At 53.6% G+C, this 57,730-nt stretch overlaps 13 protein-coding genes across 13 annotated transcripts; 5 read left to right on the top strand and 8 right to left on the bottom strand.

Moving 5' to 3' along the window:
• Window positions 1-687: 687 nt before the first annotated feature.
• J7T55_002355 (uncharacterized protein) lies at window positions 688-2,911 on the bottom strand (the record flags this gene model as incomplete). Its single annotated transcript, XM_053132895.1, has 4 exons — window positions 688-1,984; window positions 2,047-2,153; window positions 2,214-2,676; window positions 2,730-2,911. 4 exons carry the CDS (start codon window positions 2,909-2,911, stop codon window positions 688-690), a joined length of 2,049 nt encoding a protein of 682 aa, XP_052989326.1.
• Window positions 2,912-12,654: 9,743 nt separating this feature from the next.
• Window positions 12,655-14,274, top strand: J7T55_002354 (uncharacterized protein; the record flags this gene model as incomplete). Its single annotated transcript, XM_053132894.1, has 8 exons — window positions 12,655-12,837; window positions 13,035-13,056; window positions 13,202-13,249; window positions 13,327-13,356; window positions 13,429-13,458; window positions 13,529-13,893; window positions 13,965-14,057; window positions 14,176-14,274. 8 exons carry the CDS (start codon window positions 12,655-12,657, stop codon window positions 14,272-14,274), a joined length of 870 nt encoding a protein of 289 aa, XP_052989325.1.
• Window positions 14,275-14,511: 237 nt separating this feature from the next.
• Window positions 14,512-15,874, bottom strand: J7T55_002353 (uncharacterized protein; the record flags this gene model as incomplete). Its single annotated transcript, XM_053132893.1, has 4 exons — window positions 14,512-14,678; window positions 14,724-14,825; window positions 14,989-15,023; window positions 15,093-15,874. The coding sequence occupies 4 exons, from the start codon at window positions 15,872-15,874 to the stop codon at window positions 14,512-14,514; spliced, it is 1,086 nt and encodes a 361-aa protein (XP_052989324.1).
• A 766-nt stretch (window positions 15,875-16,640) lies between these two features.
• Window positions 16,641-18,124, bottom strand: J7T55_002352 (uncharacterized protein; the record flags this gene model as incomplete). Its single annotated transcript, XM_053132892.1, has 2 exons — window positions 16,641-17,353; window positions 17,473-18,124. 2 exons carry the CDS (start codon window positions 18,122-18,124, stop codon window positions 16,641-16,643), a joined length of 1,365 nt encoding a protein of 454 aa, XP_052989323.1.
• Window positions 18,125-20,470: 2,346 nt separating this feature from the next.
• On the bottom strand, window positions 20,471-22,402 carry J7T55_002351 (uncharacterized protein; the record flags this gene model as incomplete). Its single annotated transcript, XM_053132890.1, has 2 exons — window positions 20,471-22,204; window positions 22,292-22,402. The coding sequence occupies 2 exons, from the start codon at window positions 22,400-22,402 to the stop codon at window positions 20,471-20,473; spliced, it is 1,845 nt and encodes a 614-aa protein (XP_052989322.1).
• A 1,147-nt stretch (window positions 22,403-23,549) lies between these two features.
• Window positions 23,550-24,366, top strand: J7T55_002350 (60S ribosomal protein L44; the record flags this gene model as incomplete). Its single annotated transcript, XM_053132889.1, has 5 exons — window positions 23,550-23,552; window positions 23,613-23,638; window positions 23,902-23,954; window positions 24,018-24,069; window positions 24,180-24,366. 5 exons carry the CDS (start codon window positions 23,550-23,552, stop codon window positions 24,364-24,366), a joined length of 321 nt encoding a protein of 106 aa, XP_052989321.1.
• Window positions 24,367-24,917: 551 nt separating this feature from the next.
• Window positions 24,918-26,202, bottom strand: J7T55_002349 (uncharacterized protein; the record flags this gene model as incomplete). The annotated part of the gene is made up of 3 exons (XM_053132888.1): window positions 24,918-25,543; window positions 25,659-25,902; window positions 26,083-26,202. The coding sequence occupies 3 exons, from the start codon at window positions 26,200-26,202 to the stop codon at window positions 24,918-24,920; spliced, it is 990 nt and encodes a 329-aa protein (XP_052989320.1).
• Window positions 26,203-27,072: 870 nt separating this feature from the next.
• J7T55_002348 (uncharacterized protein) lies at window positions 27,073-28,884 on the bottom strand (the record flags this gene model as incomplete). The annotated part of the gene is made up of 3 exons (XM_053132887.1): window positions 27,073-27,962; window positions 28,026-28,125; window positions 28,225-28,884. The coding sequence occupies 3 exons, from the start codon at window positions 28,882-28,884 to the stop codon at window positions 27,073-27,075; spliced, it is 1,650 nt and encodes a 549-aa protein (XP_052989319.1).
• Window positions 28,885-30,843: 1,959 nt separating this feature from the next.
• On the bottom strand, window positions 30,844-34,099 carry J7T55_002347 (uncharacterized protein; the record flags this gene model as incomplete). The annotated part of the gene is made up of 7 exons (XM_053132886.1): window positions 30,844-30,972; window positions 31,041-32,292; window positions 32,347-32,371; window positions 32,429-32,817; window positions 32,904-32,913; window positions 32,978-33,014; window positions 33,290-34,099. The coding sequence occupies 7 exons, from the start codon at window positions 34,097-34,099 to the stop codon at window positions 30,844-30,846; spliced, it is 2,652 nt and encodes an 883-aa protein (XP_052989318.1).
• Window positions 34,100-35,614: 1,515 nt separating this feature from the next.
• J7T55_002346 (phophatase 2c family protein) lies at window positions 35,615-37,190 on the top strand (the record flags this gene model as incomplete). The annotated part of the gene is made up of 3 exons (XM_053132885.1): window positions 35,615-35,871; window positions 35,924-36,588; window positions 36,817-37,190. The coding sequence occupies 3 exons, from the start codon at window positions 35,615-35,617 to the stop codon at window positions 37,188-37,190; spliced, it is 1,296 nt and encodes a 431-aa protein (XP_052989317.1).
• Window positions 37,191-37,786: 596 nt separating this feature from the next.
• Window positions 37,787-40,749, bottom strand: J7T55_002345 (uncharacterized protein; the record flags this gene model as incomplete). Its single annotated transcript, XM_053132884.1, has 6 exons — window positions 37,787-37,998; window positions 38,064-38,285; window positions 38,370-38,587; window positions 38,695-38,766; window positions 38,966-40,464; window positions 40,567-40,749. 6 exons carry the CDS (start codon window positions 40,747-40,749, stop codon window positions 37,787-37,789), a joined length of 2,406 nt encoding a protein of 801 aa, XP_052989316.1.
• An 8,021-nt stretch (window positions 40,750-48,770) lies between these two features.
• Window positions 48,771-49,325, top strand: J7T55_002344 (uncharacterized protein; the record flags this gene model as incomplete). Its single annotated transcript, XM_053132883.1, has 1 exon — window positions 48,771-49,325. The coding sequence occupies one exon, from the start codon at window positions 48,771-48,773 to the stop codon at window positions 49,323-49,325; it is 555 nt and encodes a 184-aa protein (XP_052989315.1).
• A 745-nt stretch (window positions 49,326-50,070) lies between these two features.
• J7T55_002343 (peptidyl-prolyl cis-trans isomerase cyp6) lies at window positions 50,071-51,513 on the top strand (the record flags this gene model as incomplete). The annotated part of the gene is made up of 1 exon (XM_053132882.1): window positions 50,071-51,513. The coding sequence occupies one exon, from the start codon at window positions 50,071-50,073 to the stop codon at window positions 51,511-51,513; it is 1,443 nt and encodes a 480-aa protein (XP_052989314.1).
• Window positions 51,514-57,730: the final 6,217 nt, after the last annotated feature.

Genomic DNA, 57,730 nt, shown 5'->3' with positions numbered 1-57,730 from the left:
CCCCCCCCCCCCCCCCCCCCCCCCCCCCCCCCCCCCCCCCCCCCCCCCCCCCCCCCCCCCCCCCCCCCCCCCCCCCAGTCGGTGGCTCAGGGCGTTTAGACTATTACCGCAGATACTAGTAGTATAGGGTCTAGCCAGGCACACTCGGGTTGTTGCACCATCTGTCCTACATCCGGTGACATGCTCCGGTCCCGAGCCGCGGATTTTGGAGATAGATCACGCACCCGCGCATCAGCGCTGCCAGGATGAGAAGGTTGAGGCTGTGTCTTGGGGTTTGAGAGCATGATCGAGCCAGCAGTTCAAATGTAAACCTAATACCCATGATGTTTATCTCCGCTTCGAGTTAGCATCGATGGCGGGTGTCCCAGGGACGGTTTGGTACGTCTGCAACAGAAATGGGTCGAGATGAGCACAACTTTGCTGGAATGGGCGTCAAATAGTCTCATGCTGCAGTCCCAAGCACATGAATTGACCTCAGATTGTAATACTGAAGTATATACATTATATGGGTGCAGCCCACAAGTGTATGTAAGTAGGGCTGCGATCCATGCTTAGGCAAGGGGGGAACCCTTGGATCCCACCATTTCCATCCAACATGCTTCGTGATATCCATCAATAAAACTGAAAGATGCGCTACGGCGCCGCGAGAAATTACGGGGGAAAAAGAACAGAATGCTCCGTGCCTGGCTAAGAAGGCAGGGCCAATATCGAAAACATACCACCCATCACCGGTCTAGCTCTGAACTGATTCGGGGTATACCCACCGGTATCCCCGTCCAACAGGTCACCGTATGGGATTGTCTGCGGCGTTGTGTTGATCCAGTGCACCTGCTTGTCGATGAACATCTTCCGCGTGGACTCGCTCGCCGCCGCCGCCGCCCATAGCTCCCAGTCGCTCTTAATCCAGTTGTGGCGGGTGTCGAGCGGGACTCCATAATCAGTGGCGACAGTTGGATAGAAGTCCGACTGGATGTTGTAGATCTGGTCCGGGACAAAGTTGAGGCCAAGTAGACGGTCTGCGTAGATATTGTAGAGGAGACCGTGGGAGCTGGGGTCGTTGTAATCTAGAACGGAGTGCGGTGGTGAGGCATTGAAGTTCACGCCAAAATCCTGCCACTGAGGAAGGTACTCTTCGGCTGTAGCATCGTAAGTGACGACGTTTCCGGTGAGATTCGCGACTTGTCCCATCGCCTTGAGCCCAATAATTCCTTTCAGGGCCAGATTTGTCTGATTTGCCAGCGAGCCTGCAAAGTCGTCCGTCGAGATCTGCTCCGCTGGGATAAGGGATTCATTGACCAGGTAGCCGGCCCACTGGTTCAGCTTGCCCCAGTGTTGGTTGAGATATGCGCTATCACCCGAGCGTTGTGCGTAAGCCAAGGTCATGATGATCATATTTCCACATTCCTCGAGCGGCATGGGCTCATCATTGCCTGCAGGGTAGCCCAAAGCGTTGGGGAACGTTCCCAAGTCGTGTATGGCGTAGGTGTTCGGATAATGTCCGCTCTCCTGGTTCTCATAAAGAGGATCCAGCAACAGCTTCACCAGCGTCTCGTTCAGGTAAAGAAGCAAAGGCATCGCCGGATAGATGACATCAACGGTGTTTGAGTCTCCATTTGAGCTGATCTCCTTCAGGAACAGATACGTCTGCGTGCCCTGAGCTGGAACCGTAGCGGCGAAGACCTGACGCACACCTAAAGTGGTCAAGACAGTGTAATTTTGGCCAGCGGCGTTGGACGTGTCTGTGTCGATCTTGCTGTCAAGGGCAGCCATTGCAGAGCTGGCTGACGAGTAATCGTTGTAGAAAGCCGCCATCGCATCTTCAGCCGAGCTGTAAGCTGACTTCCAGACCCCGGAAAGTGCTGTTGCACTTGTGGAATTTCCTTGATAGTTCACGACAGAGTCTTGGGATAGTCCGACTGTGAATAGGACTCCAGTTTCACTGGCGGACACGGAACCCAGATCCTTGGAAAACGCGAAAACAGGCCTAGAAAGTTTGGTCAGGATACCGAGCTTAGACTCCGGTGCGTAGTGACTCCCTCAACTCACCAGTCAGAATTGATAGCTCGGAAGTTGGTGTCCTTGGTGTTGTCGAGCGTGTGGTTGCTCTCAAACTGGCCACGCACGGCGGTGTCTGAGCCGATTTTCCACGTAACCTGCACATGGAAGTTAGAAGACATGTCTTGGACTCTCACATTTTCCTCTTCTTAACTTACCCCATCAGTATCGGCTGTGGATACGAACCACTGGCCCCATGCCGGTTGGTCGCTGATTTCAACGAATTGCTGCTGATTCGAGAGTTGGAATGTGTGATACTCCACGCCACCGGTGGTGCCATGATCCCAAGTAATGTTTTGACTCGCATCTCGACCACTCGCTAGTTCCCCGGAAGTGTCAAAGTAGACTTGAACACTGTGTGAAGCCCCGTCAGCAGACACCGCTGTGACATCCACATACGAGTGCTGCAGCGATTGTTTGACGAGGTCATCCGGGTAAATGGGAGAAAGAAACGTAGCTTTCAAGGTGACCTTCCCCTCGACGTCGAAAGTGAAGACAGTGTTAGTGGACGAGTAGGTTGCAGATGTCTGATTAGCCACGGCAGGCCCTGGAGCAGCTCCCATCCAGTTGTAAACGGCACCATCTACTGCCACAAAACCTTGCCATCCTGTGATTTGTCCGCTGTTAAAGTAGACGTTAGCAAATTCCTCATGCGGGACGGGAAGATCACATACGCCCAAAATGTCGGCCAGTGCCCAGCGAGAGAACCCCCAGATGACCCGTCCAGCCAGGTGCTGAGATAGGGTGATCTGACAGCCAGAGGCCAGGCTGGTGGTCTGGCAGGACTGAAGTCTATGGCTTGTGACAGACCACCAAACAATGCTGCCACTGTGGCGGCAAGTTGTGCCGAACGCATTTTGGTATAACAACCAGAAGAAAGAAAATATGAAGAGTTTATGATAGAGATTAACAGGAGCCGGTAAGGATGGGATTCCTGAGACCACGCCTCTCAGTCCCTATTTGGAGTTTTGTGGGGATAGTGTTTAGAAGGAAAGCATGAGACTCTTGGGATCTACAAGAGTATTATATACGGCAGCTTCCAACACCGTGGGACGAACCGATGGACCCCGGATGACACGAGCCAGTGTCTGCAGGTGAACGAAGGCTCGATTTGGTCAGAAGAGGAAGTTGGGATGTGAGATGATCTAGAAGGTTTGGAGACTAAGACGGGATGGGAAGGGGTCCTTCTTCAACAAACTTGGTCGTGTGAGCAGGTTAGATGTACAGGCCTCACGAGGTAGCCGTCATGCAGCACCGGGGGGTGATATTGGAAGGAAAGGGAAATTATACAGTAGGACCACACCCGCTCAAAGATGAAGTGGAGGGTGTGGCTGGTCGCGAGTGAGGGCAAGGCGACGGCGAGAGAACGGGAGCTAGGACTGTTAACCTACGCAGTGACATTCCAGTGCCGGGTTAACTGAGGGCGCATGTATGTTCCCTGTACCAAGGGGCAGGTCCAAACATAGCAAAACCTGTGCTATTGTCCATGCCCTGCCCCTGACACGGAGAGAAAAGAGGATGAGCTAGTTGTCCCGTCAGCCCCGTACGCTGTACCGCTGTGCGAATCGCGGCCGCCTCCAAGCGCTTGCTGGAGTGTTGAGGTCAGACGTGGGCATTGAGCCCGAGTCTGCAGGTTCCTGCAGGTCATGTATGGATAATGCTTGAAGAAACAGTGGGCCAAGTTCGATGGGCCATTGGAATGCTGTCGTGGGGGACTGGCAGACTCAGACCATTGCATGCGCTGAAAGCTTGTGACTTGGGCCTTGGTCATGGACAAGCACCTTGGCAGCAGAAACGTGGGAAAGAAGCGCGGTGGTCCTTGATCCCGGATGCCACGACAGTCTTGGACCAGTGGATGGACTCAAACTTGGCTAGACGTGACCAGCAGCAGCCGAGTTGAAACAGCAGGCTACGAAGCAGTGGTAGGCTGGGAAACAGGACGAAGGACGAAGGACGAATCAGGGCCAGAAGCAGGGCCAACCCCTTATTCGTGAGGCAGCACAGCCAGACGCATTGTATTGTATATGCTTGAGCTGGTGGGGGCGGCCAGGGACTCGACCAAGAGTTAGGAAAGGGGTACCTTGTTCAGATACCTGGATCGAGCCGGAACAACGGCTGGAGGGGGGGGGGCCTGAACAGGACAAATGGCTCGGCTGGAGGGTCATCGTGTGGTCCTTTCGATGACGGGCTCAACCCGATGAGTGGCCCGGAGGTTCGCGAAGTGCAAATTTGATGCCCAGGCCGGAGTTCTCGTCTGCATCTGCATCTGCATCTGCATGCTCCACGTTGGATGGATCAAGCATCACGCAACAAGCACCAAGCTCCCAAGACCGCCAGTCCTGCTGCCATGCCAGTTGACCTGCTCAGACCCTTGGCGTGGCGCTTGCCTGCCGTCCTTGGCGCGAAAGAAGCAAACTTGGCAGGTGGGCAGTCGAGTCGAGATGGACTGACTATTCGATCCAAAGCGTGAATGAAGGAATGAAGTGAAGTTGGACTGGGAGAAAAGAAGCGAAGCGAAGCCACAGCAGACGGGGCTGGCGGGGCAGAACAACACACACACCAAAGCAGCAATCCGCGGGGGAGCAGGGGTCTAGTCCCACCTGACGAGTGGATCATCAGGGGTCAGAGTGCCGCTGCCCCCGTTTCTTGGGTTTGGGGAAGCAACGACAACCGTAACCGTCGCAGCCACCGCAAGCCCCAACGGTCATTGCAACTCGGCGCTGCAACTTGCCCTGGCCAGTCTGCCTCGGAATCTTGGAATCGCCCTCGAACCCCTTGCATTCACTACCATTTTATCTGCATCGCATAGATCTACTATGTATGTCTGCGTAATACTCCGCGCGCCGATCGCAGCAATACTGACTGGCCTGGCCAACATCCCACATCGACCTGGACCTGGACCTGGACTTGGACTTCTTGTCCCTAGACCTGCGTCGACATGGGACGAACCTTCACCTCACCACCCACTCGACCCAAAAGAGCATCCCCAAACACCTCCCCATGCCTATACCTACCTAGTCCGACTCCTGGCAGGCAGTTTAAATGAATCCATGCCCACCTGACTGACTGGCCAAGCTTGGCCACAGCAAGCCGACCAGACCTGACCGCAACTTCAATGTCACGGCGCGAGGGACATATGTTGGGGATGCCATCACGAGGCTTCAAAGAGCGACCAGGCATCACCGCTAAGAGGCTTGAGCGTGCGCACCACGCGCGTCATGCATCATGTCGTGTCGTGTCCGTGTCGTCCGCCCCTTTTGAGTGGAAGTCGACAGTGCGTCTCGCCTTGAGCCAGTCGCAGCCCTCATACCACCATACATGAACAACAGCAATTTCCTGACCCCACATCCCACCGCATCCTCAGACTAGCTGGTCGTCAGCGGACCTCCCCGGAGCCGAAGTCCGGTGCTTCATTTGACGGTGTAAACTTGCCCCGGCTCGGAAAGCGATCGCCGGCGGCACTTACAAACAAAACCCTGACTTATTATCGGGGGAAAACGATCATCAAACTTGCACCTTTTTGGTAGACTACGACGCACGAGGCTCTACCGCACACGCTTCCCCGTTCCTTGGCGTTAAAACCAGACATTACGGGCCCAGTTCCAGCGCGACACGTGAGAAATCGACATAGCGTCTATAGAGCGTGAAACACCGCGAGTATCTCTTGTTATTTTATTTGAAGAAGAAAAAAAGGGGATCCGTCGAAAATTGTCCCAGATCTGCCGGACAGATACGACAAGCGCCTGGACTGCTGCATTTGGCAATGCAATACCTACCTCGATCCGTCTCGATTGGTGAAATCCAAGAGGCAGGCTCGGACTCCGGGTGCTAAAATGCGTGGTTCGCGTACCCGGGGATTGTTTGGAGCTGCCTCCCACCAGTCTCCCACTTTGCCTCACTGCGCATGCATATTCACCGAGACCTTGGGACCGGATTCTTTGTTGACAGCTAGCTGGTCAATGGGGATCTGGGCCATCATGGTGCATGTGTCGTGAATCGTTTCGCGGTCGGCACATCGGCGCAGATGCAATAGAAGCCTTGAGGTTTTCGAGCTCCGGATCCCGACGCTGTCACTCAGGGTTACATCACAACCAAGAATCTACTCGTAGACCACCTGGCCAGCATTGCCACGGTGGCCCTGACGGCACAATTTCCACTACTGCAAGGAATTTTGCGCTAGAAAGGTCAGATCATCGACCAGCAGCCACACCCGCTTCTTCGCCGTGCCGTTCAACTGCCGCGGCGCCACTTTCTGTGCCATTCCAATGTGGTCAGACGCCCGATCTCTCATGGCGCTATCCTATCATGGCCACCGCTACAGCAGCCACCGCCTAGGTCCCACGACCCCACAATTCGGGAAATGCACGCGATGTCTTAGCCGGGCCAGCGCCCGAAATGTCTCTCTTGACCCCGCACAATTTCACGCAGGCTGACACTTGGACCACATACCAACGAAGGCCTGATGATACCGTACCCAGCAGGTTCATGAACAACCTGAGTGCGGTTCGAGATCCTCAAGTTGCGCCGCTGTCGTCATCGAGGCACGCCTTCAGGAAACGTTACTCTCACAAAAGCAACCCATCATGTGGCCGCTCCTACTAGCTCGTGGAAATGACTAACATATTTTAGCAGATACACGTGTATTGCACGAGGCCATGGGCTGAGATGCGCTTCGACGCTAGAATCGGCAGCCCCATTTCACGGCATGATTGACGTGTTTTTTTCTTCTCACGTTCTTTCACTCATCCTTGTGGTTGCCTCCTCAAATCGACTTCCTCGGCACTCCCCGGAAGTCGAACCTCGGGAGTTCTACATACCCCAATGTTGACAAGTCGCCAGGCCCGTGGTCTCATGATATTTGCTTGGGTCACGACGTGGTCAGCTCAAGGTCGCATTCAAGGGCCACGTGGGGCAGCATCTCGTCGCTCTGAGCCTAGTGTCGCGAGAGGCCACCATTTGGGACAACGCGACGTCTCTTTGGTCGTTTTATTGCTCATTTGAGCCGTTGAAGAGGTGCCAGTTGCTGGGCTCACAAGTGTGGCCCTTTCGTGAAGGTCGCGTAAGGCTGTCGTCTTCGCGCAAACAGCACATTGTGCGCCACGTCGTACAGTCTTCGTGTTCTGCACTCGTCTTGTTTCGAGTGAAACGTCACGACATCATGTTGCTTGTCTGTCATTCTTTCGAATTAATGTCCTCAAACGCGGCTTTTTTACGAAAGCCTGTTTTGTGCCGCCGCCGGCTCGCAGGCTTCACGGCGCCAGTCTGAAGATACACCGGACGAACAACGCCATGGAGGTCTGATCTGCGCCGTTAGGCTCGATTCTAAGTTCGACCGCTGCAACGGGGAAAAGTCTGCCAGGTCAATGTCTGAAAACCTCACATTTGGGACAACTCGTGTACCAGTACACACGTGGCCGTGGCACAACAGGCCAGGCTCGAAGTGTAACGCGAAATACTGCAGTGGAAGATCAGATGTGGTGGCGCCCACAACGCGAAAAAACTTCTGGCGGAGGCTCAGAATGTTGTTTGGCAAGTGCTGAGAAGCGCAGTCGGGGACGCCACGTCCAGAGATGGCCTCATTCATCAGAGGACCTCCGGATTGGGCCCTGAGGACGTCCTCAGGCGGTGCTCGCGTGGACACGATGTTATGCTGTACTCCAGAACACGGCAACATTACTGATATTTCCTCCCCTGAGCTATTCTGGACTGTGTATGTCCCACGGGCGTAGGCCAGGTCCCTCAGTGAACGGAAGTATGAGCCATGACTCCGATCTCTTCAAGAGCTATCCATCTAGGATGAAAACGGCTCGCCCAAGGCTTTCGCGGCAGGGATGAGTCACTATCGCCTTTGAGTTCCGCCCCTAAAGAGGGAAATAAAAACATTCTTAGAACTTAGGAGGGCCCAGATGATTTACAGGCAACGCCTTTGAAAAGTTCAGCCCTGCTAGACCAAAATTCTTAGGTACATACAATGCGTATCCATCGAAGGATTTGAAAAGAAAAATTATCTGAGGTTGCTCGTCGAAAACCCTCCGGAGTGGCAGGACCGCCTGGATTTGCAGCTTGTCATCTTTCCATGAAATTCCCAACTCCTGTAAGACAGCCTGTTATAAGATAGACCGCTGTAGGATGAAGCATCCCCGTCACAGGTTGACCTATTACAGGATAAGCTGCTGCGAAATAACCTTCAACGTGATGGATTGTTGTGGCTTGACCTACTATGTGATAAAATATTGTGTGATGACCTGCCATGGAATGATCTGCTGTGGGATCAGCTGATGTAGGACAACCTGCTATGATATATATCTGAGGGCTTAGTGGTCAATGTCCTTGGTCAAAATCAATAGTGAAACACCTGTTGGAAGCGTGGGTCCGCGTCAAGCTGGGAGGCTATGTCAAATGCTGGCAGACCAGGCGTTTCATGGATGACATTCGGCACTTCAGTTCTTGCCTCCTGAACTCTGCCTCGATCTAGGCCAGCGTATTCAGCATTTGAGACAGGTGACATCTATAGAGGATCTTCTGCAAGATCAAGTGGCTGCTCTTTTGTTCTATGATTGGAGTTGGGCAAGCTTTCCAAGATGGTTTGAAACCGGCAGGACTGGTGGTTATTGTAAGCTTATCATTACAGGTAACAGTTCTCAGTGTCTCAAGTTACCCAGAAAGTAACCTGGTGGCCCAGGTATCAGGAACTGCCGACGGATATTCCTGCCGCCGGGCCAAATTTGATCTGGAGAACCGTAGACCAAGCAATTTTCTCCTGGGGATATAAGAAGCCTCACACGCTTCCGTTGCTGCAGGTTGCGAAATGATGTCGTGTCCAACAACCTCGCTTTCGCCAAACCGTAAGACACATCTGTCAAGAGCCTGACACTAGAATCCATGCGAGAGGGCCATTTCGAAGAGCTTTTCCTACAGGATGGTTTCCATCGGAAGTCACAACATGGCACGCGGCCTCGTCCGGACACGGCGTGCGTGCGTTCGTTTCACAGGAGATGAGGTGGTCAAGTAGGCTCGACCTCGACCAGCCGCGACTTCTGTCCAACTTTAATCGCCTCGGATTTCGGTCTCAAGTCAACAAGTTAACGGCTCACCTAGGATTGTCTTTCATGTGCTCAAGCAGAGGATGCTAGCACCTGATCCGAATCGCATAGGTTCATGCGTTGGGAAGCGCAGTGTGCTGATGTCTTGAGACTTCGGGATCCACTTCTGGGTCGTGGTTGCTTGGTAGTGTTTTGGGAATGCCAGTGTGAGAAAGCAATGAGCCTGTATTCCGAAACTATAACAAGGCAGTGTCGCCTGGTAACTGCAGGTCGATTTGGGTTTTGACACGGAAACATGATCGCCAATATGTGGCCTTCCTCGGGCACACATCGGACAGATCAGGCCGCGGTCTCCTCAACGGAGATGTACTCGCTAAACGGGTCCGTTCCGCTATTGTTGTCGTCCTCGGATGCAAGTCAGCTGTTCCTGCGTCCCGTATGGCATGAGAAAAGTCTGCATTCCGAAAGCCAGATGACCTGCGATGTTTGACGATGACTTCATGGAGACAAACAATATTCTCTTTGAGCGCTGAGGACTGGTAAAATGTGGCAAAATATCGCGTGATCCAACCAGCAAGTCGCCAGCGTCAGCATCTCGTGTGGGATGCTGTGGTGCGAGTCGGGCCCAATAATGAATACCCTCCCTTCTCCCCTGCGGTCTCCTCAACACGATCAAAGCGTTCCTCCCATGATTTTGGAGGGTGACAGACTCAATTAGGGAGGGGAGGAGTTACACAGCCAGGAACAATGGTGCCTGAACCAGGTGGTCTACACGGTGCCTGTAGACACGCGAAGAAATAGCAGGGTCTTGAGACGATCTTGCCACCAGAAGGTGACACTGGTTAGAGCGACGGGTCAATGATCGCCAGTATCAGGTCTCGTAGACCAGTGAGTCAGGAGTCCACTGATCTTTGGGTCAACGACTTCGCCACAGAGTCACGAGTCTTGCGCGGAAGGATCTCCAACAACGCTTGCATCGAATTTGAATGACAGTGTCATGGTCGGTAGCGGCCCAAAGACCAACGAAACCTTGATACGAGAGAATAAAAGGGGATGAATATTTTCCGCGCATGTTTACCGAAGGAACTGCGCCTCGGTCCCTATTATGGTAGAGGTTTCAAATGCCCATTGCCACCGTTGAACGTTATGAAGCCACGTTACTGAAGGGGCGAGTCTCACTCTTCAAACCCCATCTCACGCTCACCAGCCAAGCGGTTTAGAAATCCGGAGAAATTGGCTCCCTGTATGCAAGCAGCATCAACTAGCGAAACAGCCGAGATGATCGTACATCAACACGGGGTGGCTGTGAACCTTGAGTCACGAATTCGTCAACCAACCATGACCGAACTATACGATGCACCCGATCGAACCCGAGCTTGATTTGTTTCTCCTCGGATCCCTCCCGATCAGTGGGACCGCGTACACTATGAGAGGTTCAGTCGAATCATATCTATGATCATTCTCATCGCCTTGCTTATTCAGATCATTTCTACGACGCAAGACTGCGCTTCGGGCAGCGATAATTGTTCATCAAGAGAAGTATGCTGTGAGCAACTGCTAGATAGTATATCAAAAACAATAAAAAAGTGGTCTCCTGGATGATATGTCATCAGGATATCTCGGTAGGACTCCGGTACCCGACGTTGCAAAGCACTTAGTTTCAAGGGTCTAGCCTGTCACCCGTCTCGGCTAGGCTTTCGTGTCAGAAGTGCGGGCGGCGGCGGCGGCCTACGGCGACTCTGGGCCGGCGGCAATGCCTCTTCGGCCGGTTGCAACATGCACTCCGTAGACCACACCCTCGATTCACCTTCTCTTGGAGTCATGCATCAATTTCCTGTTTTGGAATGTCTGGGCCTCATGACGTCCGGTTTGAGATGTCTGTTCTGTCATGGCCTTGGCTTCCCTTGCTGGGCGAGTCCTCTGGGCTTCTCGCTCCCTCGATTGTGTTGCAGTCGCTGCTGAGTGAAACGAAAGGCTTGCTTGCTCTTGACCGACCAATCGCTCTGGGAAGTGTCTGGTCGGTAGGTTCACTCTCATCTATGTAGGGCTACAGGCGAACACCCAAGCAGCGCGCGATGCAACATAGAGCACCCCGGGACGGGAGGCGTGTATATTTAGAAGCGGGCACCTATCTTCCTGTGCCGAAGGGACGAACAGCTTGTCGGTAGCAAATCTGGAAGCCATGTAGTATAACCATACCTATACACTAAATAGTTACGCAGTTGCCCTCGTTATTGTGTGATCCTGGCAGATATGCGGGAACTTGCATTTGAAGTCTGCAGTCAGAAAAGTGTCCAAGCTTCCCGACAAGCTTCTGCCGAGGGGAAAGCCACTGCTTCGAACCTGGACTAGCTGAAACGGCTGCGATGGTGGTGCGGTCAGATTCTTGTGCAAGCCGCGAAGGGACCAAGCCCTTCGAGGGTGTCATATTAGCCACTAGACAGCTTGACCATCTGCAAGGAACGGCAGGAAAGTTCCCCAGATCCGCGACCCGTGGCGTGCTGATAGTAAAAATAGGTACGTCGGGAGGCGCCCGCCCCAGGTGCCTTCTGCGCGCCCGTACCAGATCTTCGACCAGCCAGATCTACCCGGTCCCCTGTTGCAAATCTGGGATCTTCTGTCAACCCTGTGAAAGTCTGTCTTAAGCTTGATTCAACGTGCCAGGCTGATGGAACTTTGTGGCTCCATCTACTCCACTCCGGAACAGGTCTTACAGCTTCTCGCTGGGCGCTATTGTGTTTGAATCCTGATGCGAGTGGCTGTCCCACGTCCCTGGCCACGGGCACAGACGTGCAACCGTTGATGTGATGGGCAGATGTCTGTTCGCTGTGGTTGCGTCTGTGGCTCCAATGGTACCACAGAATTGTGTTTTGGAATCCCAACTAGGCGGAGAGCAGTACCGATCTTCCAATATGTCTCTGCCTTCGGCGAATATAACCACCTGGTAGGTACATGACATGCCCCTCTCTTTCAACACGAATCGGGTTTTTTCATGATGATAATGGCTGTGCTGGTGTGGAGAGTAGCAGCTGTATCAGGTCTCGCGGCAACAGTTTCCAATACCAACTCCCGCCACTCGTACCATGCCTCTGGGCGCTCAGATGGAGTATAGGACACCGGGGGAAACGTCTGAAGTCTTTCTTTCCTGTTTGAGGCGGAGCTACTCCAGCAAGGCAAAGATCAGACCTGGACTCCAGCAAGACTAAACGGATCCGGCTCTGGATCCAAACACGGATGAACTGTGACGCTCCTGCCCAACATCGCTTCGTCTGAGCCATTGTTGAGACGATGTTCGAAGGCTGACAGCTTGCACCGAACGAGGCCAAGCCATCCTGGTCAGCCTTGAGATGAAAGTTAGATAAAGCTGCGGACACTCCCACCAGCCTTTCCCGTTGTTACCTGTCCTGCAGCCTCATCAGGTTTTGTTTCTCATCCGTTCTTTTTACTTTCTTTTTACCACCTCTGAGCCGGCTCAAGTACTCCAGGGTCGCTGGTTCCACCCTCGTTATTCCTTAATCACATACCGCCGTCCTTTGAAGTCCCCCCTACAGCCAATATGCGTGGCCTCAACCTCATTCTTCTTTTCGCCCTTACCGGACCCGGGCTGGCAGGCCCAACTCGTCGCGGATACGGGACTCTTGTTCAACGGCAGGACAACAGCACAGAATTACCGCCTCCACCTCCTGCGGCCGCGTCTGGTGCTGCTGACGCTCCACCACCACCTCCTCCTGAAGTTGCTGTAAGAAAGCCCCAATCTGATTACTGGGTCTTCCAAGGCTGTTCTGTGGGCGAAAAAGGCTTGCGAAAGAACACAAAGAGGCCGCAAGGCAATGTGGTCTCAAGACAGCCTTGCGAACCATCCAGTATCTGCGCCGTTATATAGGAACGAAAGTGACTGACCTGAATTCTCTAAGGCTTGTCCTCCTGCTCCTCCAGCCGCAGCCGCAGCTCCTCCCCCGTGAGTATTTCCAGTTCTAGAAAATCCGCGGAGATCGTGCTCTGCAAATGAAGAAGGTCCGAGCTGCATCGCACAGCTAGGCTTGACCAGGCGGCCTTCCCATATTTCCCTCGCTGTGCTTGTTCGCTAACTTGTGGTCATATAGACCTGGCCCCCCTCCACCACCGCCAGGGGCCTCTGGAGCTCCTCCGCCGTAAGTCTCCCCTCCAGGTTTAATATCCTTCTCGGGGATATTTCGAGACCCTTCGAAGCTGACATACGCTCCCGCAGACCTCCTGCCGCCGCTGGAGCTCCGCCACCGTAAGATCTCGCCCATCCCATATCCAGTATTTTCGTAGGAGTCCACGGAAATAGTCGACTGACACAGAGCAGACCTCCTGACGCAGCTGGCGCTCCACCACCGTAAGCACGCCTCGATGGACGAGCATCTGTCCTCCCAGCCCCAAGCATAGACGTGACTGACCTGGATCAGACCTCCTGCCGCCGCTTCGGGGGCACCACCACCGCCCCCAGCAGGCGGGCCACCTCCTCCCCCAGCGGGTGGCCCACCACCGCCTCCTCCCGCCGCCGCTGGAGCGAACTGCACAGCAGCAGCACCTCCACCACCGCCCGCAGGAGGACCCGCCCCTCCTCCTCCTCCGCCAGCGGCTGCTGGGGCTCCTCCCCCTCCTCCACCAGGCGCTTCCGGAGCTCCTCCACCACCACCACCGCCAGCGGCTGCCGGCGCTGCTCCTCCTCCTCCACCAGCGGCCGCGGGCGCCGCGCCGCCTCCTCCTCCTCCAGCAGCTTCTGGTGCCGCGCCTCCTCCTCCGCCAGCTGCTGCGGGTGCCGCTCCTCGTACGTGAAATATTCTTCTCCGCAGACAACGAGCTCCAGAAGAGCAGGATCAGTGCTAACACAATGCTCAGCACCGCCCCCAGGCGCCTCAGGCGCACCACCACCACCGCCACCAGGCGGCCCCGCAGCTGCGGGCGCTGGACCAGCTGGACAGGCGGGTGCCCGTAAGTAGAGCCAGAGGAGATTATCCCTATGCTCCAGGTCATATCGCTGTCTCAGGAAGAGTAGTAAAGCTGATATTAAGTCCTAGCGCCACCACCACCACCACCACCAGCAGCACAGGGGCCGGGCGCGCCACCCGTCGGCAAGGGCAAGGGGAAGCGCCGATCGCTTCCGAGCATGTCCAGCGGTGGACGGAGGGCTATCAAGGTCGAGTGGTGAAAAAGGGGACGAAGGGCGCTCTAGGGAGCAGTCCAATGCGGGAGCAAGGGGGCTCAACAGGCTCATCATTTTCACCTCTAGAGTCGGGCATCAGTCAGCATTTTCTTTGGGTCATCGGTCGTCTGGTTTCGAGTTTTGGTACGAGAAGAAACGGTGCTGCTGGCAGGCCAAACATCTCTCAATGTCTATTATCTATTCACTCTGATTAGGCAAAGACTGAATATCAATGCATAATATTCAGCTAAACTGGTTGGAAAAATTGCGAATGTGATCTTGTGGCAGTCTCGTGAAGAGGCGTGCTTCGTCACTGGCCGATGGCTGTTTGAGGGTATACTTGGACCCAGACGGCGAAATGATCTTGAATTTGAATTCCATGACGGAGGCGAGGACGTCTCCATTGCGAACTGGGAGAGTGGTTAGCAAAGAGCTTCCCGTTCGCATGTGCTCACCTGGAGTAACGTTGACTTGAATGGTCCTGGGGCGCCCTTCAACGGGCATTAATGTCTGAGCGCGGAATATGGCTGTGTGGGTGAGGATGGCCAACACGAGGCCTACGGACTCAGTGCCAACAATATCATTTTTTTGTACTTTTGCAAAGGGAATCTGTTATTAACATTATAATGATGATCTATACCTTCGGCTTCCGCCCTCATTGGCACCAATCCCAATGAAGACATTCTGTATTTCTTTACAGTCCTTCTTTCTCGAGCATACTTGCGATCTGTACGTAGAAGGCGGTAGCGTTGAAACTTGTATTCCTCGAGAATTAGCATCAACTTCGTACCAACAAAGAAGCCAGAGTGGACGGTTCAACTCACGGGTTCTCCTCTCCCATCAACTTCCTCATTGCCCATCTGACCCTATTTGTCCAATTTATCAGATCTAGGTGACTGACATTCTCCAATGTCCCCTTGTACGTCCCCCATTGGGCACTCTCCACGCTCACTAGACCATCGTTGGGCCCTTCCTCCCTACTCAGGACGTTAAAAGAGGCCCGGAAGGGACTCAGGAGAGGAGGTTTCTGATTCAGTGCCGCGCCATACGAGAAATACTGCACGTCTGGGTCGTCCGGCGTTCTCGGGTTGAATTCCTGTGCCATGTACTTGCGTGTAAGCTGCGCAAAGGCACCTGTGCCGAACCCTGTCGTGCGTTTCCACGCTTCGTAGACACCAGGTAAACGGTCCGGTCCTATTTGGTCTAGAAGGTAGTCTGCGTATGCAGACCCGTGGTGAGGGCTAGCGATTGTGACCAGGGATCGAACGTTGATGTCATTCGAGGGGTGCTGCTTTTCCTGCTTCTGGACCCGCCGTCTGTGGGCATAACTGATCATGTATCTCGCATCCAATCCGCCCATCGAATGGGCGATGATATTCACTGGTCGTCCATGGGATTCCGTGAGTATGTGGTCGCGCAACTTTGCAGAGCGCTCTTCGATGCTACCAGTTGGCGGCACTGTAGCAGTGATGACCTCGGCGCCGTGCGCGGTCAGAGCTTCTTTGATACCGTGCCAGTAATGGATTGGGGGGAGGTAAGATCCCGCAAGCTTCAGCTCTGCGAAGCCCAGAAGGCCATGGGCGAGCACGATTGGATATTTGGGCATCTGGATAAGGTGTTAACCCACGGAAATCCGGAGGCTGAGACTCCAGTCATTACCTGCGGCACCAACCGGTTCAAAAGGGTTGGTTGATTCGGAGCCTCCCAGAAATGAAGACCAAAGAATTGATGACTGGCTTCAGGGTTCGGCTGTTGACCTTTGTGTTATCCAAGACTTTGTCCTGCGCACATGATGGAATGCTGTTCTACTGGACCTGATTCCCTGGCAAAAAACAAGCGAAAGATTGCCCAGAGTCGCGTGCCTTGTCGCTCAAAAGTGAGCCTCCCTGGTCTTTAGTGATGTCACTTAGGCGTCGTAGCCCGAACCCTCATCGACGTCGAATTGCACCGGGACTCCCCCCCACCACATCAATCAAGAGGGGGGTGTGCAATCGGCCCCTAAGAAACAATAAATAGACTAGCATGGGCAAGGTGGAATGAGCAGCTTCTTTCCGAATATCATGGCTTGAATAGACCTGAACGTTTCTAACCAAGAATTTGAGTATCTGCTTGCACCAACAGTTGTAGTGTCCAAAGTAAACCCTCGCAATGTCCTCTGCTGTCCCAGGCCTGCCTACAACGCCTCTATAAACAACAATGTAGACACTCAGTGCCAATAAGGCTTTCTGGCAGAAGAACAAAAAAGGCCACTGGGATTAATCCGGCGATCAATCTGGTATCAATAATTTGCCACAGGGATAAATCGAACTCCGAAAACAACCGCTGCCTCACGCGGAACGCGTCCTCGAGCATTCCACAAGCCTCGACGACCATCACCAGATGGAGTCATGCCTCACCAGGACGTCCTCGCTCTTCGGCGTGCTTCTCGTCCTCGTCCTTCCTCCAAGTCCTCCTGAGCCAGCGGATCCCCCAGTCCTAGACCCGTCACTCCCGGGCGCAATCACTTCTGACTCCACGATTGGTCCGTTTCCATATTGCTGGCTCAGAGTCAAAGCCCGCGGTGGTACGAAAGGCACCCGGGTGAGTGTGCTCAGAGGTCTTTCGTAAGGCGGGGGCTCAGACTCGCCCGTCATTTGTGCTGGCGCCTGTCTTCTATTGGAGAAGCGGCGGTTTCCGCAGCAGAGCCCTGACTGTCCCATTGAATTTGCGTCGGTGGTGACTGATGGTGGTGGTGAGCGAGGTTCTTTACTGGCTGTACTGTAGCTAAGCCTGTATGCATTTGGCGAAGTGGCAAAGCTGGGGCGCATGGCGAGCAATGGCGACCCAAGGCTCCGTTGTGCTGGATAAAGAGCGAGAAGATGACGCCGTGCTTTCTTTCTCGAAGGTGATGTTGGTCCCCAAGCTCGTCCAAATGCTGGACCGGGAGGGAGCAGTGTCATTATTATGGCCGCGACGAGGATCAGAGTGCCGTCGAGCACGAGAAAGTATATATGTGATTGAGATAGACCCGAAGCCAGTCCACCGGCCAGTTGAATCATTCGAGCGACCGTCCGTGCGAGAATCAAAGCCAGAGCCAACTGCATGCCTGCGTCAAGAAGAGGTTAGCAAATGGGACTACATGTTGCATGACGTGATAAGAAAGAGGCGAGGCAGAGTTGGATGTGTGTTTTGGGTTCCAAACTCTATTGTCGACATTGAACTTACACAAAAGCGCCGTCTTGAACCTTGCCGAGAGGTAGATGTCAGAGAACCGGGGATTCAAGAACTCTCTATTGCGGAAAACCCGAGACATGAACCAAAAGTATAACCCAAAGAACCCCACCAGGCTCAGGAGTTGAAGAGCGAGACCGGTAATGAGGACGTTCACGCCTTGCTGGATCTCGACCATATTGTACCCTTTAGCCGCGAAAACGCAACCTACAGCCTGGAATGCCAGAGTGAAGCCGTCAAAAGCGAAAAAGAAGGAGTTCAGCCAGACTGGCTCCAGCGTGATGCAAAGATCACTGCCGTATATAGCGAAAACGTGCGGCAAGATGGTGTAGACGGCCGCAGTGATCAGTGTTGGCCCCAAAGCGGTCCCGAGAAGAGACAGAACAAAGTAAGACTTGCTGGCGAGGTCTTTCCGGAGTAGAAGCCTCGCGGCGTAGCCCGCCACTTCCAGGAGGAGACCTGCGCTCATACTCAAACTGTATACCGTTGTCCTGCATCTCGCGCCAACCCACAGATTGATGGGAACGAGAATCGCAAAGGCTGCTAGCATAAAGGCGGTGCCTTCGATCGGAGGAGGGCTAGAAAGCCAGCCCTTCTCAACGGGGCAGGTTGCTAACGTGCAGTCACCGGGACCAAAGCTCGCCATGACGGGCGAAAGGCGGTTGAAACTCTCGACAAGGTGGGTAATAAAGACACATGGGATATATGTGCGAGGAGACTGACAAGACACCAACGAGGCTGATCCAGCGCCGGGCCCTATGGTAGTTATAACGGGCTGACAGGGCCCCAAAGGGCTTGTCCCTAAATCTAAGGCCGGAACTCCGATGTGAAAGAGCATGTTGGCGGTGGCTGCCGAGCTTGTAGACTCATTGGCGGCGCTTAATCGATGTGGGGAGTGCTACAGTTGGGTTTTGGACCAACAGGTTCCGGCAAAACACTCGCTCATGATGTTGCAGCACTGCTGCACTTCGACCAACTGTAGTTCTGTCTAGGTGCAGCATGGTATGGGCTGCCGAGCGACTGGCTCGCAGACTAGAACAGAGGAAGATGGATGCACCCGTCTACCAAGTCTTTGATACCGTAATGGAGTGTATCCAGGCTAATGCAGACGCTGATTGACCTTCCACTTGGTCTTGTATCTACCTGTCTGTCACAAGGGGCTTTGGACAAAGCTATGTGTTGGCAGGACCGTGTAAATCACATCGAAGCCGTCAACTCGAAGGGTGCTAGGGGTGCCCAGAGCCCGCCAGAAGCGACGTTATCACATGAACAGCGACTGGCTGCATAAGCGGGCAAGGGGGGAATATGTGATGAGAGATATGCATGGCGATGTGGCATGTATATGTACCCGTACAAATAACCAACGCACTTGGAACCCGACAGTCTGGGCCGACCGTCCGCGCATAGGCGCCCAAGCACGATTACCAGACCAATAGGATGATTATACATAGATGAGGGCCTCACTGTCTCTGCTGCGGACATGGGACAGCTTGTTCCTGGTCCTGACAACTTTGGCCGTTGGTGCATCCAACACACATGACAGCCAATAAATCAGCATGCCTTGCGTCCCATGGGGTGGATATCGTGCAAGACGATGATCTTAAATATTAAGTTTGATGACAGCCATCCCCGCGCAACCTTAATGCACGTATGTGGCGTAGATAAAAGTCAGAGACATCTAGAGTAGCCTTACTGGTCAATTTCTTTTTAAGTTGCCTCCGTAATGAGTTTGGGAGGTAAGTTACCATACCTCACTGCGAGATGGTGTCGGCTCAATGGGTTGCCCTCATGGTGTGCCCGCCAAAAGATAAGGGCCTAAACGGAACAATCACAAAAGCTTGAGTCCTGCGGCAGGACAGTGTGTGAGAGCTACTGCGGCTGCTATGCCACGTAGTCCGAAATCCTGAACGATTAGCCGCTCGATTGGAGGCGTCGCGACTAAATATGCTTCCGTAGGATCAAACTAAGCGCGGTCCACGGAAAGTCGACCGGGAGGTTGGCGAGAAGCCAAAAGAGCCCACATAGCACAATCAGAGAGGCTGTAAGAGGTTGCACAATCATTACGACGCATCAGCTAACGCATCTTCTTCTTCTTCTCAGTGTAGGGTAAGCCTGGATAAGACAGCCTCTTCATCTGGCCGGTGTGACCCCCATGGGCGGGCGACCACCGCTTTGCATAGCGCGATGACACCCTGCACTTTGCCAACCTCGCCCTGTCGGGTCCTTCGTTCCGCAAGGGTTGAAATGGGGGTGCACCCGTCTTGAAGTCGGCCCTAGTCTTCGAAAAAGACTGCTAACACTGAAAAAAGCTGCCATTCGTCCCACACTTCACCCATCGGTGTTGGCGGCTGCTCGAGAAGGACGGATGGCTGCTTGACAGAACTGAGAGCTGTCGCGGTTCTAACCATACTCTGTTGACCCCTCAGCCTGTCGAATGAACCGGTGACATGGGTCCGTGCAGACATATGACTGTTGGTCTCGATTGGAGTGGAAAACAGAGAGCTCAGACGAAGATGTGATGCATTCGCCATGTTCATGTGGGTCGATCCAGCACGAGGATGGACCCACCAAATTCGCTTGCATAAGCCAAGACGTGAATAGCCACTACTCTCGCCCCGCTGAACACATTCTTTGTGTTAACCTGCGCCGTTAATGTCGACTGAGACCGTCAATAGAAATAGCTGTAAGGCACACATGGTTTGGTTCTAGAGTGTGTAGCCAGTTGGCAATTTCGAGCTTCACTGGTGGTAGAAGTTGCGGTCTAAAGCAATGAGGCTGCAAGGAGTGTTTTCTGTGTATGGAACAACATTGCATCGGCGTTGGTGCTCTTGCTGAGATACTGCTTGCGAGATAATGCAACCTCATCACGTTTCCTCTCCTGCCAATGTATGGGAAACTTCGTCACATATTCGACAATAGGCGACTGCTAAGTACAGGACACTCGCGTATGTTACCAGTAGATCCTCCAGATCCGACGTAGAGCCACAGCATCTCAATGGCTCTTGGAGTACTGGTCCACAATCTTCGATGCGGCCAATTCAGCCACGCCATAAATCATGGTCTGGATGTGACCCGAGGGCTGGATAGGAATAATCGAGGCATCCACGACACGCAGATTTTCCGTGCCATAGACTATCAGATCCGGCGAGACCACGCCACCGTCAACCTTTGGAAGCATGGCACAAGTGCCAAGAGGGTGATAGATGCTCAGCGTTGTATTCCTTGCGAACTCTTCCCACGCAGCGTCGCTTGTAGTCACATCAAACCCGGGCTCATACTCGTCCACCCAAGCCTCGCTTAAGCCAACGCTCTGCGCAATTTTCCGGCTGTATTTGGTGGCTTCCACAATGGCTCTGAGGTCGTACGAGTTCGACAAATAGCTCGGGTTAATTATGGGCTTCCCAGTCGGGTCCGACGCGTTGATATGTACGCTGCCCTTTGAGAATGGGTGCTGTACGACGGCTATAAGAGTGAAGAAGTGTGAATCGTAGTCGGCGGAGCTAGCTGGCGGGGCTCCCTTCACACCCGTATAGCCATCTGAGAAGATGAACTCAACCTCAGGCACCTGCGTGCTCAGATTCGTGGTGAGGTATGCCAGCTTGTGCTGGTCGATCACATTGGCTGGGTCTGCAGCTTGTCTGGCCAGATCAACGAGTTCCGAGGACGCATTCCCGAGGGCCTGGGCCCAGGTCAAGTAGGCATAGCCGCTTCCCGTGTAGTCGTACGCCGAATACTGATTATCTTCCCACAAAGCCAGTTGCTGGGCAGCATATGTGGCATTGGTCCGGAGCTCATCGAACGAAATCGTATAGTTCGGTTTCAATCGGTAGGAGTTCTGAATGCGAATGTGGTCTTGCAAATTCGATCCTACGCCAGGGAGTTCAAGCAGGGCATCGATACCAGCTGACGCGAGCACTGAACGATCACCGATGCCAGACAATTCCAACAGAGTTGGCGTTTGGAAGGCACCGGTGGACAGGATCACCTCTTTCCTAGCTTCCACGGTACTACCGCTAATGTTAACGCCAGTGGCAACAAATGAATCGGAATCATTCCCCTTGCCAAATACGATATTGGATACGATCGTGGTATTCCAGACAACCAAATTCGGACCGGCGAGAGAAAGATAGTCAATGGCGTAGGACCGCGTGTAGTTCGACTCTCGGATATTGCTGGGCTGATTCATGACACCGAGAGGATCCCCACCAAGTGAGTTGAGGTTGCTCCGGACACCCAGACTCTCTAGTGCTGGTTTAAAGCCATGCTGCTGAGGGGGCACGAAGCGATTGACAAGGGTCTGGATAGGCCCACCAGTCCCAACGCCTTCGTCTCCGTAGTCGTTGTTTGTGCGGTCGAAGTTTTCGACTTTCAACATAGCCGATATGAATTGTCCCCAGTTCCAACCTGGATTTCCCAGCGCCTCCCAAGCATCATAATCAGGCACACTGCCTCGATCCCATGTCATCAGATTAAGTGCCGAGGTTCCACCCAGCAGCTTACCCCGGTTAGCAGAGATGCGACGGCTGTTCAGGCCAGGCTGAGGAGTGGTTGTGAAGTTCCAGTCGTACTTGGACCCAAGAGTGCTTCCCTTCTTTCCTGGCACATTGATACCGAGCTCATTTGGAGCAGTCGGGCCGGCTTCGACTACCAGAATACAATCATCTGGCAGTCCTTGACTTAGTCTCGTTGCCAGTGCCAGTCCAGCAGTGCCACCGCCAACGATGATCTTGCAAGTGTCAGTACCAATTGGGTTTGTTTAATCCAGAGCAATGGGAAACCGAAAGAAAGGGGTAGGATGGCCAGAGAGTCTTACGAAATCGAAAGATGATGCACTGGTATTGCACTCGCCCCAGACCCCTGTAAAGGCCAGTGCTAGCAGCATGAGCGCGGCGCCGCGACGCGACGCGAGATTAGTGAAGCGCATGGTGATGCGTATTCGCAAGCGAACTGCACGCCTTGAGGAAGTTCACACATTCCAAGTCCGGAATGAAGAACAGATATACCGCTGATTATGAAAAAAGGAGACCTCTAGGCATATGGACCTGCCAAGGCCGCTGCGAATCCTTCGATATCCACACCGTCGAATACCATTATGGCGGTACCAATAATCGTGACATCCGTTGCCGGATAAAGACAAATGAGCTGACAAGCCCCTAGACCCCAGAGCCCTGTCCGACCGGGACTTTTCCCGGTAAACATGTGGAAATTGTTCATGGCTGCCGACGTGGTTTTCGAACACCCCGCGCCGTGTCCGATGAGATTGGTTCATGCATGCTAGATCGGCCTGCAACCCCGACAAGCCCATGGACTACAGCAGCAATTGAGGGAGCTAGATCATCTGAAGGATCCGATGTCTGATTGATGACTCTTCACTGGAGAGCATAGCAGCTAAATCGAAGTTGGGGTAGAATCGTACTGATCGATTTGACCAGACAATGATAAGCTCTGTCCGGCTTGGAAACATCTCTCTAGGCCCAAGTATCCGACGAAGTGGGGCACTCCTCAACGAGAATTGGACATCATCAATGTGCTTCTCGTGATACTATCTCAAGTCAAGCGTGCTTTGGGTAGGGGCTGACAGACAGACATCTTAGGCGTAGGAGTAGAGGACCCTAAAGATGCGGTATGTCTGCATGGGCTTTTAAGAATCAGGTCAGGGTACAACCCTGATTATACTCAAAAAGTCAACTCAAAAGCCCAGAATTGTGACAGTGTAGAGTATGTGGTGACAAGATACTGTGTAACTGCAGCGAACGATGGTGATGAATCGATTTGTTTGAAATGTAAACTCGGCTAAGGTGTTGTCTGATTTGAGGTGAGCAGAGTCTCAGCAGCTCAGTGACGGTTGAAGGTAGGCAGGGTTCGCTGCCCCACTTTTCACTAGCGGTGGCGCAGAACCTGTGGCGGTGCAGAAAAATCGGCGCACGAAATCCACCCTGCCTGCTCGCTCACTCGAGAAATACCGCCAAAACCTAGTGACTGACAGTGTTTGCCCTTTCTTGTCGACAACCCACCCCGTAACATCACCACCCAACGATTGTTGAAGCCGGCACCCCGTCAATACCGACAAGATGGTACGATCCTCGATGCGACTTAATTCTTTTCGATGGCCCTGCTGACTTTCTGGCTTCCAGGTGAACATTCCCAAGACCAGGAAGACGTGAGTGACACACCCTGCGATCGTCCGCCCCGCCCGCTCCACGAGCAACAAAAAATCGAACGACAGAACGGCCGCGCACGTCTGGTGCATCTGGAAATTTGGGAGGCATTCGATATGTTGTGACCGTGTGGGATTGCGCCTGGAAAAGACGGACGGAGAGCGGCCACCGACTACTCTGATGGATTGGACGCATTTCTCTGGCAGCGGGCGGCTTTGGATCATAATGCGGCACATCAGGACTCAATGCTGACTGAGAAATATAGCTACTGCAAGGGCAAGGACTGCAAGAAGCACACCCTGCACAAGGTCACGCAGTGTGAGTACTGAGAACACCAGGAGAATCACGATGAATGGCATTGGAGGTGCTGACTATTTGCAGACAAGGCTGGCAAGGCCTCCCTGTTCGCCCAGGGTAAGAGACGTTACGACCGGTACGTGTCACCGACTTCGACCTCACTACACTGTTCACCACCGAATCCACTCCTCGATCGAATCTAAACGCGTCCGCCCGTAGACACGAATGCTAACAACCCGATTATAGCAAGCAATCCGGTTACGGTGGTCAAACGAAGCCTGTCTTCCACAAGAAGGCCAAGACCACGAAGAAGGTTGTGCTGCGTCTTGAGTGCTCCTCGTGCAAGACCAAGCTGCAACTGGCCCTGAAGCGATGCAAGCACTTCGAGCTGGGTGGTGACAAGAAGACCAAGGGTGCGGCCCTTGTGTTCTAAACGGGACGCGCTTACTTGTCAACATCGTCTTTTGGTCTCTGCGGCAATTCTCACGACTTTTCTACACGGCAATATGGTGGTCATTACGGACGGGTCCTTCGGCGAAAGGATAAAATGCATGCAAACTTGCTTTCGATCCTCGCGAATGCTGTGAGGGACTGTGAGGGGACATCAGTACATAGGGAAATGCGAATCCTTGTGGAGCTGAGCTCGAGGGAGTCTGACTGCCTGTGATCATGAGAGAGGCTGAATGCCACTGAACGCATCGCCAGATGACCTGCCAGCCAAGAACAAAATACACACAGTCGAGCCATCCGAGTTTCCAGCATTTTTTTTGCGCCTTGTGATCACAAACAGGAACCTCGACTCGAAACACGAGCGGATGCGCGCATGTCCGCCGCGATGCTACAATGCTGCTCTTTGACCAGCCCTCTGGCCATCTAATGTGCTTGTGTATCTCGCAGTTCTAGACTGCACTACGGTTGGTGCAGTGTCTAAGAAGTCTACAACGTCTTGACTAGCCACATTGCCCAAGTGACAGTCACTTTAATCTAGAATCCTTCCCCCATCAGAATCGTCCTGCCTCCTCCGTACCATAGCCTACCACTCCTCGCGTCGATGCCCCTTTCCTGGCCCACAATCCACTCGCCAACGAATGACGCCTGGGCGCTGTCCCACACCTCCTTCTCCAACCAAGCGTTGATCTCATCGATCGTTCTGGTCCACTTCTCCCGGGTGGAAGGCGTCGCGTGGTCCTGTTGCGTCAGGTACCGGCCCAGTGTGATGTGCGCGCTGGGGACGACATACCGCGAGTCGACGTCCACACCCGTCGTCCTGGCGAGGTCGAAGACGTCCCGGCGGAGATGGTGATACGTGTACGAGTCATCGACGTCGTGGCCGCCGTCGGCCCCACCGGAAGAGCTGCCGGCCGGGGCGGCCGGGGGCGGCGAAGTCACGGGCTCCCCGGCGGCCGGGAGGAAGGACATGGCGAAGGCGGCCAGGTCATACGAAACCATCGGCTTGACGAGGCGGCTGCGGTGTGCGAAGGTGAAGTTGGCCAGTGCCGGGATCGTGGAGCGCATCTGCGTCACGATCTCGGCGATCTCGGCGGGCGTGCGGCTGTGTGTTACCTCGAGAGTGGTGAGATGCATGCGGTGAGGTGGCATGAGCCAAATGTCTAGTGCGGTAGTACTCGTCAGTCTTAGAAGCAAGTGTGTTCGTCCAGCCCTCTAGTGACAAGATCTGGACAGAACCGGAGGAGTCTTCCTTTTCACCAGAGTCCATCGACATACTCGGTGCCGCCTCCTTGAGAAGGGACTGTATTTTGCTAGCGAGCTTGATGATGTGTTCCGGTGGCCTGGCCCAGAATACGAGGCAGTTCCTTGGGTCCGTGAAGCCCGGCTCGATGCTAGGGTTCTCAAGTCTAAGCAGGAAGGGGTCGATGAGGACCTCCTTGAAATCCGTTGACAAAAATCTCTCCTTCTGCTGACCATTCCTTGTCACTCTGTGCGTAGAATACAGGGATTGTATCTCCGTCTGTATAACCAGTTAGCAATGAACGTTAACTTGCAGCATATGTACCTAAGCAGGAAACCGCTGAGCTGGTCTCGACCACGTGGTCCGTCGTGACACCTAGCTCAAAGGTTGTGACCCAACTCGTGTCCCTCATGAATGCATCTTGGACTCCAGTCGAGGCCGCCGAGAGCTCACACGTACCTCATCATCGTGGCAGGCCTCGATCATAGCCTTGTATGGGTTCTCTCCCGGCTTGATCTTGACGCCTGAGAGATCCTCAAGTTTGTTCTTGGCGTCGGTGGATTCGAGCGCGGGGCTCATCTTGAATTTCTGGGAGTTACCAGTAGAGCCAAGCCAGATATAATTCGGAATAGGATGCTTGCTCGTCGCAACCAGTGCTGCCGTTTTTCAATCTACCAGGCACACCGACAGAAGGTGATGGCTTCCGGCAAAAGAGGCTAGATTGTCAACTGGTCAACGCGGTGAGGTCGCGGCCGGGCGCCGAACCGGCACCGATCGGAAGGAGCTGTCGCAAGCTGGCAGAAATTCACTTTCGAGATTCTTAATGACATATTTTGTGTCTACCAGGCTCTCAGCTCGTCTTGATGACCAGACAAGCTCTAAATTGACTCTGTACACTGAGTTCCTACTTTGTTCATTCTTCAGGCCGTGCTCAGGCTCGATACGTGTGTGCCTGGGTCCCCATCACTTCTGGACAATCAGTATCGAAATAATGCACATTGCTCAGTCACAATCCAAATGCATACATAATCTACACAAGACCTAATTGCCAACACAACAGCATGTCAGTGGAGCTCGCGGACTTGCAACACCAACAGGGCTGACAATCACTGAAAGCACAGTATAAGGGCTTTCCTTGCTTGCTCGGTGTTGGTCAGGAATTTTGCCAGATTATCAGCCTCGCTTGCGTCATATTCTACAGTTTGCTCGTATCACGTTGAATAGGGCACAAAGAGGCAGCAAATGTCGAAATGAGTCCTTTCGAGAGCTATCTCGCAAACTCCAATGAGACCAAGTAATGTACATTAATAACAGTGTAGCTCGAAGCCAGACGAGTGATATAGACAGCAGATTGAATATTTACAGATCCCCAGACATCATTCTGTTCACAGTGAGAATGCTAAAAACATGCCATTGACATCAATCAAAACACATCGGCAGTTCAAGAACCTAGTTTCGTCGAAGCTTGGCAGACTTCTTGCAGTCGGGCTTGGCCGTCGTGGTAGGTGAGGACGCCGAGGCATCAGCGACCGCTTTGCCCTGGCCCCATCCGCCGCCGAAGGAGCCCCAGTCCTGGCCCCAGCCCTGGCCGCCCGCGGAGGGCTGCGCAGCGGCAGCGGAGGAGTATCTGGTAGCAAAGCCAGTTGCGGATGGCAGGCTCGGGGCGTAACCGCTAGCACCCACGTTCCCGGAAGAGGCAACAGGGGTAGCAGAGCTGGCACTGGCCTGGGAAACAGCATTGTTCTTGGTGTCCGCAGAGGAGCCCGCGCCGTTCAGGATAGCACTGATGGGCTGTCTGCCGGGGTAGAAGGAGGCAGGCATGGTGGGGATGGGGATCGAGGAAGAGATGTCGTAACCAGTGGTGAGCTCGTTGTCCATGGTGGAGTAGGCGGCAGAGCCGGACGTTGTGATGGTCTGCGTTGAGCTGTACGCAGTGGTGGCATCGGCGGTGTTGAGGCAAGCTCCTTGACCGTATGCGTTCTGGCACCCATACAAGACCTCATCTCCAGAGTCGGTCCAGACGTCGAAGTCTTCGATAGTAATATCAGTGCAAGGCACGGCTTCCGGGCAGTTCATCTTGATCGGGCCCCGCTCTGTACCATCGGCGCACGTGCCGGACCAGCCCGAGAAAGAGATGTTGGAATAGTTGATACCGTCGCCATCTGCGACACTCATGCTCGCCCAAGCCGTGTCAAAGTCGAGTGTATAGGCGTTCGAGTGACCCATGAAGTTGTTGAAGGCCAGATTCTTGACATCGCCGCTGCCACCGTTCGATTTAATCATGTACATCTGGTTGGAATGATGCGTGTAGATGTAGTTATACTCAATGTCGTGGATGTCTAATATCAAAAGGGTCAATTTGAGCTCAAATAGAGGTCATTATGGTTCAACTTATAACTTACCAATACCAGTAGCCAGCGAGCCCATAGCACAGCCACCACTCCAGTTGCAGTGAACTTGTTCAATCAAGAGATGATCAGAGGGGTCTTTGACCGTCACACACTACAGCATTTTGTGTTAGCCATCAACGCATTAAGAAGGCTTCTAGGAAAGAAAAGAAGACAGAGGAGCCCACTGTATGCTCATCGGCTGTGTACATACCTCATCTTTGTTAGACACTTCTATATCATGTATGTGAATGTTCGAGCCCCAAACATCGATGCCATCAAGACCACCTTCGTAACCTCCATGGATCACCATATTGTAGATCTCGCCATTCGTGCAAGTGTCGATGGACAGGTGAAATTGCGGAGCATCGACGAGGATCACGTCATGAACAGAGAAGTCCTGGACGTCGTAGAGGCGCAAAAGACGTGCTCCATATTCACCATTCTTGTGGAATTCATAGCCGTAGCCCTGGATTGCACCCTTGGAAGAAGCGCTATAAAACTCGAAGTCGGTGGAGTGCTCGATCATGAACATGTTGCCAGAGTCCGAGCCCGTTCGGTAGATGGTTCCCTCAAGGTTGATGCTCGTGCCTGTGCCTCCAGACAACTTCACCCAAGTTGCCATGCCGTAGTCTCCCTCGGGAATAAGCACTTCACCGCCTGAGGCGCAGGCTGCCCATGCCTTGGCAATAGCATCACCGTTGTCTGTGGATGCATCTGCAACTCCGCCGTAGTCCAAGATACTGCATTGCTTGGTGGACTGCTTCGCAGAAGTGGTGGTAGTCGGCCCAACTGTTCCTGACAGCTGAGCTGCGGCCGGCAGAACAAAGCTGGCCGTAGCCAGTAGGCCAGAAATAAGCATGCGAGGTGCCATGATGAGAAGATAAAAAGAGTGAATGAAGTGAAAGAACGACTATAGCGAGTGCGGTCGGTGGACGCCCGGTAAGATGGCGGATGAATGCAATGCGCAGAGATAAGAAGAGAGGACGAATTCAGACTGAAAAGGCGAGAGCCAAGATTCACTTATCACTGCAGAACATGGCATGGCATCGATCGTGGGCAATGGCCCAACATTTCAAAGCCGGGTTGTTTCGTTTCACGGTGGAGACGGCGGTTAACAAGGTCCCAGAAACATCTGCAGATAGATTTCGAATTCGGTCAGATCAGGACTAGAGGATCCAGAATCATGCAAGGAACCCTGAGAGAAGAAGCAGGATCATAGACATGAAGTCCTGCAGACCCGCCGACTGCTTACGTCCTCAGGGAGTACTAGCCGCAGGAGTACGGCATTTGCCCCTTTTTGCACATGGGGTCAACTCAAGTCGGAACTACGGCCATCGATGGGCGGTTGCAGATAAATTTGGGTGATGGGCCTAATACTGAACAGTTGCTAGGCCCTTGTTCCGTTTCGCCCCACCAATGGCATGTTGGTGGTGCCTTTCAGTGGAGGGAATGTTAGCGGGTCATTTCCTGTGGGGTTCTCCCGCTATGCACAAATCGAATTCTCCGTTTTCTCCGTGAAACGAAATATTTTATTGCAGGCCGGGCAACGTCACCCCTCCACCGGAACCAAAAGTTGGGGCACAGAGTCTCGTATAACAGACCGCGCGAGGATGTCAACGCTCGCGCCCGAGCAAAAGTCAGGTAGAGCTTTGTGGAGAAGGGGATACGGCAACATTCAGATCGCCTCAACGCTCCCAACCCACCGCAGAGCCCCAAAAATGATCATCCGTTGCCCATTCCTTGAATCTGATCTGTGAGCAAGACCCGAGAACTGCTTGGCCCAAGGGATACTACTCGATGACTTTATGAAAAGTTCTTCTTTCAGCACCGCGTGATTCTCGTCTTGAGAATTACTGAGCGACTTCCATCGAACGCCCGCAGCGTGTTGAGCGGTGCGATGCCCTTGATCACGGGACATTGGAAGTGCTCGTCGGAGTATATGAGCGTTGTCTAGTGCCTCAGGAGATCAGAACGCGTGGAGACCCACTTTTCAAGCTCGGTTAGATCGCTCTAGATGAAGTAAGCTTTCTTTGAAGTTTCCTGTGCCAGACTCTGATCGGCCTATGGCCTTTACTGCCGGGAGGTGGAGGACGGCGTTGTAGTACATCAATCATCGCTTTGGACTTTTGCCGCACTCAGCTCAGGTGTTGAGCACACTCGGCTCCAAGCAGCAAGTAGGTAAGACCTGTTTCCTAGGCCTCTTGAGTTCGTCTCTGAAAGATATGACCAGCTTCAGAAAGCAATCAAGTGCAGAGTCTTCTTGTGCCATCGCCGTGTGTCTATTCGGGAAGCCGACATAGAAGCGAAGTATTTTGAATAAGATTGTCCACATAATTATGAATGACAGAAGGTTCTGTGCAAACGTTTGCTGAATAGTAGGGTATAGCCTACCTAGGTACTAGTAGAAGACCTGCGAAGTGGACGATGGTCGCCGTCAAAGTGAACCCGTCACCAGCGTAACCAAATGTCGACTATCCACCGCAAAACAGTATCGATTTCCCTATCAATGGACATTGCTTTTGAATACCTAGGCAAGCGAAGGAGACTTGCTACATTCAGATTGTGCTACTCGTGTGATCCAATATAACCGCAGCATTCCGCAAATGAGCCCCCTTGATTATAACATTGAAGGCTAGCAACCCCTTCTATCGATTCGACAGAGTCAGTGATGTTCCGGCCGCGGTTCCCTGTCCTTAGAACGTCCCAGATTAAACAAAAAGACGTTCTCGACCGCATCGGTTACGTAGGCGCCAGCCAAATGATGGCAATTCAACGGGGACCCTAGTTTCCTACACCCAATATGCTCTCTCTCTTCAAATCGCCACCTATCTCACAGAGCCGCTTTGCCTCGGGACTCAAACGGCAGTACCAATACCAACAGGCCTGCTGCGATAAATAACGCACCACTCGTATATACAGGCGCTGCAGTCTCCAAATTGGCGAACATGGCGATGATCGGCTGGATATTATCCAAACCCCATATTAGCATCCGAACAAAGAATGTGTCTCTTTAGTAGTGCAACTTACCGCCATGATCCCGAATATACGATTACTGACAGCAGTCAAGGCGTTGCCCGTGCCTCTTTGAGGTGTCGGGAACAATTCCGGTGTGAATCCATAGAGAACGGCATACATAACGTTACTCGCAAAATTCCAAGCACAATTCCAGCCAAGCAGCGCGTTCGAGTTCAGCGCTGTGGTACTCCCATACAGAAAAACGCCTGTAACGACAGTGCTCAAGCTGAGGGCTCTCTTCCGCCCAAATCTCGGCAGCTCCACCAGGAGCCCACCGAGAAGCGCCCCTGGGATGCCTAAGACTGCTATTATCAGGCTATTCCTGTAGGTCAAATAGGTTGAGCCATCACCGAAATCAGCTCCCCGGGTCGCCTGTATGTAAGGAAGAAATGCGTTGTAGAGCGGGTAACCCAGCCCAATGAATGCCCATACAGCCATGATAGTGCCCGTGCTAAGTGCCATCTTGCGCGTTGCGAAGAGCGGTTTTACACGGCTAAGGCTGAGGTTTTCAAGTCGTCGTTTGACCGCAGTTGCGGCGCTGGTCTGAGGCACGTATCCCTCGGGCTCACAGGCCTTGAGATCCTCAAGCGTCAAGGAAGTGGCTTCCGACCGTCCGTTTCGACGGGCCACTTCGTGCACAACTCGGACAGCCTCTTCGTCTAGTCCCTTGCCCATCAGATACTTTGGGCTCTCATAGATCGTAAAGCACAAGAATCTAATGGCGAACATAATCAGTGTGATCCCACCCATAGTAATGACGAAGTACCGCCACCCCATATTTCTGCTTCGGGTACACGTCTCATCCTGTTGACAAGTGAGACTACCGAGTAAAGGCCACGCAATCAACGTGGCCACCACCTGCGCAATGGCCCAGTCTATGCTCAATACCGTGAGAAGATATTGATGGCTAGCAGGCAAGAATTCGAGGAAGATGGCGCTATCTACGGGGAGGTTGCCGCCGACGCCGAAGCTCCAGAAGGCCGCGAAGATCCCGATGGCGGCAAAATTGGGAGAGCTTGCTGCAATCATTCCCCAGACAGCGGCTGTCCCGAGGGTGGCGTTGAAGCCGATCTTGCGTCCGAAGATATCGCATCCGAAGCCCCAGAATATCGCCCCAGCAAGAAGGCCAATGTTTTGCGAGAGGCTGAGGAGGGGAGGTCTCGGGGCGTTGAACTCATTTGAGACTGGGGTTAATATGAGTGATGTCACGATGGGCCATAAGTTGTCAGAGGCCCAGCCGAAGCCCACGACGATGAAGAGCTGCCTTTTGGGTTGTCAGAGAAGGGGTGACATTTAGTAACAATTGGGAGTTGCAGACCATTGATACCATCCCATGCCGATATCTTGGATCTTGGAGCATGGTCAGTCTTGCAACACAAGCTTGAACACAGGTTTGCGACTTGCTGCTCGGTTCAGAACCCTGGCCTTTGCCTCGTAGACCGGGTCGATTTCTCCCTTTGGGATCGCGGCAGCGTCATCACTGCCAATACCGAAGTCGGTATCTACGCTGTGTTGCCGGTGTGCAGCCTCGTGCCCCTCGTCTGCTTTCTTGTCCATGTTGATACTGCGGATTTCACGTATGGCCGTCAAGGGCGAAACAGAATCAAATATCACAGGATGGGGCTGGGAGTAGAGATTGAAGCGAACTTCGTCCAGAGCTCGGAAGCAGTGGCTTTCGAGTGTTGTGTTGATTTGCCCCCGAAGCTTAGCAGGTGGTGCTGGAGTGGATGGGTGCACGGGTTGCATTAGCGCACATGTAGATGCATTGGAAGGTTTGCTCCTTCGGTCCCTGGGGCTTGGATTAGTGGTATCATTCCATCCATGCTAACTATCACGCCATTGCATTGGCACAGCGTCAGAGCGTCTGTGGCTCACTTCTCCTCCTCTGAAAGGTCACATTTCAAAGCATGTCTCAGTCACAATTACCACTTGCCGCATCCGGCTCTCACCTGGACCATTGCGTTTCCCAAAGAGACCTTTCACTTGCTTCGTAAGATTTAATATGATGCCAATCTTCTCTTGTCGCAACAGAAAAGTTCGCACTGATGGCAAAACGGTGTGATATACACACGTAAGTAATAGAATTAGATCATTCTCAACAAATTACATCGAGGCTCTTATTCTCATCTTATCCGGTTATAAAAGAATTTGTTTTGAAGGAATAGTATTTGTGTGCTTTCTTATTATGATGAAATGGCTCTCATTTAAGTCTAACTCAAACGCCGCCGCTTCTCTTTTTTAGGGATGTCGCTGAGCCTTACCATGCATATCGGTGCCGCATGTGGACGCCGGACGAGCTCCACATCAAGGACCCCGGAGGCTTCAGCGAGCTCGCGCAACTTGCTGAAGCCGTAGTTGGCAGCGTTGAAGTCTGGTGACTGCTTGGTGAGATAAGTGCCGACATTGGCCAAGTTTGCGTGGCCATCGTCATCTGCACAAGCGACCACGGCTCTCGTCAGCGTCCCGAGTGCTTCTGCGTCTAGTTTACCGGTTGCGGGACCAGAGGGCGCGGGCGCTGGAGTTGGTGAGATGCTCGCACCGGCTTGACTGCTCTGAATTGTTGCAACAAAAGGCCGCCGGGCAGCAGCTTCTGTGACACCATCGGCATGGATGGCGGGCGGTACCTCGTCGGGCGACACCGTTTCCAGGGCGTCGAAGTAATAGAACTTGTCGCAGGCACTGACAAAGGGGCGCGGCGTCTTCCTCTCGCCAAAGCCGTAGACGGTGAGCCCCTGTTCACGGATGCGCACGGCGAGGCGGGTGAAGTCGCTATCGCTCGAGACAAGGCAGAAGCCGGAAAAGCGACCTGTGTACAGCAGGTCCATGGCCTCGATAATCATGGCGCCGTCAGTGGCGTTCTTGCCGGTGGTGTAGGCGAATTGCTGGACGGGTTGGATCGAGTGTTCAAGGAGGCACTTCTTCCAGGGGCCCAGGTTTGGTAAGGTCCAGTCCCCGTAGATGCGTCGGACATTCGAAGTACCATGTTTTGCGATCTCGGACAGGACGCCCGTGATCACCTTGGCCGATACGTTGTCGCCGTCGATGAGTAGAGCCAGCGTGTCCGAGCCCATACTTAGCGTGGAATAAGAACGGCAGCAGAAGGATAGCTTCGAAAGACCTGAGTTTTGCGAGTTGGATTGATACCGAAGTTGTGTCGGCCGTTGGGGTTCGTCATTCCGAAACGATAGGTAAATCCAATTGTGGCGGGAATTCAGCTTTGAAAAGGCAGAAGCCCTAACCCTTTTTTGAATGTTGGATTGAGAGAAGTCAAGTATTGAAGAATATGTATGAAACTAGAATAGACAGTAGCATTGTAATGACATGATACTAGAATTGGCCGACGAGATGAATTGGTTTCTCCTATTAGAGATTAATTCAGACGAGGTTATTCTAGTTACCTGATTCATGCCCTATTGTTCGGTCCCTCGTGTGCTGGATGACTTATACAAGTTTTGCATAAATTTATACCGCTCGAAATGTAGTCTCAGAATGAACACTATCACCAAAACTCTTTGGCCCCAGAAGAAAAGACAATGGGAGCATTCTCGAGCCTCCATCGGTTCGAAGGCCGTCACCACGGGGCTGTAAGCTTGTAGGGCCTGTGTTTATGAGTGAAATAACATTTTTGCACAACCTGCCATCTTACTCTTACCTTCAGTAGCTCTAAAGTCTTAATCGTTTTCCAGGGTCACGATGCATGGTTTACGAACAAAGTGTCAAATATGATCAGCTTCTGCGCTCTAAAGTTCTTCCTGAAATCATGTTACATCCCTCCTGCTCCCCCTGAGCGTAATCGTTCTCTATCGTACCTAACGCACTCCATGATACAGCAATTTGCAGGCCCCAGAATCTGTCTCATGAGACCATTGAGGAGAAATAACTAGCTCGGAGCACCACTTCCATGTCTGCTCCTTGTCTTTCTAATCGTGTCATTCAGAAAACCGCGTATTGTGCAGGATCCCCACGGAACAAGCCGTCTACGAACACCGCTCGAGAAAATATTTCTACCTCTTTTTCTCCAGTGGTGAAAAGTGAGTAATTGAATATAGCACTGCAGACCAATAAATACCCGAAAACAACACTGCAGTGGTGAATGGGGCTCACAACCGACGGGGATCATGTGGGAGATGCACTAAGTGCATCATTTGCCCCTCTTTCCTAACCACGTTAATTATTTGGGCAGGTCAGCATCGAGACACATAAGAACCAATTTCATTTAGCGGCCCCGCGCAGGATCAGCACAGCCACCGTTACTGATAAGAAAGAAATAACTGCTCGCGTGACGAAATCCTTTTTACGGCAGGCTAAAGCTTTGCTGCGTATAGTTGATAGTCTTGAAGGCGCTGTGTGCTTAAACGCATCGGATGAACAGCGAAAGGGTCTCAAGAGTCAACGTGCATGTCTCCCCAGAGATAGGCTTCCTCTCCAAGGGCAAGCAGAACAGCTCATTCATATAAGAAGGCCCGCCTGCTCACTGTCTCACCCACTTCATGCCACATCTGCGTTTATGATAGACCTCCCGCCCTCGGCAACACCAAAATTACTTTCAGTATTTGCCACGGCTTCTGTGTCCCAACGTCACGATCATGGTCCAGGACGGTTACCACGGACTACAGTGGCAAAGAAGGAATTATCCAATCTTGAGCTTGGAGGACGCAAACAAGGTCTTGCGCAGAAGCGAGCTCTCTCAGGACCCAGGAGTGGACGGTCCTGTCCGCATCACTCGCTTCGACAGTCTGAGAGTAGAAGCGACGCAGCCATGCCAGGACAATTTTACCTATGAGACCGCTGACGTAGGCGCGGGTGATCCTTGGCATTTCTGGGGAGTATTTGATGGTCACGCGTGAGTCTGCCGGATGGATCAGAGGAAGATCGCTATTTGTTGACATATTTAGGGGTTGGCAAACGTCGACAGTGCTCAGCCAGTCACTGGTGTCCTATGTAGCACGAGAGTTGAAGCAGGTGGACAAGACCGACCCAGAAAGCATCGATCAAGCCATCAAGATCGCCTTCATCAAGCTTGATGACGAGATCGTCAAGGGTGCTCTGGAGTCTGTAAAAAGCGCTGGGAGCCGGCCGCGTGCAGAGACTATCGCCGACATCGCTCCAGCTAATTCGGGGTCGATGGCTGTCCTCAGCGTCTTTGACCCGGCGACGTCCACCCTTCGCGTTGCGTCAGTTGGTGACTCTCAAGCTATCCTAGGCCAACACGCCGCAGGCACGGGCGACGCCCCCTCTCAGACATGGACGGCAGTACCGCTCTCCGTTCCCCAGACACCCGACCGGCCGGACGAGCTAGAACGACTCCATGCTCAACATCCCGGGGAGCCGGACTCTGACCTCTTCACTCCGGATGGAAAACGCCTTCTCGGTCTTCCGGTGACCAGGGCATTTGGCGATCTTAGGTGGAAATGGCCTGACGAGGCCATCGCGGATGCTCGCAAGAAGTTCTATGCATTTCCCGCGCGCCCGAACGCAAAAACACCTCCTTACCTGACCGCAGAGCCTGAGATCAGTACCACTGTCGTCAAGAAAGGTGACTTTGCCGTCCTTGCAACAGGTGAGTGAGCTCTACATAAGAATTTCAACCTGACTAGACCTGTTGTTTCCCCCTTAGAGACACTGTTCAAAGCAAGTCGGACAGTTCGGAACAAGCATCTATATACTGGGATGCAGAGCTTGACTCACTTTCTGGGCATAGCATATCTCAGCCGTCCTAAATTAACCCCATTTGACTATCTTCTCCTATTGCACACATATACACAGATTACTGACCGACAAGTTGCAGATGGTCTCTGGGATACCCTGACGCCAGACAATGTAGTAGAATGCCTAAGGCTATGGCTCCAGGAAGGCAGACTCAAAGGCCCCGGCACCCTCAAGGAAGCTCAACAGCCCGAGAGCGCCGACTCTGCTCCCGTATTCTCCGGGGACGAAGAGCCCGAATCGCGCGTGGGCTACCCGTGGGACTGGAAGGGCCGGCCTGAGGACTTTGTCGTCGAGGACGACAACGCCGCCACCCACCTCGCTAGGAACGCCCTTGGCGGGAAGAGGAGGGAGCAGTTCTGTACCATCCTGGGTGTGCCGGAGCCGCACACGGACGATGCCCGCGACGACATCACGGTCCAGGTCCTCTTCTTCGGGGATATTGGGACTGACTGAAGGGAGGCCGTGTTGAGAGACTATGAGTTCAGATGTCTTCCCTTTTTGTTCAGTAACAGCAAGATGGTGGTTCCGCTCGCGTGATATTCCGCAAATTTCTTTCTCATTATCGTTTATGTTTCTTCGCTTCTAGTTTGGGCTCACTACTCCGGCGCTTTCTTCTTCTCCATCAGCCTAGGAGCCGGTGCTTGCCTTGCACAACAAGGGGGCTATCGTGTCCCAGAATACATGCTGAAAATGGCGACACGTTACCAAACCAGGCAGGGAAAACTTGCTCGTAGTCATTGAATTTCGCCAGAGCATTAGTAGCGTCCTTGAGATGCCGCGTCTGCGGATTGACTTCGGGGTAACAGCTGCCTCGCCATCTTTGATCTGGTCATATCAGTCCAGTAGAGGATGAAGGGGCTGCCAGCAAACATAAACACCCTAAGCAAATGGCACGGCATGGGTGTATGGCGATCATTATTTCGTATTATTAACGATGTTAAGCCTCCTATGTCCGGGTCGAGTCGGCAATGCACAGTCCGTCATCTAGAAGATATCAACTTCTGAGCCTCGACCGTGTTCTCCACCAAAGCCTCAATAACCCCCTAAGCTTAATGCCAAGTAGTGGGACCAAAGAATGTCCCATCGTCAGGCAGAGTCTTTGTCACTGCAGTGCCTAAAGCATCGAGGTTGTTCTCCCACACAGTGTTGCCCCACCAATCTGGGAAGTTCGCGCCGCTGAGTCCCAAGGCAAGCGCAGAGATGACGATGCACAGCGCGGTACCAATGTCGAGAGCACCGGATAGGACATAGGTATAACGACCTGTTGTAAAAAACTTTGGTCAGCATATGATTCCGCCAAAAATACTGTGAGGGTAGAGGACTTACTCCACCAGCCGAAATAAGCTCTCCGGATGAAATAGTTGAAGATGAGTCCAACAATGACCCACTGCCCGAGGTACCAGCACGTCGCAGGCGGGATCATACCCGCAGCACCAAAGATGGCGGGGAAGAAAATGTATCGGAGGATACTTCTAGGGAAGCGCCTGGCAACGAAAAACTGGATTGCGGGCAAAGCTGCTCCGATTAACCAGAAGTAATTGGTCCAAGCTATTTCCAATGCGTTAGTTATTTGCTACGGAGCAGAAAGACGGATGGACGACCATTTGGGGGGGGGGGGGTGTTGACACGTACAGTACAGAGCGCCTCCGCTGAATATCCTCTTAGGGCCGACGACACCCCAGATCACTGAAGCGTTGTAGAACGTCTTGGCGTTGGGACACGTCAAACCTTGAGTCTGGGTGGAGGTACAGACGCCTTCAATGTTGCCACGGAGGAAGTTGTAAGTGGCGATTTGGACCAAGCTAAGCCAAGTCACAGCAAAGAATTGGGCTGCAAACATTGATCGAGGCCTATGGAATCTCAAGGTCAGTACGAAGTAACCAGGAACAAATCTTGCAAGAAAGAAACGCGAAGCAGAATGCTATCTGCGTGTAAGACTGTCGTGAAAGCTGCTTACGGAATCTTCATATAATGTCCTATTTTGAGGTCGCTGACGTAGGTAAGTCCATTGTAGGCCATCATGTAACCCCTACAACATCCAGAGTTAGCTATGAATCACTGAAAAGCAGGTTTTGAAAGGCATCGGATGGAAGAGAGTCAGCATATATCCCTGGTGTATCTCAATACTTGAGCCCGACAGAAAGATTCGGGGCAAGTAGAGAAACAGACCAGGGGTATAGCAGATGTCCCTCCCTGGATGCATTGAAAAGGCATGGGAAGCTACTAACCATGACTTGAAAAGCATCATGGCAACTGGTTTTCCAGGCTGCATGTAACCAATGATGAGTTCGGTGATGACGTTCAGCCCGGTCTGTTGGTTGGTCACAGCTTGGATGACGCCCACTGGAAGGATGAGAACCACGCCAATCAGCACACAAATGATGTACGCCCACCATGTGAGATGAGTCTCCCAGTGCTGCGATGCAATCATGCCGAACGCGAAAGAGATAAGGAAGACGGTCGCAAACCACCACTCAGGTGCCTCGCGGTACTTCCGCATCATCTTCAAGTGGACATCGGCTTCTTCGTAGGTGGCGGTTCGGGCACGATTCCAGACGTCTTTGCCATAGAAGAGGGCGACGTGAACGACAGTCGAGGCAAGGGCGGCAAAGGACATGCCGTACGTCAGCGAGAACGCAGGACCAAGCATCAAGGGTGAGTACGCTTCGTATTTTGTCTGGTTGAAGGTGAAGTCCGGGTTGAGGATCCGGCTCGTGTTGTACGGGTTTCCGAAGTGGTCGAAGTTTCCGTTTGCGCTGATGGGCAAGTACTTGTAAAAGTCGGGGCCGCCGTAGGCAAGCCCAATCGAGCCCAACATCATCAGGATAATACCCATTCCGACGTTGAAGATGGCGAAAGCGGGAGTCTGCAATGGCGAGAGGAGGAAACCGGAAATGGTAGCCCAGTCAAACGAGATCGGAATCAGGCCAACACCAGTCTGGCCACCTAGGAGCTGGTTCACCAAGACGTTGTCCGGTGCTATCCATGTCGCAAATGTGAACACTTGAAGGAATGTAGCCATGACCTGCGGGATCCACTCGTAGAAGAAGGTTGCGGCAGCAACAACCAAGAAGAACTTGTAGCGACCAATCTTCCAGCCGTTTGCGAGGGAGGGGTCGGCCGGGCTGTGGTCATGAAGGGTATTCATGACAGTGGTGAAAATCAGGGTGGCAGGCCAGACCATGGCAGCGGGCCAGACCAAAAACCTCCTCATGATACCGGCGAGACCGAAACCCATAGCCTGAGTGGACAGAATGAGCAGAATCTGGAAGCCCCAGCCAAAGTGCTGCTTGTAGAAGATCTCCTGGGCCAGCAAAATGTCGAGGGCATAAGAGAGCGCAGAGCCAGCAGCCGTCATGATAACGATGATGGTGTGCTCCTTCATATTGAAGGGAGTCACCGGGTTGAACTCCAAGTGATGGCCAAAAAGGCGGAACTTCCAGTTGGGCATGGACGCATGCCAGCCCTTGCCCATGGGATAGGCGATCAGCTGCACGACGACTGGGGAGATGGTGACAGGAGAACGACGCAGTGCCAGCAAGACATTGCAGGCTGTGACAACAGTGCAAGTGACGAAACCGATACACCAGGCACGAATGGTGTTGACGGGCATCTCGAGGTCATCAGTAGGCTTCACCGACGCCCTGACTTCGGCGTACGGCGAATCCTCTTCAAGCAGCGAAGCCTCGACTGCTGCCTCCTTCTCCAAGTCTCCAGTGCGCAGTACCTGTTGGTGGACATCGTGTTAGATTGGAATGCTCCCCACCTAGACCTCCTCTCCGTGTTACACTCTCATGTGAGGGGCACGACGGGTTTTGGTAGTACACACCTGGTCAGCAGCGTCCAGCTTTTGAACCTCCATAAAAGGATCCCACTGATGAAGCTTCTTAAACTTCTTCAAGTCGGCCTCGGGGTTGATTTCGATGGGCTCGTCTGGAGAGGCATCCTGTCCTGTGGCCCGACCCTCGGACACAGGCATGTCCGAGGCCTTTCCACGGAAGGAGAAACGCATGGTTGGCAAAGCTTTCGCGTGCTCTTTGCTATGTGATTTGTCTTTGCGCCTTGTTGGTGTGCTGTTGAGTACGCTTATTAAAGGTTGGCTGGCTAGGCACAACCGTGCGGGAGGGACGTAGGTAGGAGGTCGTCGGGACGGAGGGCCTACGAACGGGAGGAAGGTGGGTGATGGGATGATATTTCTAGTCCCTGAGCGGCCCCGATGCAACGTGAAAGCTGCTCGCACACGGAGGTCAGGTCGCCTACACTACATCTCCTTGCGGACGAGCGGGCAGGGGAAGCAGCAGAAGCAGGGGAGCAGGAGACGCGCAGATCCACCAGGTCAAAGACCCTGGCCCTGGAGCCGTCTATCTTAGTGTAGTGTCCATATGCTTGACTGAGCTTAATTAAATGGAACGGTATCATTGGCGAATCCCCACGGGGGGCCGGGCTCGCTGTACCCAGGTAGACCTGGCGCATGCTGCACCGAGCTGAAGTCTGCTCGCTGTTAGAGAGAAAAATAAAGTGGTCTCGCCACTCAACCTGAACCTCAACCTGCCTGATAAGGACCTAGTTAACCAATTAGCCTCCACATTTGCTTTTCCCCCGCCCAACGAGACGAGCCCATTAAGCCCATCTCCGCGATCCTCTCCCATGCCAGTGTCTAGGGCTTTCCTGTCTGGGAAGGTCTGAGAAAAGGAGTTTGACTGGCGGGCAGTCGGAGCGATGAAATGTGCCTTGTAATGGCACAACGGCTATTACACAGCAAGAAATGAAGGCTCATGCCGTTTGCATCCATTAGTCTCAGGGCGGCCTCTGCCCCCTGCCTCGGCTGCAACCTTGCAAATCCTCTGGTGGGCCCTCTCGGACGGAAACTCTGAATCGAATCGATGAGCAGAGCCCCCACCGGTGAAGCGTGTATACACACTCTCAGAGATACGCATTGTACTCCTAAGCTGGGTACAGACTTCATCGCAATCTCCGCTGGGCGACTTGATAGCAACCTTTCGGGCTCGAAACCTTGCGAGTATTTATAACTCCCGACTTGCTGCTGCTGTCACCGTTGCATGCTGTAAGCACCCGCCCACGTCTGTAGGGATCGAGGCCTGACGGCAGCCGAGGGTGTCCTGGCGACCGGGCGGCAGGGTCCGACAGCCAGCGCTGCCGACAACTCCAACGATCCCGAGGTCCAGATTCCCCAAGTTTGCTAGTCCGGGCACAGACGAGATAGCCTATCATCCTTTTTAGTAAACGATCTTGGTCACTAACACAGTTCGGATACTCGGCTTAGATACACTGCCCGTACGACGAAAGTCATAGAGTCATTCAGTGCTGTCCGGCCCGATGATTGGCAAAACAGTTATCATTCAATCTTGCTTGAAGAACGTTCCCAATGATCTTCGAATGACCTCCTTTTCTGGTCGGACCAGCCAGTGTGCCATTGTGCAAGTGTGTAGGGTGGCATCGATTGTCTTGGCCAGGCGGCCAATGTGAGGGTCGCATCGCCTTTCTGGGGAGCCAAGTCGTGCCAAGTGCAGCCATCCGCCTCCCCGTCCCGCCCAGCGCGGTCATTTGCACATCAAGCACTTGCATAGGGCCACAGACAAGCTTCAGCCATGGTCTTGTCGGCCTTGTCCATGACCAGACAATTTGAGCCGCAGGAGATTATCCCACAGAAGACAGTCCCACCCAAGTAGGCAGCTCCTCTTGACTTGTTGGAGTTCGACATGCATTCCGCCGATCACAAAAGCCAGGCGGAAGGAATCCTATCGCCATCCACAGTGATACGAATAAGGACTGGAGGGAACACGAGCTCGATCGGCGCTACTGGCGAAATAGCTCTTGTCGCGCTTGTCAACACAGGCATTCCTGGTGTTTCAGCTGTCCTGAGCCCTTATTCGACCTGCACATAGACGACCATTCTTTGGTTCGGATGAGCTGGGTGAACATGTGGCCATTCTGACCCGGCGCGATGGTAGCTCATTTTTTGGTGGTTCCTGAACACCGAACGGAGATTCAAGCTCGGGGCCAATGACTCGAGGTCCAACAGCCGTGTCCTGCGCGCCCTTTATCCATGGATAGCCGCGCTCCATATTCGCGCCGGCGACCCCGACCTTCCTATTAGAGCCTTGGAGAGGTAGACTTTCGACGACGCTCTCGTGAGTCCTTGCCACCTGTCAATCCGACAACCGACACAGACGGGCTTGTAAAACCAACCAGGACATCCTGGGGAGCCACGCCCGACTAGCTGCACTCGCAGTAGATCTCACATGCCCACTTGCATACATGGGAGCATGAGGAGGCAGGTTGACGGATTGGCTGGCTGTCTGCTCGTGCCGACTTGAGGCGAAGGAAAAGCCACTTACGACTGGATTGGGTAGATGCGGGCACTCTTGACGCGAATGGGGCCTTTTACCGCCGCCCCATTCAGCCGTGTCTCGTTTCGGTCTCCGTGTACCCAACGTCACTAAAGGAATATCCCGTTAGAACACAGACACAGTCAGTAGTGACAATGAGTGAGAGCCATCCATGATTCGGTTTACATTTGTTGGACGTCTGTTGCTGACCTCACGTGACGTTTGAAGCGGAAGGATCACTCGAAGGATCACGAGGTTCGTGGGGGGATTTAAGCTTGATCTGGCCAACTGCAGCAAACAGGCGGGGAATAACTGGCTACTGCACGCAAGCGCTCGAAGGATCCCGAGGTCCTTCTGTTAGGGTTCTTCCAAGATTCTAGTCAGAAGATGACAGGGAGGCCATTGGATTTCCTTTACGTGTTTCGGTCTCCCGCCTATCTCCCGCCTGCCCAAATAAGCCTCGCTAGACAAGCTAGAAACGAGAGAGAAGGCGCTCTAGCAGTTCTAGAAGCAAACAGCACCAGCGGCAGCGAAAACATGCATGTGCAGAAGCGGGCTAGCCAGATCCACCCCATCCATCGCGCGGGCCCAAGCGCTCCTTCCAACGGAAGAGTTGTTTCTCGCAGTCGGTGAGCTGCAACAACGGATGTCGGATACGGAGCTCAGACGGGTCAACCCGGCCGAGGATACGGAGGCGGGAGGACCAGAGACAGGCTCCCAGAACTGGGTAGCTCTTGCGTCCCCAAGAAGTATTGAGTGGCCCACTGACGGGAGAAAAGCTCCTGGCAGCTTTGGCAAGGCCACCGCTCTGACCAGGGCCAGCAGACTGGGTGGCTGGACATTCGGGTCCAGCTCGCCCGAGAAACTCCTATCTGGCATACTACTAGCGCTGTAGCGGGACTCTGCCCTCGCGCCTGGCATATTTGGGCTTGGGCTTCGCCTTGGATGCGTTCTGGGTTTTCTTTCCTGGCAACTTTGACATGGGATAGCCTGAGGTCGTGAAGGTAATTCCTTCGACCGACCTTGCCTTGTGGGCACATAGGTAGGCTGTCTTGTGTTAGTGCTGGCCCAGGTCCCGATCACTTCTGGAGTCTGCAGTTACAGACCATCACACGATGGCGAAAGAAGGATACTCTACTGGCTGACGGTTTTTGAGAACGCAATGCCCAGTGGAGGACAGCAGTGCGGTCTTGGAGGATGGTGCAAATGCCGTGAACTTCTCCAGTCAGCGCCAGTTTATGCAGACCTTGCACAATGGCAGAAGAGGAGCTCTTCAAGTTCGGGTTGCAGGACAACCGTCGCTTAGACGCAAGAGTTGGTCAAGGACTGCGTCTGAGTAGTATAATCAGGACGATGCAAGACACTGCGAGAGAGCAGGAGCAGCATAGTCAGGACGATATAAGACACTGCAGGCGAACGCGTGCAGTGTGATCAAGACGGTGTCTTGCACTGCAACCGGGGACAACCCTAAAGGGAGTTCCAGGCTCAGACTGAAGTAGTACTTGCAGTCACAGAGGCTTGAGAAGAGTGTGGGGTGCGCAGTATGCGATGGTGGACAAATGATCTGCAGTGATTCGGAACAAATATGAGACTGCCGTTGAGGTCCCTTGGTGAGAAGAGAAGACGAGGAAGAAAGAACAGAAGGGAGGAAAGAGGCGGAGGAGACCAGGACAACAAACAGATTGGGCCACCCTCGACGCAGGCGGAAGGCACGACGGTTGTGGGAAGGCACGAACGTCTCTCACCTGCCCACCGGACCATTTCATCCGGACCTGTCCGCGACGAACGGATTGAAGACAGGTGCTGCAGATTATTTGGCGCTGAGTGCCCCTCAATCTGTGCAGAAGTGTAGGTGAGCTCGTATTTGACATCCTCAGGAAGGGGACATCTGGCTAATCTGGCAGCAGCTGTTGGATGGGGACTGCTCGCTTCAGGAAGGAGATCGGACTGCTAAAGGAACAGCAATCATCCGTCTTTTGAGAAGAGGAAACGAGAGGTGTGAGCCGTTAGTATGATCACTGCATGATATCTCTTGAAGATGGGATAGAGTGCTCATGCGGTCGAACACTTCGTAGCGGCTGACATTGCCACGTGCGGAACTGCTGTACGATGCAGGGCTGAAGTATGGTCTCAGACGTCTATGCAGTAGAACACCACCACTCCACGTGGGAGCCAAGGCAAGGGATGCGTCTGCCTACTTGAGCAATTCGAATGCTCCAACAAGTCGATCCGAGCTGTCCTGAGCTCGAGCTCTGTGGTCGCTGGCCAACCCGATACCGTAGCTGTCTCCCGCTGCCAACAGAGTCGGGTGGGTTACAACCCTAGATCTTGGAGAACTCAACGCGAATCTGAGTTCCACATCTCGAGAATTGTATGGTCTCCAGGACATCCTTGCGCTGTGGGAGATGGTCCATTCAGACACCTACGGACGTATACGAACTTGTTTCGGTTTACAACTCTCCTGATTACAGGACTGACAGACTGCAAGAGCACGATGAAACATTGTGGAGGTGTTGGGCCGGGGTTCACTGTCGTGTAAGCTGCAGGGCTGGCAGGCTGGTAGTGAGGGCAGTGAATTCAAGGCTTGAGCCTAACACCTTTGAATGCAGGGCGTTCGGCCGTTATGTGATCACGGGAGATCCACATTTACAGCAAAGGTTATCGTGTTTCGTTTCGCGGAGGTGGTCGGCCCGACAGAGACTCCCCCTGGGAAGAAACACACACCGAGCTTATTTGCCCTCTACCTTGCTGCCATATTACCTTGACACTCAGGGGCACATTCAATATCATCGTGATGCTGAGCAAGGTCTCATTTCCTTCCAAGTCTAATAGTCTAGGTATCAACGATGACGAGCGGTCTGAGGCTTTACTGCGACTGTTCTGGGGGGGGATCTGCTCTGTTGACACAATGGTGACCATGATGATCTTCAATCCTTCCAACCCTCCTGCAGACATGTTGTGGCCCACAGTAGCTCAACATCCGGGACCCGGACACCCCTGTGCAGATCAGCAAGGCGAGGAAGCCGATGATTTGTCGATGAATTCATTCCAAGATTGTCGGACTTTGTATCACGTAGGGGAGATGATGGTGTGGTGGTGTGCCCTTCGTATGATTACGCAGGAACAGGCCGAGACAAGTGACGGGCAGGATCTGAGCAAGCTCGACATGTGCCCCCTCGACCCTCGACAGCACCGTGACATGCTAAGTCGGAAGCGTCTTGATCTCGATCTGGGCCAGCGAAAGTAGCTTCCACGGCGACTCTAGAAGGATGATTGACCTCCAAAGGCGGCCTGAGCTTTGTCCCTGGCGACAGGCGATATGACGACGATTGACGTCGTTATGTGTTGACATCGTCCGGCCCAGAGACCTAGTTACATGTCGGACTGTGGCCCAAGCCTCCAGCGGCCTGGGTGCGTGACCTCTCAGATGCCTGGGTGTCAGCTTATCAGTTCTCAGCAGCCGCGTGGACGTTGCAAGCTGTCTTGGCTCCCCGGGCAGTTCGACTTGAATCTCCAGATTAGCTAGCAGTGGCTAGCTAGCTAGATGAACGTGTACGAACGGTGCCCTTGGATGTGTTCGTGCTTCTGTCCGGCCTTGCACGGGCACGGCACGTTGCTCCGGAAAGGGCCTTCCTCTGCCTTGGCTCCCCCCAGGTCCCCATATTAATTATTCAAGACGCCCAGGAATGCCGACGTCACAACCTGGATAGGGGGAGGGGCAATGTGTCTTTGATTGATTCCCATGTCGCTGGACTACTCTACACAGTAATAAACATGGTGGATCTCAGACCGGGCAGAGCACGTCTTCTGTCCTGCCCTGCTCCAAATAAAGCAGCGCGCCCATCCCCGTGTTGAGATGCAATCATTCCACTCTCACGAGAAAAAAAAGAATAAAATAAAGCACAACACTCGGACACACGGGCGACCCCAGCTCCCGCCAGCACCACCCAGTCGCCAGCGAATGCACATGCACCTGCATCCGCACCAGCTCCTGCACAGACATATCTATTTATTAGTGCCATTGTTGCCCGTCCTGCCAGTCCTGGCTCCTGCAGACTGAAAGCTGTCAATCAAATTAGCGCTCTCTATCGCGGCCGCTCCCGACTTGCTTTGAAATTGCCCGTGCACCTGCCAACTACGCGCCCAGCAGTGCAGTCAGTCAGCCACAGTCCGGTTGTGGTTGCATTGCATTTCATTGCCTCCAAGGTCTCCTCATCCACAGTCAAAATCACGACACTTACGGTCTTGGCCGCAGCCGACATCGTGCAATTGTTCTCTTTTTGGCCTACTCTTTGTAAGTCAGAATCCCAATTCTTCTAGTCAGGTCAAGTCAACTCGCTCAGCTTGCTCTGATCGCTACCGACGTCCTTTCCCTGTCCTGTCTCTGCTTCCAGTTCTCACAATTGCAAGCTGACCCGACAAAAGCTCTCCTAGCGCCATCGCCATCGCTGTCGACTGTAGCTTCGAGCACAGTGGGAGCCCCGTCCAAAAATACTACGCGAGTCAAGTCTTAGGTGGCCGTCCGTCTGCCGTAGCGTCCACACTCCATCTCGCAACAGTTACAGTTGTAATTCCACCACCTGTCGATCTCGTTCCTGCCTGTGAGCTGGCGCCAGCGCTTACTGGACTGCTGCACGCCTTGCCTCACAGAACAAGCACTTTTTCACTGCTCCAAGAGAGACACGAGCTTTCCAGACGGCATTGGATCGTGCAGTCGACCTAGATCGTGCCCCTCAATCAAGGCATCCACCCCATACTCTACACCGCTTGCAGGGGAGCTCCAGCTCGCCCCACGTTGCGTTTGGGAGAACCCGTCCTGGTGCAGGAAAGGTGGTTGAGCTACTGTGATTTGCCCACAGGGTTTGTTGCATCACCGATTGTCAGTGCTCACAGGAAGCAGACGACTCTCAAACGTCTTTCATTCAGCGTTGGCTGCTGGTTGCCGAGAGACAATACCGGACCCTGCCAGGAGAGAGCTCACATCTCAGCTGTTGTCTGCGTGTAAGGCTCTCGAGAAAAGTTATCCAACCATCCGTATCTCTCCGTCAGGATCCCGCATTGAGGATCCCACACTCTGGGTGTGGAGCCATTGGGTCTCCTCTCCGCAAGGTCAAGAATTCCAAGTCCAGACCGATCCACTAGCCTGGGGCCGCCAGCGGCAGATTACGGCCTACGCCTAGTCTTGTTCTGGAAATTACACCTACATTGAACCAGTTGGATCTCCTTGTCCCATCCCAAAAGCACTTGCACCATTCCGCAGTTGCTCCTTTGATAAAAGACTACGGTCATTCCCTTCATTCTTGTTCGAATTACTTTTTCTTCCAACGCCTCCCCCTCTCTGGTGTTTGCTCTATCCCTCAACCCTGCTACATCTCGTCGCCCCACTGTTTCCCAAGCAGAAGTCCCATCATATTCCATACCTGGCACACTATTGCTCGTGCTGAACGAGGCATCACGAAGAAGACGTCTCTCAAATCACTCCAAAAGATCACCGGCCAAGGTCGAGGAATAGCACCGGTCAGCCCCGATGTCAACGCCAAAAGCCCATCACAGATCATATACGATCAACCTCCGAGCATTGACGCCGGCTGCCGCACAAAGCAATCTGCTCAAATCGCATCACTCGAGCCAACAAGCTCACCTGAAATCCCACAAACCTTCGAAATCAACACCCAACGCCATCATGTCTCAAATCACCGAGTCCTGTCTCAAAATGTCGGCCGACAGCCTACCTCAACACAACCGCGAGCTTACCCTGCGGAGGTACATGTTACTCCAGGATGAACATGAATCGATCCGTCAACATCTTGATCAGATCTCTACCACATCATCTTCCTCGGCAAACACCAAAACGACAACGTCACCCACGCTCGGCCCCACGCGTCCGTCCGGCAACGGAGCATTCTCAGGCCACAGACGGACTGAATCAGCCGCTAGGAGGGCGAGCATGCCGCAGTATGACATGCCGCGACCACGCTTCCACCGAAGGGCCGGAGCACGCGCAGTTTCCGCTGAGGCGGAGACGTCCTTTGACCAGGAAACATTGGCTCAGATGGCGACTGAGGAAGCCAAGCTGGTCTCGGTCAACGAGGGTATCAAGCGGGCCCTGACCGAGCTGCTCAACTGCGAGACCGTGCGGTCTGACCAGGCGTTCCGAAGCTTCTGCATGACCAGACTGATGGAGACAGAGCAGGAGCTTCGGTGTGGCCGCAGGAGGAGGAGCTGCCCTACCGACTGAGGGCGACCAGCACACTAGGCTTTGACCATGGAGTTCTGCGGGTACCACTTTATTGCACGGTATCATGGTTAATCTCATTTACGCATGGCGTTCTTGGCTGGGAAATGGACTCTACATGGGCATTTGGAATCGCGAGACATATCGCTGCTGATACCCCCCCTCCTTAGCATTGAAGCAGGAAAAGCGATCATGCACTGTCGGTTTGTTTTATTTTTAAAAGGAGCATTGTAAGGCTAGAGCCGAAACGAAGGCGTGAGGCGCTCCTTGAAAGGACTGAAATAGAAGCAGTCTAGTACTTAGCATTCATTGCGCGGGTAGATAGACAGACGTATCTTATCCTTGCTAATATCGCTCACGTTTCCTCGCGAAATGAACCGAAGTCCGGCTTGTGAATATATGGAAACCAAACGTTATGAATATCCAAATGAGAACCATTGCACATCTAAATCGACATATTGATTGTGCACCAATTTTAGTAGCGAGAGCGGCTTCCATTTTGTTTCGAAGCGCGTTCCGATCTACACGGGCGCCAAGCTAAAATCAATTGCCCCTCGGCACTGACCGTGTGGACTGCCTAGCACGCCTAGGTAGCTTCTGGCAAGCCTTACCACCTGGGCAGGCAGCTTCAACCACCTCGTCACCCTCTACTTTCCACGAGCGCAATTCCCACCACGAGCCTGTTCGGCAAACCCGATCACGAAGTGTTCCTGACAAATTTTCTTTTCAACCAACGCCCCAAGCAGGCATGTCCGTCCTCCTCGAGACGAGCGCCGGCGACATTGTGATCGACCTTCTCGTCGACTACGCGCCAAAGCTCTGCGAAAACTTCCTGAAGCTGTGCAAGGTCAAATACTACAACTTTGCGCCCATCCACTCTATCCAAAAGAACTTTTCCTTTCAGACCGGCGACCCCCTTGGGCCGCTCTCGACACAATCAGATGGCGGCTCGTCCATTTGGGGACTTGTGTCCTCCGACCCGGCTGAACGAACCTTTCCCGCCCTTTTCCATCCCAAGTTGAAACACCTCGAGCGCGGAACCGTCAGCATGGCCACGGCGCCGAACGCGGCCGACGGCGGGGAAACCAGGCTGGCAGGAAGCCAATTCATCGTGACATTGGGCGACGACACGGACTACCTGGATGGTAAGGCCGCAATATTTGGAAAAGTCGTGGAGGGCTTCGACGTGCTTGAAAAGATCAATGAGGCTATCATCGATGAAAAGGGCCACCCGCTGGTTGATATCCGCATCAAACATACCGTCGTCCTCGATGATCCCTACCCAGATCCCGCTGGCCTGCGCGAGCCCAGCAGCTCGCCCGTACCCAGCAAGGCTCAACTGGCCACGGTGCGGATTGCTGAAGGCGAGGCCGATAAGCTTGGAGATGAGGACAACGAGGAAGCCGCAGCAGAGGCAGAGAAAGCCCGCCGTGAGAGGGAAGCACGCGCCCAGGCGCTCACGCTCGAGATGATGGGCGACCTGCCCTTCGCCGAGGTCAAGCCGCCTGAGAACGTCCTCTTTGTCTGCAAGCTGAACCCGGTCACGGTAGACTCGGACCTGGAGCTCATCTTCAGCCGATTCGGCAAGATACTCTCCTGCGAGGTTATCCGCGACCGCAAGACCGGGGACAGCCTTCAGTATGCCTTCATCGAATTCGAGGACAAGGGCGCCTGCGAGACCGCGTACTTCAAGATGCAGGGCGTGCTGATTGACGACCGGAGGATCCACGTCGACTTCTCGCAGAGCGTAAGCCGGCTGAGCGCGACGTGGCGCGACGAGACCAACCAGAAGAGGCGCAAAAACGCCTCCGGCGGAAACAGGGGCGGGTGGGGCGGTGTCAAGGAGCTCGAGAAGTGGAAGAAGTACCGTGACGAGGACGACGCGCCTGAGCGGGGCGACCGCTACCAGATGCTAGTGGACGCCGCAGACGAGGGCCGGGGAGGGGCGGCGGCAGAGCATGGCCAGACACGGACAGAGGGTTCTGGCCGCGACCGCCGCGATAGCCGTTCCCCTCCACCCCCGCGCCGAGAGCAGGACAGGAGCCACCGAAAATACGACCGGAGCTCGAGCCCGCGGGGGGAGCGCCGCCAGGACTCGAGGAGGCATCGAGATCGTGATGGTGATCGGAGGGACCGCCATGAGCGAGATCGAGATCGAGGCAGGGCTTATGATGATTACAGGCGGAGGTGAAGATCCGGGACCCGTTCGGAAGAGAATTATCAGTGATACCCATTCGTCTGCCAATTCAGCATGGCCCGACAGCAAATTCTTGAACAATATACAATTTATTCAAACAGCACGCACGCAGCTCACCCTCACGAATTGTTGGAGCCACGCCTCCGGGATCGTGAATTGTTTAGAGCATCGCACTCGTGTGGAATAGCAAGGTACACGGGCCTAACTCGTGAGTTCAGCCTTTTCCCCCTTTTTCCCCCTTTCTTTGACCCAGTTTGAAGCTGCTGTCTTTCCCATTGTCCTGGTCAGGCATGCAATCCTCGATACATCTCGAGCAGATGCATCAGTCTGGTACTTGTGCGTGCCAGCCGCATGGCCACTTACCTCGTGGATCAGAGACCGACAAAACGCGGAAGTGAAACACGCGTGGACTCGGTCGTATGGCGTCGAGAGAGGTTTTACTGGGGCTCCCAACCCACACAATACTTGGCAAGCGGTCTGAGATTACGACTTTTCGGTGGTCTTGTTCTGAACACGGCATGGCCCTGTATCTGCTCGTGGAGTGTTAGCGGTAGCTGACGAATGGAGTGATGTGCCTGGAGTTGTAGGCTCTCACAAGACATCGTGGAGTCACACGCATGTCTACCTGACCCCCTCTCGAGTTCGAGATGTTGAACCCGGCTTGTCGTTGATCTCTATTCAGCCAGAGACGAAGCCTACTGGGTGGCTATTCCGAAACAACAATTGCTGCCTGAGATCAGTGAATCAGACGCCTCAGTGCCTTTAACACACGCCTCCGTTATGGACAAGCGAGGTGGAATTTTCAGAATTGCCATGTGGCGTCTCGACGATGCCCGTCACCGACTATTCCACATTGCGGCTGTTCAAAGCTGATGCGTCCCTTGAGGTAACACTCATGGTGCGACAGGGCGCTCAATAGCCTCACGATGCTCGAACGTGAGGCTGCCGGTCTCACTCGACTGCGCAATCTGGGAAGAGGTCGCTAAATCTTGCTGCTACACGTGTAGCTGCATGTCTCAGAAGGAGCACACGGTCGGGTCCTTCAGATGAGAACAAAAGCAATCCACCGGTGACAACTTAATCACCGGCGAAGTGTGCTTGTTCACTCGTCAAATCTAATGTCATGCCATCTGTGAGACAGGGCCCCAATCCCAGGAGAATTGAGTGTGGCGTCTGCCGTGGCTCGCATCTTGCGACGCTGTGTCGCAAATGCTTCCAGGTCTTGGTATAATTAGCCCCATCCCTGCAAATCCCAGGGAGAAGTCTAAACCGACGGGGACTCTCGGATAGTGCATGCAGCTGAGCAGGATCGGGGCCAAATTGTTGGACGCCATCACTATTACGTTCGTCCATAAAATCTCTATCACGTTGATCAGGCATTTCTCAGCCTAGTCTGTTTTTTCTGGTCGCTTGGCCTTGCAAGATGCATGCGTTTCGTCCATTTCGTCCTGAGACATCCGCATCAGCCCGTTCGACCTGGGTGTTAGCAAGCTCTGGACTGCCTCAGGCGTAGTCACACGCGCTGTGTCGTATAGGCCATCGATAAGTCGGCTGCCACTCGCATGACAGCATTGCACGAACACGATTGGGAGAACATACTCGGGTGCTCTGGGCTTGCGCCTCCTTTTCGGATGACCAGCGTGGGGGTTCGTGGTTGGGACCAGTTCCTGTGCTCCGACGGTTGACCCACACTCACCTGACGGCATCACTTCTCCCAAATGACGGATTGTTCTCAGCCATGGGTTGCCGCAGAATTCTCAACCAAGAATTTTCTTCGAGAAACGACTAGGCTGGGAGCTGACTGGCCCACGCCCCAAAACGAGGAGGGTTGCATTTGGCCCAGTCAACTGCCGTGATGATCTGTCATATTATCGGGCAGGCTGCACTGCAGCCTTGTACGGGCCGCTTGATGGTGTACGCGACTTGACCTGTTGAAGGCCAACTCAGAGGTGAGCTTCAGAGTTGCAGTCCTCTGTGATGCCGCATGGATCTCAGGTCGGGCGTCCGTTCTCAGTGTGGATCCCGAGTTGCTGCAGGTTAGCAGAGGCCTCGAAGATCACACATTATTCACGCTGTCCGACCTACTTGTGTTTTGACACATCCACGGAATTTTATCTTTTCGATCTAGCGGATATGGATCGTGTACTTGCACAACATTTCTGCAATAAGCCCCGGCTCTTTGCCTGGCGTTTTGGGGACGCCAAGACCTGAACGGCTACTCACAAGTCCTAAGCAGATTTGCAGCTCATGTTGCAGAATTAGAGTCCGGTAGAGAACGTGGAGATGAGTCTCAAACTATGACGTCTCTTGGGATGGTCAGCTAGCTTTACAACCCACTTCGGAGGCCTGTATTCTCGCGCACCTTCAGGGACTGCGAGAAAAGAGTGTTTTCATACATTGCATCATAACTCAACCCGGGTGATACAAGACCTGTATCACGGTTACGGGGATTGGGAGCACCAAATCACTGCGTTTCGTTACACGGGGCGTAACCTTCCAAGAGTGCGAGCCTATGATTTACCCTAAAGCGGTGAATCTACAGCAGGGAAACGATCAGATTCTCGCTGCATGAGATACCAGGCCCGACAAAACTTGCACTTTGTCGAACGTTCCTGAGCTACAACACGATCAGTTGAGGTGAAGAGAGCGCTCTCCTACATCGACCGCCAAGAACTTCATCTGCAAGTCATCTGCCGGCTTGCGTCTGCCCTCATCGGAGAAGCAGGGGACATGGGCACACATTTACTTCGATGGGGCGACCCCCACAGAAGAGCGTGGACATAATTTGGTCCTCGAGGGGTAGATACGCCAGGTGCGTGACACCAAGGGCCTGTTGGTCTCTGGACTGGCCATCTCTATTTTCAACCGGGGCGGTCTGCAGTCTGACTGGCAGAAATCTTAGTGGCTCCCAGGAAAACGAGGGACCGTCTGAAGATGCTCGACGTTGCACGAACGGCAAGCCACACATAGTGTTGTCAGTCACGCAGCTACCCTGGTCGTGCGACTGGGGCGGAAGGCCCCCTTCCAATTTCTCAGCAGCCTGCTACTGCTGCGGCCTTTGACCACACCACAGGATAATATGTCCTCGATAGGCATGGCGCCAACTGAAGCTCCAGAATTTCCTCAGGAGCCTACCGGGGCGGTGGGTTCCGCCAGCACCATAACGATCACCATGCGGTGCAGCCAGACAAGACGATCTTCGTGCTGAAGTTCTGATTCTTATTTTTATCTACAAGACGAAGCTCCTCTCTCACAAATTCTCATGTCGCAGCTCGAATTGTTCTGGGAAGTGAATGGCGCTCCAGTGGTACTAAACTGGCATCGAGCTGGCGGCCTGCGTCCAGTGCCTTTGGACGCCTTGATGTTTCCATCCTATTTAGGGCTGAATCGAGGTTTCCAATTCGGATTGACATAAACCCAGATCGACAGGCGCTCGTCTATCTCTGTCGTCCTATCACGAGCCTGGTACGTGTAGGCGAGGTCCGGCAAGGCGGTTCCCACTCATCTCACATCGGTCGCTCATGGGTGTCTGGATGGCCGGACCAATACCCCAACCAAGGTGCATTCGGGATTTTTCTCTCACAATTAACTCGCAAGCCGCAATACCTCCTTCTCGAATGATGGCCTACGCGGTCGTGAGTTGGGCGTCCGCTCGTTCCGAGAACCGCGGGATTGTCGATATTGTCTTGCATGTTACAGACCGGGGTGTAATTTTGCTGAAGCGAAGGAACTGGGCCGCATTCTAGGTCCTTTGTCCCCAAAACCAGCCCCCAAAACTGCTTTTTTTATTCTTGCGTCGCAAGCCGAGTACAGTGCTCCTGTCGCAAAACGAGACTCCGCGTCTGCCTCCTTCTCTAGTCTCGCTACCACTGCTGTGCAGGTCTGCAGAATAGGCCAACAACCCTGGTCATCTAAGGACTTGCATTGACATACCACGGGAATCGGCGGGACGGATCGCTCACTTTCAATCGAGTGTGCTCCAGATTTTAGTGCTAGCTTGTCCTCAGCTCGCTGCGGTGCCTTGGATCCAGCGGCCATGTGACTAGCCTTTCTTGCATATGCAGCTGCCACGGCGATTTGCTGAAGATTTCCGTGGCCAGAGCCTCCTGTGGCTGGGCCCTTACCTGATTGTGGTTCAGCTAGGGCTGGGCGCTCGTCAACACATGCATTTGCCGTTGTCATTCCGTCCTCATCGGATGTCGACTGTTCTGCGGGATGCTTCCTCCCCTGCGTCTGAACTTTGTTGGCCACCCTACGATGCCAATCCAGGCCTTAGACGCCACCATCTTCGACCGGTGTAACGCGGCCGGTGGCCGAAGGAGTTCTACATGGAAGAATGGGTTGGATGGAACTTCTCCGCAGATGCAAGGCAAAATGGTGTGCATCCAACACCTGGCCTTACAGATGTGAGATGCATCATTCACGCAGGCAACCTGAAAAGGTGGGGGGGGGATGGAGTCGCTCGCTTCTGCGGAACTTGATTCCTCTCCGTCTGCCAGAGCTCGCGCAAGCATCATTCTGTTTCTAGAGCGTGGCGGTCACAGCTTGAGAGGAGCCTATCAGGGGTTATTTGTCACTAAGCAGCCTGCAGATCGAACTTTGGGTCCCCCTTCTTCTTTTTTTTCTTTCTCTCCCTCACCTTCCTCAAAGACGTCAATGATAACATGGCGGCGTCTGTCGGTCTGTTTTCAAGCAGGTCTTGTTGGGGACTCAGCAGAGAACCTCAATGGCGGCTGACGGCGCACCTGAAGGTTCCTCAACGAGATGGAGCCTTCATGGAGAAGCATCTTGGTCTAGGTGTGGATCTGGGACTACAGGGCAAACATGCTTGGTGATCTCGTGTATTGTTGCTCGCGCGTCCCACCCGTAACGCATACACAAGTTTGCCCTTGACGTACGAGAAGAGCTTAGGCAGCCGCAGCTTGCTGTTGCTAAAATCTGATCAGTCATTATTTGCCGCTGAAATCACCCGCCAACGCCAAACGGCCACTGGCCAGCCCCGGAATCCACCGTTCGAACTTGAGTCAACACAAGATGTCTACCGCGTCAATAGTTATCCACCCATGCCACCGAGCCTTACGCTGTCTGCCTTCCTGAGTCCTAATCCGGTATTTCGGCCACGTCGTCTTGCCTGAAAAGGAAGTAGAGGTTCATGCGGTCAGGCATGTCTAACCTCACCTTAAAGGCTTATTCGGCCCTGCTCCACATGCAGCTAAGAACGCTGGTGTGGAGGAAGGGAGACGCCTTTCTAGGACCAGCGAAAGCCGTGCAAGTCTGCTTGTCACCTTTCGAATGACACCTAAACTGGACCGCCCTGTGGCGACTCTCGTCGTTGAAATAAATGACTGACTTGGCAGTCCACGCGCGTCGATACGCATCAGCCTGGCGCCATGCGGTTTGATACCGCCGCCCGTGTGATTGGGTCTTTCTTCATTGAAGAGAAAAATACCTTTGGCGCGCCCTGGTCTACTGTGTCTTGGAGATCGGGCAGGCAATACAGTGCCCGACGGCCCTCACAGTATGTCTCTCTTGGCATGCTGCCATTCGTTAATCTGAAAAAAGGGCTGCGTCTGAGTGCCAGGGTCCTCTTCTTACCGGCCTAAGTAAAGTCATCTCCCGATGATGCTTTGTGTCACCTCGCTCGTCGCCCCACAGAGCACGGCCGGGAGATGTCTACAGTCCAGTGGGGGGAAGGCGAGATACCTCAACACCTTTTCAGCTGGTCCCCGAGTCTGCTTTCCTGATGTCTCCGTATGTCGTTGTGTTTTCTATGCATCACTGGCCCCCCCCTCCCTGCGGACCGGCTAAACTTTACTTGCGCTCATCTTAGTCTGGTACCCATTTCAGACTGTGTGATTTGGATCGGGAAAAGGACCATGTGCTCTGCAAAAATGACAATATCATCTTTCGCAACTCGCACTCGTGGCCTATTGGAACCGGACTGAAGCGTTTGCCCGAGGCTTCCTTCTTCCACTCCATTATGTACTGCTGGGTGGTAATGCTCCCCCTTGGGCAGCATGTGGGTGTACGGACGCATGATAGATGAGAGAGCCGAATTGGACAAGCGAAACGCGATGCAGAGTAGCCACACGAGCCTCGGATCTGGACGTCCGCCCTCCGCGGTTCGAACTTGACTTCAAGATTGGCCCCATCCGGAAGCTCCCTAGATTATCAGCAGGCTACTGTATCTCTCTGCTTGACCATGCAGTTC

The sequence above is a fragment of the Diaporthe amygdali genome, assembly GCF_026229845.1.
Source record: "Diaporthe amygdali strain CAA958 chromosome Unknown NODE_33_length_508711_cov_65_296071, whole genome shotgun sequence".
NCBI classification, from domain to species: domain Eukaryota; kingdom Fungi; phylum Ascomycota; class Sordariomycetes; order Diaporthales; family Diaporthaceae; genus Diaporthe; species Diaporthe amygdali.
This window is presented reverse-complemented; position numbering and strand designations above follow the sequence as displayed.